General features: G+C 37.1%; 2 protein-coding genes across 16 annotated transcripts; one reads left to right on the top strand and one right to left on the bottom strand.

The window, feature by feature from the left end:
- The first annotated feature begins 1,571 nt into the window (after positions 1-1,571).
- On the top strand, positions 1,572-27,264 carry Hen1 (Hen1 methyltransferase). 10 transcript variants are annotated; one of them, XM_067087316.1, is made up of 9 exons: positions 1,573-1,779; positions 3,356-3,463; positions 7,512-7,674; positions 10,653-10,747; positions 13,530-13,634; positions 15,398-15,540; positions 18,601-18,789; positions 21,936-22,607; positions 25,267-27,264. In XM_067087316.1, exons 6-9 carry the CDS (start codon positions 15,422-15,424, stop codon positions 25,541-25,543), a joined length of 1,257 nt encoding a protein of 418 aa, XP_066943417.1. In that variant the 5' UTR covers positions 1,573-1,779; positions 3,356-3,463; positions 7,512-7,674; positions 10,653-10,747; positions 13,530-13,634; positions 15,398-15,421; the 3' UTR covers positions 25,544-27,264. The 10 variants fall into 10 exon arrangements, with proteins under 10 accessions (XP_066943410.1, XP_066943417.1, XP_066943409.1 ...); XM_067087317.1 differs by lacking the exon at positions 1,573-1,779 and adding an exon at positions 1,836-1,989; XM_067087309.1 differs by lacking the exon at positions 10,653-10,747 and having other exon boundaries at positions 1,572-1,779.
- A 1,177-nt stretch (positions 27,265-28,441) lies between these two features.
- LOC136828939 (UV excision repair protein RAD23 homolog B-like) lies at positions 28,442-51,816 on the bottom strand. Of its 6 annotated transcripts, none has more exons than XM_067087318.1 (10): positions 51,595-51,816; positions 48,176-48,254; positions 46,851-47,047; positions 43,611-43,735; positions 40,650-40,743; positions 39,366-39,525; positions 37,201-37,261; positions 36,414-36,538; positions 32,887-33,014; positions 28,442-30,352 (listed from the first exon to the last, which is right to left on the bottom strand). In XM_067087318.1, exons 1-10 carry the CDS (start codon positions 51,661-51,663, stop codon positions 30,242-30,244), a joined length of 1,149 nt encoding a protein of 382 aa, XP_066943419.1. In that variant the 5' UTR covers positions 51,664-51,816; the 3' UTR covers positions 28,442-30,241. The 6 variants fall into 6 exon arrangements, with proteins under 6 accessions (XP_066943419.1, XP_066943420.1, XP_066943423.1 ...); XM_067087319.1 differs by having other exon boundaries at positions 40,650-40,740; positions 51,595-51,813; XM_067087322.1 differs by lacking the exon at positions 51,595-51,816 and adding an exon at positions 50,867-51,536.
- Between the last annotated feature and the right edge of the window lie 20,273 nt (positions 51,817-72,089).

The following is a 72,089-nucleotide window of genomic DNA, read 5'->3' on the forward strand; positions in this document are numbered from 1 at the left end:
TCTCGAATATTCAACACCTTGCATCTAATTATATACGCAAGGTGTTTTCCCTCGATCTTGCTGTATTCAACACTGGATAGTGATAGCTATATACATTTTTTTCGAAACATTTAACTCCCATTCTTCTCGGGGAGAGAAAGAGATTGTTGTTCTTACACTAACCCTACCACTGGCGGCACGGGCTCTTGCTAATTGAGCCAGTCTGCAATCGAACATTGCAAATTCCAGTTGATGATGATGGTAATATTCGGTGTACCTATGCTAATATAAAATTAAAAGCTGACTGTGTTAAATGTGTAATTTTTTTAACCTCTGGGTGAATATAAATGAATATATTCGCCTATTGATGTAAGATATCAAGACTTTCAAGTAGAGCAGCATTCTTATGAGATCGTTTTGCTATTGAGGATTTGACAAGTTATATGGAATATGCAGTGCGATCCAGTGAATGTCGTTACACGTATAGGTATGAGGATGTAGAATGAGAGTCCCACAGACGGCTTTCGGCGAAGACAAGACCTGATATAAGGAACAATGAATCCAAACAGACATTATTAGTCGCTAGTGCGATATGAAAAATCAGAAGTGTTGGTTTGGTTACGTTCCTTTAGAATTAGTTTTGTCTAAAGAGAGAAACCTACGAAATAAATAAAAGTATGATGACTTAGTTGCCTGGTTTTATATAGATGTCTGAAAAATTCCTAGTGTGAAATGAAAAGTCAGATTCAGAAGCGTTGGTTTGGTTACGTTTCGTTAGAATTACTTTTGTACAAACAGAGTAATCTATGAAATAAATAAAAGCATTATGAACGAGTTGCCTGTTTTTATATAAGTGTCTGAAAATATGTAGATTTGAATGAGAATAACAAGTACAATGGAGAATCGGATTCAGAAGTGTTGGTTTGGTTACGTTCTTTTAGAATTAGTTTTGTCCAAACAGAGAAACCTACAGAAATAAATGAAAGTATGATGAATTACTTGCCTGGTTTTATATAAATGTCTGAAAATATGTAGATTTGAATGAGAATAACAAGTACAATGGAGAATCGGATTCAGAAGTGTTGGTTTGGTTACGTTCTTTTAGAATTAGTTTTGTCCAAACAGAGAAACCTACGAAATAAATGAAAGTATGATGAATTACTTGCCTGGTTTTATATAAATGTCTGAAAATATGTAGATTTGAATGAGAATAACAAGTACAATGGAGAATCGGATTCAGAAGTGTTGGTTTGGTTACGTTCTTTTAGAATTAGTTTTGTCCAAACAGAGAAACCTACGAAATAAATGAAAGTATGATGAATTACTTGCCTGGTTTTATATAAATGTCTGAATATATGTAGATTTGAATGAGAATAACAAGTACAATGGAGAATCGGATTCAGAAGTGTTGGTTTGGTTACGTTCTTTTAGAATTAGTTTTGTCCAAACAGAGAAACCTACGAAATAAATGAAAGTATGATGAATTACTTGCCTGGTTTTATATAAATGTCTGAAAATATGTAGATCTGAATGAGAATAACACGTACAACCCCTCAAGTTGTATCAAACACCATACAAAACGACTCCGGGAGGGGGTACGGGGGGAGGGGGAGGATCTATGAAAGAGACGTAATGTTTTGATTATCGTAATTGTGTGTACGAGACGTCTGACCCTGACGCGATTTCGTACAAATCGTGCTCGTGTGTCGCCAGAAACACCCTCCTCTCGAGTGTCGCGTGAAAATGCGTTTCCTGTCGCTTGAATTCGCCGATTTATAACTGAGTGACACAGAAGAACTGGCAAGTATATGAGAGAGATAAGAAGGGAGAGGAGGATGTTTTTTTGATGCAGCGTCGTATATAGTCTGCTGTGCGATAAGATATATTAGGCTTGGTTGTCGTCTTCGTAGGCTTTAATTGAAATGTTTTGGAGGATTGTTTTTCGTATGTGCATCGTCCTGTTCTTCAAACAGGATGGGTGGTTCCTGAATTGACTGCTGTTATTGTATAGTTTGTATTAGTGACGGCTGGTATTGTACAGTATAGTATTTTGTATAATTGACTGCTGTTATTGTATAGGATTTTGTATTATTGGTTGCTGTTATTGTATAGGATTTTGTATTATTGGTTGCTGTTATTTTATAGGATTTTGTATTATTGACTGCTGTTATTGTATAGGATTTTGTATTATTGGTTGCTGTTATTGTATAGGATTGTATTATTGACTGCTGTTATTTTATAGGATTTTGTATTATTGACTGCTGTTATTGTATAGGATTTTGCATTATTGACTGCTGTTATTGTATAGTTTGTATTATTGACTGCTGTTATTGTATAGGATTTTGTATTATTGGTTGCTGTTATTGTATAGGATTGTATTATTGACTGCTGTTATTTTATAGGATTTTGTATTATTGACTGCTGTTATTGTATAGGATTTTGTATTATTGGTTGCAGTTATTGTATAGGATTTTGTATTATTGACTGCTGTTATTGTACAGTATAGTATTTTGTATTATTGACTGCTGTTATTGTATAGGATTTTGTATTATTGACTGCTGTAACTGTATAGTATTGTGTATTACAAGTACTTCTTGTGCAAGGAAATCACCCAAAGCCTAAACAGAGATCGGGAAAGAATCACCCGAAACAAAACCTCACGAAGAAATCTTAAGCAACTCCATATTATTTAGGCTCTCAATAAGCAACTCCATATTATTTAGACTCTCAACTAGACCAGACTAGTCCTTAACACGCCAGCTTTTGGACGATTGCATCTTTGTGGACTTTCCTTTAGGAAATTTTTATTATATATATATATATATATATATATATATATATATATATATATATATATATATATATATATATATATATATATATATATATATATATATATATATATATATATAACCAGACCACTGAGCTGACTTTCAGCTCTCACAGGGCTGGCCCGAAGGATTGATTAAAATACCAGGTCTAGGCCTGAGGCCAAGCGCTAGGACCCAATAGGTCATTCACTACGGTGATGAACAAATTAAAATGAAAATAAAAATAGCACATAGGCACATGCTCTCATACTGGAACACATACATACAGTAAATGCATATACTCATGCTTCCATACATACTAAAAAAGTATTTTAAAATTCAGAATATAAGTTAAGTAATTGCTTATTTTAAAATGTTAAGATTAACAGTTACGCCAAGACTATTTTATGCGATACAAGACGAATTTGAAACATTCATTGAAATAGGTCGTTAACCTGATATACCAGCCTCCCATTACTAGGGGTCTGAACCTTGTTTGTTTGGGGGAGAGGAAGAAAAGCAAAAGAGAGAAAGATACACAAACATAACTTTGCAAATCTTGGCAGATTGGGACCGCAGAAAAAAAGGGAAGAAACGGTAACCTAATTTAGGCATCGAGGTGCACCCATGGATCCTCTCCTCCCCTCTACGCAAAACCTAACCTGAACGTAAAGGTGAGATTTCTGACTGGCATTTCCATCAGTGGCTGACATTGGCCTTTGTGATTGGTTAATCAATTTATTCTTTATGGCAGCTGTTATCAGATTCATCAGGATCATATAAAAACCATCAGTAAAATCATATTTAACGTTTTAGGAATTCATTTTATTGAAAACCATAGGCCTAGCCTATATAGCCTATATTGACTTTTTCTATAATAATTTGGTTGTTTATCAAGAATTTACCATAATTTTTTGGCAGTCAACTGCAATTAACCTGTAATTAGCCTCGGAACCAATATGTTATTGTATGCTGGCCATCCTGGAATGCTGTCGCGCATGTGCAGCGTTATAGGGGAACTTTGGTAAAAAGTGGCGTTTCCTTCGGCCCCCTGGCTAAGTAACACAGCCTACTAGGTTAGGGTACGTTAGGTTAGTTGAGTTTCTTTTATAATAGATTTCCTTTGCAAATCCTTTTTTGAACATATGACTCCCTAATGAGGTGTGCATGCGCGGAACCATTCCATAGCAGTATGATAGGCCGGTCTTTCTCCCAGTGATTTCCCCAACCCAAAACCCCGCATTCTCAAAGGGTCCCCATCTGTGTTGGATAGATATGAGGTTAATAATGACTGACCAACAGTAGACAACACCACCTCCTTCATCAGCAACACTAAAAGTATAGGAAAAACCAATTTCCAGGGTAATAGTCCGTGCAGAGCTGTTCTATAGTTTTACCAAGAGAACTTACTTCATGAAAAGTATATCATGTCTTAAATGTGGTCTGTTCACATGTTCTTGCCTATGTGACAAAAGATTGACCAAGATGCAAAACTGTACGGAACTTAAGGAAACATCATGATATCACCAACGCACAATGACTAAGGCTATTGCTTCAGAGTTTGTTTGTATATTGAGAGCATAATTCAGCAGAATTATGAAAGAGTGATCAGACCAGTTGCCAGAGAACAAAAGGCATCCAAAATCTCTTGTTTCCCTCTATTATCCCTCCATAATTCTCAGACCCCCTGGGGGTAGTGCCGTCATTGTACCTCACTCAGTGCCTGTAGGCATTACTTAAGATTCTTTGCAGCGTCCTTTCAGCCCGTAGCTGCAACTCCTTTCGTTCCTTTTACTGTACTGTACCTCCATTCATATTCTCTTTCTTCCATCTTACTTTCCACCTTTCCATCTCTCCTAACATTTGTTTCATAGTGCAAATGCAATGATTTCCTCCTGTTGCACCTTTCAAACCTGCATTACTCTTGGTTCCCCTTTCAGCACTGAATGACCTTATAGGTCCCAGCGCGTGGCCTTTGGCTTAAATCCTATAATCCTATCCTATCCTATGATTCTTAGAAACAGGAATAAGGAAAATGGTTAAGTAATTGGGTTGCACCAATAATAATGGTCAAAACACGTGAAACATAAGATAAACATAAAAACAATAGGGTAGTTCATTTTGTGAGAAATGAATTCCTTATAAAGTTACTGTGTTGGCTACCTCATCAAGGTGAAGTTATTTTATGAAAAATGAAATAAAGTAAGTTTAGGATCCAAGTCAGCCTAACCTAGGCTATGAAACTTCAGATGATTAGACGAAGGCAAAATAAAATTGACTGGCGTGCAATAACAATAATAGTAAAAAATTAGCGTAGGTTCTGTGATAAGCCAACAGAGACTATCTAAGTAACTGCAGTGTTCCTGTGGTAGACAACTTTTGAAGTTTCCAAAGCTATCCAGTAATGGCAGGTTAATTGATATTTATTGGTTAGATTAAGGCTATGACAGACATTTAATGCAAGGTTATACTAATTAGCCAGAACAACTGGTCTAGGCCAAGCTTAACCATCTGGCTGCTAAGCTGCCAGTTAGGCACAGTAGACTCTAGACAAGGCTTAGTCCTAGACTCCAAATCTCAAGGCTAAGTCTTAGTTCCTAGCCACCCAGAGCTGCTTCCTGTAAATCATATGTTTAGCAAACTAATTCAGTTAGTGGTTCATTCAAATTGTCTTCAACCATTGTGCTGAACAGATCTCAGGAGGAGATGGACCCCCATCTCTGTTATTGGAAAACTACCTCTCCTCCACTCACTTGGCCAAGCTGCTTCCCCACCTCTGCATGATAGCAGATATACTATACCCCAGTGAATTCCAAGTCCTACCCCTCTGCAGTTTGACCCATCATTCTGCATATTGATGAATATCCTTCCCTTTGACTGGCATTGAACAGAATGGATCTTAGTGTCTGTTGTCATGGCTTCAGTCCAAGTGTCATTGTCGTTGGACCTTTGGCTTAGTATAGTGGGAGACTTTGCTTTTTCTGCCATGTCCTCTGAGAAGGACAAGATTAAGTTTCAGAGGTTGTTAATGTCAGGAGGAAGAACATTGACCTTCCTTGCATACGATTCCATGTTTGGCTAACCTCATCTTGAAGAGACATGACAGTGTTCATAGTCTCTTTATGACACATTCACATCAAAAGTGTTTTCACATTATGGAATGGATTGGTCTTGAGTACCTCTTTGCTCTTTTTAAAGAGCAAGGTCAAGGCAGTTCTACAGAAACAGAGAACTGATCCTCAGGACTCCATTATTCACTATGAAATTTCACGCAAAATTACTTCAGGTTATGTGAAGGGGACTTCAGCCAAGCATTTAATGGTGGCTACACCATCAACATCCGGCTTAGGAAAAGGCCGGATCTCTTCCAAAGCCTGATTATATGCTCAGCATTCTTCTTCCTAAGAACCTTCCTGGCCCTTTCAGTCTTTTCCCCAGGCTTCAGTGGGGGAGAGAGCCAATGGGAAGAGGAAGGGAGGGGGACACTGAAGTTAGCAGTTCTCCTGACCTGCTGCTGTTGGTTGGGGAATGCTTTTCGTGCCATTGGGTGATGTGGCAGCAGTAGGCTTAATGGGAGGCTCGAGACTGAACAGCATCCTATCATCTCTGAACAAGCTTATTCATCAGGCTCATGTCAAGCAGGAAACTCCATATTCTGTGTTGGCCTCTATCAATTCAGCATGATCTGTCAAGTGATCAGTTGTGTGCTGATCACTACTGGTCTCGTGATGACTTTTGAGGTTCCACGTTGACCATAAACTTAGTGGTATCTTGATCTGTTGGACCTTTCCATCAAGGTGCTAAGAAAATTACCCTGCGGCCTATGCTGCTTTGGCAGCTACATCTGCTGAGATGTCTGGAGGTTGGAGATTGTCCAGCATCTCTTGCAAGCAAGAGGCTTTTTATGCAGCGTTGCATGAGATAGAAGTCAGATTCCTTCCATATGTCCTTGGCAGGTGTCTACCAGGTGAAGTAGGCCATTGTCATAGGGTTTTACGCAAGTAACTTACCAAGTAATTACATGCCTATTAGTTTCTAACTACCATGGCAGCTTAAATTTTGAAACTCACGGTAGCACTTCCGTTGTTTTAGTGTAGGTAACTAGCCCTGCTCACTTTGGGGGCAGAGTAGGTACAACACAGCTGAAGAGCTCAATTCATTTCTGCTGGTCAGCGACTGATCATCGGTTGTTGAGCAGCTTTTTGTTTTGATTTTTTCATCGGATGATTGTGGCTATCGCCGTCTTTTGTGAAGTATTTTGGTAGATTTTGCACTAATTACAATTAGCTTAGCTAGATTTGACAGACTTTTAACTTTTAACAAGGGGAGTGCTATAGTATTATCTTTGATTTCATGAAGGTACAATTTGCTGCCTTCAGGCTATTCTTCTTGTCCCTTACAGGAACCCATAGGTCCCTAAAATTTTCCAAAAGTAAGGTTATGTACATAAATAACAAACTCTGGTATAGGACTTTGTCAGTTGTGGTATTACATTGCTAGACTGTACAGGTGGTTACATGAATCATTCTTCCCCTGCTCACATCTGTGACCCGAAAGCTGACATTTCCTGGTACAAGAACATTGGTTATGTTCTTTGGACAATATCTCCTACATAAGTATAGAGTCTATTATGAAAGTTGATGGTTTGTATTCCTATAGGAACAAATTGCAAATTTGAAATATTTAGCATTTTTGTTAGTTTTTGTTTTGTTTTTCTTACAGGAAAGCCATGGAAACAAAGGAAAAGCTGAAGTTTGTCGATGAAAACATTGGTGTTTTGGAAATCTCAGAAAGCTCAATCGTGTTCACTCCACCACTGTATAGACAACGTTATCAGAAAGTGAAGGAGAAAATAGAGAGTTACAGCCAAGGAACCTTCTCAAAGGTATGTTTATAATGGTGTATAGAGTAGTGGGTAAAGATTCATTTCTCCTTTTATGAATTTTATATTTTTAAATGGATTTTTTTTCCTTTTCACTTACTGCCCCAATCATTTTGAAAGTGAAGTTGCTCCTACAATAAAACAGACCTTCATTTTTATGTGTATCACTTTTGCTGATGGCTGGTTTGGTTACGGAAGCTTGGAAACTATGTAGCTGATGTCAGTGGGTAGAGGGGTGGCAGGGTACCACCCCCCCCTCTGTCAGCAACTTGACAATTCTTGAGTTGTATTTACAAATCTCCACAACTATTCTGGTCATGAACTTAATATGGTTTTGAAGCTTTGTCAATTATTTTAATTTTGTTTGTATGAAGGTGGTGGTTCTTAATTGTTTTAGCTTTATTTATATGTAGGTGGTTTTTCATTATGTTACGGGTACTTAAGCAACAATTATTTATAACAGGCTTTGATTACTTTTGTTTTGTTTGCATTGTTCAGTAAGTCAAGGATACTTGAACGCCAAATAATTTTTGTCCTCTTATTTTGGCAACCTTTTTCCATTGAACAAAACTGTATTAAGGCTACAGGTTGCATCTTCAAAGTTGTTGCATGAAGGTTTAAATAAAGTACTAACCCCTCTTTGCAGGAATTCATGGGTTTTTTATTAGAAAAAAATTTTAAATTGTGAGAGTCTCTCATACATTCTTTGTCTGTGGGGTCCTTTCCATCCTCCTCCTCTTTCCCTTCTCCTCAGTCTTCATATTGCTGAGGAAATTCGGGACCCACCACCTAGAATCTTCTCCTTAGAGTCATTGTTCAGGATTCCCCATAAGTGTTCTCTTCTCCTGTAGAGGGCTCTGGTCTTTGAACCCATTTTGAGATCAAGCCTCCATAAGGAGCTGTAGGTTAGATGCGAGAGTTTATGACTGACTGTCGGTAAGACTACCAGGAGGTACCTCCCTGACTGCAGAACTATCAAGCCTGGGACCATCCACCAGAAGCTGATGTTACCTGTTGTTCTTGGAGACAAAGAGAGTTGACAAAAATTGAAGGCAGTGAGTTGAAAGCTGTGTGATGTCTGTTCCATGTGCCATCGTCATTCTTTGGACACAGTCTTATTCCCATTTGTTCTCTCAGTCGTCCAGAGGACTGCCCCTAGCTGCACCCACTATGTAGCCCTTTACTTTACCTCCATTCCCAAAGCCTTTCTTCCAGCTTGGTGTCCAACCACTGCAACTCTCTTTTTTCATTGTCTTGGGTGCTGAAAGGCTGAAAGTGCCCAAGTGCTTGGCTTTACAGCCAAATTTCTTATAAATCAGTCAATCAGTCGTAACACTCCCAGCACTGTCAATTGTTCGGAGAATGGGGAAGCTCCTGCTCTCCTCTGCTGTCTTTTGGAATGGCAATTGTGATACATACATGATCCCTTCTTCCATGGAATTTGGGCCTCTTCACCAGCTACACCGTATTCACTCTCTGTGAGGTTTTAGGGGTTCTCAGTCCCTCTGCTGAGAAGGCTCTGATTAGACAACAAGAATTCCATTCTTGGTATTTCTCCCTAGGTGCTGCTGTTAGGTCATGTTACCCTCTACCGTTTCCTATGTAAGGAATGGCCATCTAGAAAACAAGTTTGGAACCTTCCCTTCTGACCTTGTTGTTCTTTGAACAGAATTTTCAATTTTCTAACAAGGAAAAGACAGGTTTCTACTCTTTTTAGCACACAGGGTTTGGAGTTGCTTTGGATCCGGGCCTCTTCTTTTCTATGTCTTTCCAGCAGTTGGACTGCCCAATTCATGTTTGTGGTGGACTGCCTGATGCAGAAAACTACACAACTCAGTAACTATCAGAAGACTTAGATTTGACTGTATTTGGAGATGCAGGTGTAGAATGTTGTTATTCATCCCTGGAAGAGTAAAGGTCCAAACACTATAACAGTATAAAATTATCTCAGAGTACAGTAGTTTGCTAGGCCAGATGTTTCCTAATCAACTCTGATTTTCAAAGGAGAATGAATTAAAAAAAAATCAGAACAGAGGTTACTTATACAAATTCTGTGAGAAAAAATTTGAGCCTTAGCTAAACATCGTACGAGAATATGGATATCTGGGAAAGACAAACCAGTTCGGAGATGTTAATGGTGAGGCTGGAATGGAAACACTCTTGTGCTCATTGAATCATCTAATCAGCAGTTAGGTTGGTGATCGTCAGAGATTGTCCAAAGATCACAGCTGTGGTTCACCACTGGTAGTATGAGTGATTCATCTTTCCGTAAGTTAATCAAAAATTTTTCCATTTATACAAAGCCATGAGAATGGAGAGGCAATGATGGTTTCTCTTTCTGTCCAATGTTTCTCATGCGAGATGGAGGCCATGCTTTGTCAGGTAATGTTGCTTGGTGTCATCTTTGGGTGGCTAGTAAGTCTCAGTAAGAGATGAGACCTCTTATTGTACATTATGCACAGGATTTCAGACTTTACATTTACAACTTTGCCCTTCAAGTCATTGGGTTCTTTGTCATCTCCAGGTCTTGAATGTCCAATTGGACCCTTTGTTCCAGTCATCTATTCAGGATTTTTCTTTAGCAGCTCAAGCTTTCCTTCTAAATTTCATTTCAAGTCATGATATTTATTGATTTGAACAACAAACAAGTGTAATTTTTGTAAAAACATGACGGCCTGCTTCCCAACCCTAGTTGCTCATCACAGCCATACCTAGACTACTGTACATGAGAAGTGAGGTTCTCATTTCTCGTCAGGGTGCTGCTAACCAGCCAAGAGACAATCCTCTAATTGTTATTCACAAATAGTGCTTAGGATTTGCACTTGCACAAATGAGGAAGTCACAGAAATTGTAGGTTTGTAGGTGAAGAGTAAAAGGTTTTTAAAAAATTGCATATTTATGTTATCATGAATAAAATTAGGTTTTTGGAATCTTACACCATCTTCACTGAATGTGTGTGTGTGTTTTTTTTTTTATTCAAGTTTCATCACTGGAGAAAGTCATATAGCAATGGTAACCAGGCTCCCACTTTGGGAGTAGAACAGCAGCAGTTCGTCCCTTTGTCCCGGGCCTTTTTGTGAGTGTAAGCATTGGTTTTTGAAAACAAAGTTTTTCACACAATTTTCATTCATACCTAAGATTGATCATTCATAGTGCATGCACATTTTATGGATCATCATTTTGTTGCATTAATGCTTCATCAGATTGCAAAGGTAAGCATTAGTTGCCATTCTCTGTGTAATAGGTTAGACAATCGTAAGTAAACAATGCTTTTTTCAAGCTTATTCTGTCACTGTATCAGATCTGAAGTCAGAACCTGTAAAGGTAAATATAAATACTGTAACGACAAATGTCTCTGTAGGTAATTAAGTTAGCCTGACAATGCACAGCTGTACTAACTACTACAGTTTGCTGCTTATTTAAAAAAAATCCAAGTGCTATGTAAAATTTTATGCTCTGTAGATACAATTTTTTCAAACTTATAAAAGTGTTAGGGCTGCAGTTCATCTTCTATCCAGTATAATACCTAATGCTGTGCCCTTTGTTTGTATACAGTACATTAATTTGTCTTTTAAAAGATCACATATTTTATAATTCTGTAATGTAAAAGATTTTTCTTCTTGGCATATCCATTGCGTACAAAAACATTTTTATGATAAAATAAAGTTTTAAATATACTTACCAAGTAATTACAGAGCTATCAATTTCTATTAACCGGCAGCAATTCGTGATAGCAATTCTTTTGTTTTGTATTTGGTGTAAGTAGCTAGCCCCTCCCATTTTCGGGGAAGAAGAGGAACAACTCAGCACGAAGGATCAGTTTGTTTATGCCCTAATGTCTATGAGGGGGGAGGAGGGGAGGGCCCCCACTCTGTAATCACTTGGTTAGTATATAATAAAACTTTATTATAAAAATGTCATTTTTATATAAGTAACTTACCAAGTAATTACGTAGCTGATTCCCACATTGATAGGAGGTGGGATTCATGGACTTATTCTACCTCAAGTATTTAAAGTACTAAATTGAGAATAGAAAGGAGTTGCTAACATCAATACGATGTTTGTTGTTTCCATACTTGGTAAGAGAGCTGCTGCAGGAAGATACTGCCTCTGGTGGCACTCATCTTACCCTGTAGAGGTGTGGCTGTAAAGCCAAGTGTCACCCGCTACATAAGTGGGGACCTCGCGGCGAAGGACTTCTCTGAACACTAGCAAAGTAAAAAGTTTGCCCCTGCCCTGGGCGCAGTACTGACACACAAAACCAGATAACAACATTGATACTTACACCAAAAGATTAAAGGTACCATCATCCAACCATTAAAAGACCCAGAGGGTGTCCCGGTACAGATTTCCAAGCCGAAGAGTAAAGATGGAAGGAAAGCTTCCTATACTTCTTTCCCCAACACTGTGCCAGCCACCAGTGAAGGACCCAAGGTACTGCAATCATTAAAAACTGTTTCCACATCGCTTAGATAATGCCCCAAAAATACTGACTTACACCTCCAATAAGTGGATTGGAGAACGGAGGCAAGAGAAAGATTGTACTTGAATGATAGGGACTTTGCTACGGCTCTAATCTCATGAGCTCTCACTCTCAGAATGGGTAGAAGCTCTTCTCCCACTTGAGAATTTGCCTTGCGAAATAGATCTCTTAAGAAGAAAGAGAGGGAATTCTTCGAGAGAGTTCGTGAAGGGTTCTTCACTAAACACCACAGGTGATTGGACGGACCTCTTATCTTATGGAGGTAGCATTTGAGTGCCCTTACTGGACAAAGGAATCTTTCCACCTGAATTAGGTTTTTAATGCCAAAAGAACAAGGCCAAGGCTTCGCTGGATTCTCGCTCTTTGCGAGAAAACCAAGAGTAAATAAAAGAACATAACTCATCTTCATTAGAGAAACTGATTCTTCTGTCTAGAGCCTAAATCTCACTTACTCTCTTGGCTGTAGCCAAGGCTACTAGGAATAAAGTCTTCTTGGTTAAGATCCTCAGGGAAGCAGAGTCAAGAGGTTCAAAGGGAGGACTGGAAAGCCATTTAAGTATGACATCCAGGTTCCACGATACTTGTTCTAATTCTTTATGTTTCGTTGTATCGAATTATTTAATAAGCTCGGATAAATCCCGATCCAAAGAAATATCCAGGGCCCTGTACCTGAACACTGAGCGTATCCTTATCCTGTCTCTTTCGGACGTAGAAAGGTGAGAAGTTAAAATTTTCCACTGTCTAGAGTCCCAGTCAACACATTCAGCGTAAGTAAGATCTATAGAGCTCATTTGACCCCTGCAACTAGAACGCACAGTATGCAAATTGTATTTGGCAGAAGTCAATCCCATATTACAGCTTTTGCTGCAATATCGAGTGCTAGTGGTACTTACATAAATAAATGCCAAAGGACAACCAAAAGAATCAAAAATACTTCACCGATACTTCATGGAAAATAACCAGTAAAGCCTATGAAAGTCCCAAATTTACGCTGCTGCTTTACAACCTTTGTCGAAAGCCGGCAGAAATAAGTTGATCCTTCTTGCTGTGTTGTTCCTCTTCTTCACCGAAAGTGGGCGGGACCAGCTACTTGCCCCAAAAACAAAACAAAAGAACCGCTACCATGAATTTTCACATTTTAGCTGCCAGTTAATATAAATTGATAGCTATGTAATTACTTGGTAAGTTACTTATATAAAAATCTGCTTTTTTTTATTGTATACTTTACGTATTTAACCCTTGCATTAGTTTGCATTATTGCTTTTTTATTTGTTTATGCCTTTTAGATGTGGCAAAACCACATGTGATTCCTCTGTTGATGATAATTCGTGACCAAAATGTTAATCATGTTTTATATAACACCCTTTTTCCAAAGGTTCTAGATCTTGGCTGCTCAGATCTCAAATTCTTTCGGTACCTACGAGATATCTCTGGTGTGAAAGAAATTGTGGTGGTGGACAAAGATGAAGCCACCTTGAAGGTAAGTACTGTAAACTATTTCTCTTAGTACTGTATTATTGGGATGAATCTTACCTACATTTAAAGATAAGTATATCTTTGTGCCAGCAGGTACAGTCAGCATTTAAAGTATAAAAAAGAATGCTTGGCTGATGTGGAGGACTGTCTAGTTCATATGCTCTCCACCAGGTATATCTTGAATGCTATATTTCTCATCAGAATTATTCTTCCCACTATTCAGAATGGTGGTTGGTATATTTGCTAATTTTGTTGTTGGCTGTTTTTTCATGGTACTGTGGCTTGTTTCGTTCTCTCAGGATGTCTCCAGATGACAGTAGAACAAAACATCAGTTTTTGTGTAGACGAATTCTGTGTTAACAATGGTATTCATTAGAATTAAATTAGCGCTATATTCTACAGTGTTAGATAGGCAATCAGTTAGTGGCAGTTATAGGGGTCAGGAGAGTGATGTCATTGAGGTATGAAGAGAATACATAGGAAAATAGAGCCAATAATTTTGGAAGCAATTAATTGATACAGGAATAAACTTGTTACTTCACTTATTGCTTCTTTGCTGGCTCCTTCATCTCCTTTGTTACCTTTCTCTGTCCCGTACTGTCTCATAACATACTCCTCTGCCTGGACCTGAACCTGCAACCTCAGCTCGTGCCTCCTGCTCCCCCGTAGGTTCAAGAAAAGCTTATTCTTCAGTTAGAACAGGATGCTAGTCTTAATCTAGCTTGGTTAAGAGTTTGACTGAATTCTGGCTTTAGATAACCAGTCCTCCCCCTCTTGGTGTGTGCTCTGTATTGTGGTCCCCTTCAAGAGAAAAGGCATTGGTGGCCTCGCCTATTTGTACCACTGCCCCATGACAGTTGGAGAGTCTGCTACCAGGGAACTGAGTCAGTCCTTGGGGTGAGGTTTCTATTCCCTTTGATATTTTCTTCTCATCCATTTCGATTGGTAAGCATTTGGCTCTCTTGCCAAAGGATTGTTTCAGAAAGCATTGCCTTTGTCAGACTTTAATGGTAGTTAGGTTAGCTTAGCCTTAGCTCCTAAGTTAAGAGAGAATAACATTAATGGTAACGTTAAGACTGCTTCTGTTATTTGTTCCAGTTGTGATAATAATTATGTTCGATTTATTGTTGAACCTATGTCATCAGTGTCAGTATCTCAGCCTCATTCTATTCCTTCCACACCTTTTTATCCTTGTAGTTTACTTTTTATACTTTTATCATCTTTAGCTTCTGGTGTTTGACGGCTTTTCTTCTTCTGCCACCTCTAATGTTCCTTTTTCATCTTCTGCTCTGTTATTAGGTGCTTCATGGAGCCTAAGCTAGACTTCATTTTAGTGGCATTATTTGCCCATGATTTGCCCTCTGTTGATGGCAATTGGTCTCGTTAGGCCCACCTACTTCCCCTTCCTCTCAGATGTGCACTACGAGTAGTGTTGCATCATCATTTTCTTGTCTGCCTGCTGGCACCTCAAATGTGGTGCATGAGAGCACAGCGCCATCCTTCTCTCAATGTGGGAATCAGTTATCTTTAAGAGTAGATAAGATTCACCCCAACTAGTGTAAATTTTCATAAAGAATTTTAATATTTGGATACCTACTGTTAAAGTACAACCTACCCAGTTTAGTGCTGAGATATATTTTTTGTTTTCTTATACATTATCATATGTGCTGGTTGATAAAGTGCAAAAGTACAAGCTCATATTTAGCGTCTCTTCATTTTGTGTACTTTGTATATTGGATTCAAAGCTAATGATTGTGTGGTTTGTAGGACAATATCCATCACTTGAAACCAATGTTAGGGGACTTCATCATGCTACGAACGGAACCCCTCACTGTGAAAGCTGTTTGTGGTGATGCAACTGTGTACAACCCTGTAATGAAGGATGCCCAAGTTGTTACCATGATTGAATTGTAAGTGCCTTTTTTAAGGAGTTAGCCTCAGTTGCTTTTTTTAAATGCAATCATAGATCATAGTGTGTACCTTAGAATAATTACACTTTGTTGGATTATGAATGCTGAGATCAAAAGTGAAAAATAAGCTTCAGTACGTTAAGAAAAATGTGATTTAAAAAAATATAAGATGAATTTTTTCACCTAAAAATCCATTAATTAATATTAGCCCAATCTTCAGTAGCAGTCATCTCCAGACACATACTAGAGGTGTCCCTCTCTCCACCAATCTAAGCATGCATCTGAGTTTTTAAATACCTGTGGTGTTGAGAACTGGTCACTCCCTGCATAGTCTGAACCATATGTAGCTTGGAGGGGTTAGGAGAATGGCAGTTTTTTTTTTTTTATAAAGTAATGGGTTTGTATGTATGTGAAAAGTTAACATTTTAAAAAATTTGTTTAAACCCAAACCGGTAACTTTACACTAGCCTGAATAGCATCTAATTTATTGCTTATTTTGTGTTTTTCATGAATCAGTGATGATAATTCTGTAAGCAATTATGCAACATTTTCTTGCTGTGTCTACAGCATGATTAATTTGTGATATATGTAATGCTTTCATTATGGTATCCTAAATAGGTCATATGGTATAGTTTGTATGGTAAACAGAGAATTTTCCCTGTCTGCCTTATTTATACTGTAATATTGAATGGAATTATTCAAGTAGATTTGTAAGTTATTATTGTTGAGAGTCATACAACATTTGCTACTTGAATTAGTTTAATGCAGGAATGTATTATGGGAAGATGTCAGCTGATTAGAGAAATAAGTGTTTTTATCTTTATTTAAACAAATTAAGTTATCAGACTTAATTTGTGGAAAAATTTAAAGCAGCAACACCATGGTTATCTGTGTCAGTAACTGAGCCCAGCCATTCAATGTGATGAGCATTGTAATCACCAACAAAATGATTGTAATCACCAACAAAATGAAACAAGCCTGGAGTTACCTTCCAGATCTGCTGCTGTTTTGGTAAGCAAGTAGCCACAAATAGGTTCATCCAAATGTTGGTTCCTATAGCTACCAAAAACAAAGATTTATTGTGTTTCATGTAGATTTATTTGTGTTTTATGGCACCCAGACTCCTACAGGTACTCTGTGAGGTGAGGAGAAGCTTCTCTGATATACAGAGCCATTCCATGGGCCCTTGGAATGATATTACTCTGAAGTAAAGTGGACTTCTTAAACCCAGGAATCAACAGTTCTAAAATATGTCACAAATTAGACACAAGAGCTTCAGAATAAAAGGGATAGCAAATTGACAGTAGCAAAATCTAAATGCTTTTCAATCTTGTATAATCCATGGACATTATTTAAAATACAACATATCCGTGATTGATCCTTATTTAAAATACAACATATCTGTGATTGATTCTGTGTATCAGTATTAATTCAGTATCACTAGAAAGACGCAGTAACATATAAGACAAGCATAAAGGAACATTTGTAAGCTTAATGCAAACTTAACAAAAAAGGAACAGTTTACACATGTAAAATCAAAAACAGAAAAGTGTATAACATATAAAGACCAGTTGCATCCACATTGAATATCTGTTTTGTGGGAAACCTTTGCTGCTCTGTATTTGCCAACGTGGCTTGGAATTCAGATGCTGCTAACTCATAAGCCAACAAACTTTCGCCTTGGATTTTGGCTATCTGAAGATTGTCACTGCTTGAACTGCGTAAACCATCCAGAATTTCCAATGAATATTGTCTTTCTCTTGGGGGAACTTTTTCTTGAGGTCTTCAGACAAAAGCAGTGCTTTTTCCTAATTAATACTGTATATTTCCATGTATAAGGTGACCTTTAAATCCTAAAATTCGCCCTAAAAATTGGGGATCGTTTTATACTACCATTCTAAAAATCAAACCGTGAATTCAAAGTGAATTTTATCAGTAGGCTAGCCACAGCCTCGGTGCTATAACCACCAACATACATGAAAAGATTCACATTATGAAATAAACCGATAATAAAGGTAATAAAACCATTTTTACCTTATGTATTATTGGCATATCTTCATAATAAATAACCTATTTGAGGAATAATTCCATATCAGTGAAATCAGCTTTTATCTGTACAAACAGCTTAGAAAATGTAAACGTCGAGGTATGGTTGCACTCACAGCAACCTTTATCTTTCAGTAACCTTTCAGAAATTTTAATGGTACTTTAGAGTAAGTATGGAAGTAATAACATTTAGGATAATACACTGTAATATTAATTTTTCATTAAAAATTCACTATCATTTTTTACTGTGTTCCTCATCCTTGGAACATCGCCGGTGACATGGGCTAGTCTGTCTTTTTGTGAGCTTTTGTCAATACCATTGTCAACTCAAGCCATAATCACAAACTAGGATGGTACTTTTTTCACCTTGCCATAGCATTTTTTTCATAGCCACCAAATTATCGAGAGGTGTAACATGGCCCTTAGTAGCACTAACGGTATGAATTTTCAGCCTTGGGGACAGATATTCAAGGCGTTTAATGATTGCAAACAAGATATTGCAAGTAATGTGTGAGCCAGCACACTTTTGTTGAATATGCTGTTAAGAATCAGTTCTGCTGTGTGACCAACATTGGAACTTAAACATCTGATTGTCATGTAAAAAAGAGAATATGTTTTATGCTTTTAAGCATTTTATATGATTTTATGTTTTTGGCATTAGTTTTAAGGTGATTTTGCACTTATTCTTTTGATTTTTGCATGTCAGTTTTTAAGGTTGCTGATTATGTTTTTCAGTTTTTATTTCTTCCTTTATTATTTTTCAACAAAAACTGTCATAAAATCAGCAATGCTGGAAAAGTAATTGTTGTAACTGGAGGTATTTCTGTATTGTAGTTTAAAAGTAAGGTGGTTAGCCTGCTACATTTATCACAACTATTGTAAATGAGACAACTGTTACATATCAGATTAGTATATATTGGTATTTTTGTATACGCTAAAAATGTCCGGTAATTTAAGCACCACTGGTGACATTAGACACTCCAAAAATATGACATATCCTTTTCCTTATTCCAGAATAGAACATATGTATCCTTCAGAACTACCCCACCTAATTGACAATGTGTTCAAGAGATTGAGACCAAAACTTGTCATAATCACAACTCCAAATGCAGACTTTAATCAGTATATTCCAGACTTTGTTCCTGGAACATTTCGCCATTGGGACCACAAGTTTGAATGGAGTGGAGAAGAATTCAGAAATTGGCAAGTTGTTCGTTATGGTTATTACTAGTAGAGCCATTTTTTACTTATTGTGTATATTCATGAAAATTGTATGAATTAGATAATTTAATACATGAGAATAACTGAAAACAATATACAGTAGGTAGGTAGAGACTCAGGAAACTTATCAACACTCTTGTGTATAGTGTGAGATGCATTTTCGGTAGGTTACACGAGGCTGTGCTTAATGTGCAAGTTTCTGTTTTGCCAGATTGCACTAGGCTATGCTTCCTATGCTTGCCTCTAGTTTCAGTAGATTCGGTTGATATTGCACATTACTGTATATAAGCCTAGAAGCTAAATTTTAGAAGGTTAAATACAAATAAGTATACATTCAACCAGGCTTATCAAACTTGTGGCTTATCCAAAAATTCATCACTATATCTTATAATTTACAACTGCTTACAGTTCTGTGTAAAACACTGGAATAAACAACAGCAATTGTTAACACAAGCAACTGAATAAAAAAAAAAAGCTAACACACATTTGTTAAAAATTGAGTTACAGTTATCAACCTGTTACAAATTTGCTAATTTTAAGTGGTGATTGTTCCTACACGAATACAAACTCTCTGTCTTTACATATGGAAATACCTTCAGTGGAGCTGGAAACTGGTCATTCAATTTTTAACAAGTTGTTAGGTAGCTAATTACAGGTGGTAGGGTGGGTAGCCCCACCCACCCACCTGAAATAACATCCACTTACCTTTTGGCCGTCGGACAGTTCGGACGTTTCGCGCTCGCTTCTGCCCGCCAAACTGGTTTTCCTTCAGTTCGCCTCACCGATCCGGGTTGTTTTTGTGTGATTTCCTTTGTGATACTTGATATGTTTTGAGTCTACAAAAGAAACCAGGTCTGCAAAACTTACTCTGCCCTTCATTATCGTAAGGGAGTGAACTCTACAACTCCAACTTTCCTGAGTGTAATGGGGCAGCTTCCTAACTATCTCTTGTATTGTTTTTGGGTGTTCTACCTCAGCTGTCCCACCATCAACATTTGATACTGCATTTTTGCATTTTGCTAACAAAATGGCAAAATCATCCAGTTGCTTTGTGTCATTTTCAGTGTAGACATTGGTTATTTTCTCAAAATTAATTTTTTTTACAAGAGGACATCTGGCTTCCTTGTCCCCTTCATTATCAGACAACAACATACAAGAATTAACTATATGTTATGGTTTACTTGAAGTATATATATAATTTATTGCCATCAGAAGTCAGTTTGGAAGAAATAATACTATCAAATGGTTTCATAAATGTCTGGAACTGGTTACAGTCACCGCTAAACTTCTAAATTTAAGTCTTAGGCATTAATAATTTCATATTGAATGAAACCAGTGTCTTCAAAAGATAATCTTGAGTGTTGTCTTTGAAAGTGCTACTCATATCTTTGAGCTTATTCACTTTTCGTGGATCAGTGTTTTCATCTGCTGGATTGTAATTAGTGTTAAAGTTTTTATCAACTCCCTTCTTGGCCGTTAACTCGGCAAGTTCAGAGTGTATTTTCATCATTTCTACTTCTTTCTCAACTTTCTTTTTTTCCAATTCAATTCTATGTTTCTCCAATAACCACTTCTTGCATGCTTCAAGGGCTGCTTTATGTTCTTCAACTTTAAGCTTTTCACTTAACACTGAAGAATTAGTGGCTGAACTTACAAGTGACCTTGACTTTCTTGATCTGTGCGGCACAAGAGACTTATTTACCTACGAAACACTATCCCTGCTTGCATTTTTCGAATTCTATCTGCTTTTCTGTGGCAAACTCAGTAAGCTCCAAAGCGCTTTCCATTACAGAGTCTGTTAACCTCTGACATAATTCAGCCTTAACGCCCATTGTACTAAGCTGTCTTTCTCAAAGGAGTTCTTTCAGCTGCTCAAACATTAGCTTATCCATTTTAATTCAAATATCAAGTCTTGTCAACAAGCATTAAGTAATCGTCAGTTTTCCTTAAAGATATTCTTAAGTATGATAAACAGACTTGTAAAGTTTATCAGTATGTTTGAGTTCACAAGAAACAAAATACACCTTAAGGCTGCATAAAGGCAGCACAAAAAGACTGTACTCCAAAAGTTGGAAAAACAAAAAGAACCTGAATAAAGTAAAAAACTACCAACTAATGATTTTGAGTTTTAAAATTCATAATTAATAAGATTTTAAAATTGTCAAAGATGACAGCAAAGCAGAAGGCATGGTGTAGCCTAGTAGCCTAATCCAAACTTCCCACCTTGATTTATACACTTGGTAGCAGATTTTAACAATTTTGCCTAACTGAAAAAGGTTATGGAACAAATGTTTACAGGAGCTTAAGACTGCTTGTAGCTGTCCTCGGCAGGTAATGGCAACATTTCATCTACAGAGCCTTCAAAAATTTTCTGGAGCACTGTTTGGGGCATGTGAATCATACAGCAGACCTAAGAGAAATGGGAATCTTAGCCAGTTTGTGCGCAGTTACTATATCCACATGAGAAGGGTGAAGAGAAACCGGGTAATCGCTGTAGGCAAGGGAAAGAACCGCCTTGCCATCTTGAGTTCTTTTAAACTCTATCGTTGTGTCTGTCAAAAGAACTATTCTGACCAAGACCAACTATGAGAGAATGCTTTGATATTGGTTGGTCTGGCTTAAGGTGCCCTTGGGGGACCATAAGAGTAACTCATTTAACTCCGAACAGTGGCTACGCTATCAAAAAAGTATTTTTAAAATAAATTAACCAAGAAAACTATAGCAAACAATTTATCACAGTAATGGGAGCCACAGTACGTAATGCATGAAAACAGTCAAATATATGCTTGCACCAACCAGAACAAAGTCATCAGCTCTTGTGTGTTGCCACTATTTGTTTTAATTTTTTGTTTTCAAAATTGGATAGTCATAATTTTGGGGTGTCTAGGAAGTTGGAGCATCTTCGATGCAAGGAAATACGGTGTTTATTGATGTTATGTATGTGTTGCTGCAAATATGTCAAATTATACCAAGCAAATTGAGTCATCTTCCAGTCACATGTAATTCTAAACTTTTGTATATGTTATTTACACAAGAAGGTGTGGTTAATATTTTTTCTTTATATGATAATGTTATCTACATAAGCATGATAGTACAATAGGAATGATTCAATTTTTTTTCTTGATCAGGTGCCATGGAATAGTTCAGGACACTTCTTACTACAGCGTACAGATATCTGGTTGTGGTCTTGGACCTCACAATACGTATTGTACACAAATGGCAATTTTTATTCGATCGACATCTGATATAGAAGAATCTTTAGCTCTTGCCCTGGGTAGTGTTGCTCTGGACAGTAAGGGAAACATTGGACACGATCCACTGGTGAAGTGTCAGTATGATATATTAGTACCAAGAGAAAAGTCACAAATAATATCCGAAGTATCTTATCCCGTTGATAGCCGTACAGCAGAAGAAAAAGACAGGCATTTCATTCTTCACAGATTTCATTCTCTCATCAGCTATCTGCAGACTGGTGAAGACAATCAAAACTATTGTTTAGACTGGAGAGAAGCGGGAGTAGATGAAAAAAACAAGAATGGAGAGTGCGACAGTGGAACAGATCATTGTGATTGGTCACCCATACCCATAAATGGTGAGCTCCATAACTCGAAGAAAGGAATTGGGCCTATAGTTTTCCGTTGTCTTCATGTTAACAAAGAAGAGGAGATTAAGAAGAGCTCTGGTACAAATGAATTTACTTTTCCAATCATTAGACAGAGATGTGCTGTCATAGACATGGCATCTCTTTCTGCATGGATAAATTCAGAGGCTGAGGGAGAGATACCGTTTAATTTGATAAGGTAAGATGAATAGTGTTGTTTCTTGTGTATAAGTGTTTTTTGTATAGGGATTATATTGACCAGGTAATGTTTCTTATCTTAAATACAATGTGTTTGAGGTAATGTTTCTTATCTTAAATACAATGTGTTTGAGGTAATGTTTCTTATCTTAAATACAATGTGTTTGCTGACCCTTTCAAGCTGAATAATTGCACTTTATAGTAGTACAATAAAGAAGGAAGCAACAAAAACGAAATGTCAAAATAAGTTCCAGTTAAATGATAGCAGTAAATGAGTGAAATTACTGTTAGTGAAATTAACTGTGTTAAAATAATGGCATTTTGTATTAATAGTAGTATTTATATAGTTGGTGATGATTTGATATATACTTGTCAAAACCTTGTTGATAAACTATCGGTAATAAATTTCCAACACATTTGCATAAGAACTTATAAATTTGAATTAAAGAATAGCTGCTAAATCATGACCTAACATTGCCAGTTTTTTCTGTGTGCAAGTGTTTGTGTGGTTGGTGATGATTTTATTCGTAATTGTTAACTTTTGTTAATATACTGGTCAGTAATAACTTTCTAAAATGCTTGCTTAAGAAACTTGCAAATTTGAATTTAACCCCTTGAGGATTTTGATGAGAGGTTCAGAAATGACCATGCCAAAACACTCGCTCTTTAATGACTGAATGCAGATGCTTAGCAATAATTTTCTTTGACTGCTCGGTAACATTGTACTTCATGTTACTTGAATCAATCTGGAGTCATTTGAAAGCTAAAAGTTGTGCTTGTCATGATATGGTTATAAAAAAAAATTGGGATGTGTGAAAATTAGCCTTAAATCATTTTTTTTAATTCCTTATAAATTGGAGAAAAGATATTCAGTTTCTGTTTGCACTGTAAAATTATAATAAATAGACTTTACAGTTATGTGAAATTCATGACTATTTGAGCCATGTATGATACCACAAAATTCTTTCAAAAAATGTAACATATACTTCAGTGGCGTAAGTTCACAAAATGGAATAATGGTTTTTCATCAGTTTTTAAAAATATATGCCATAAATCAGAATATATGCTGGTCTCCATGACAACAACAACAACAAACACCCATACACATTATTTTCAAATTTTATTTTTATGATGGAAACATAGTTTTCAAAAATTTTCTGCTTGAAATCACAGAGCTTGCAAATGGATGATGACTACAGTTTTCATCAGAATCTCAAATGAATAAGAAGTCTTGTACTGTCCATGTGTATATTTTCAGTAAAGTTGGTTTCTTTGATTGAATTTTCCAATATTTAATGACTGTTATTCCTGTTCTTCTGTGTAGGTGTATATAAATGTAAATATGACTATTCATATTGATATAATTACCTTATCTGTCATAACCATTACTATACGATATATATTGTGAAGTTACGTTATGTATCTTGATATATACAATACATGATGTGATAGTGGTAGTTAATCGTTCACATATAAAAAACTGAAATTAATTAATAAATGCAGTGGAAGTCCCTCCCCTTGGGGACACAGCATTATCTAAAGTGGGCTTGGGTCAACCTCCCCCACATCTCAAAGGGCTTTTCAAAAAGCAGACCCCTCCTTAGAAGAATACGTAAAGAAGGTTCTCCAAAAAAGGAGCCTAAAAGAAAGACATGTTTACAGTATTCGTCATCAGGCACGTTTCCTTAGCATCCCCAAGAAGGATTCCTCTGATTGGAGAGTGATCCTCAACCTGTCAAGTTTAGACAAACTCTTTGATTGCCACAAGTTTTGGATAACTAATGTTGCCCAAGTACGTTCACTCATTCCACATGGTACTCGGACCGTCTCTAGTGATCTGATAGACTCATACTAGCACATCCTTATTGCAATTCCCTTCTGCCCCTTCCTAGGGTTTCAGATAGGGAAGGAAATGTACAGATTCAAAGTCATGCCCTTTAGGTTAAACATTGCCCTAAGAATCTTCATATAATTAGATGCAATAGTTGTCCAAGAACTCAGAAAAGAAGGAATTCAACTGGTGGCCTACCTAGACAATTGGCTAATCTGGGGAGCCACCAAAGAAGAGTGACTATGAAACCTGAGAGTTGTAGTCAATAGGCTCCAAACAAAAGATTTCCTGATGAGCTGGAACAGGTTAGAATTTACCTACAGTGGCTGCACACCCAATTGTGAGACACACTAAAACCAGTGCTATCCACAGATATGATGGGAAGAAAGAAGTGTCCACGTAAGGAAGTGGCTGAGGAGAAAGATTAAGATGCAAGAGGATGACTACTGCAGTTCTGTAGATGATAGACCCAGGTGCATCTCCAAAAGAAACAGCTAAATTATAAACAGTCCTTGTCATTTTAGCATAACAGTCATAGTCAGAGAGGTAATCGCAGAGTGCTTGGCTGTAATAATTCTGACCGTTATGTCACACAACAGTGAAGATAGTGCGGAATACTTCCAAATGGAAGTCTGCGGGACCTGTATGCAGTAGGTCAAGGCCCAAAAAAAGAGGTAACCAGTCTTGATGACAGTCAGTGTGCCAGTTACCAATGGACTGAGTAAATATGGCTCCTGAGATGTAGCTAAGGCTTTTTTTTTTTTTTAAGTAACATGGAATTATTGAATTAATATTTCTTTGATTATTTATTATGTCTTTGTTATTTCAGATCCACAGTGGAGCCAGAATGCTATGATTGCAGGGGAGAGGGTGAAACATGGCAAGGAAAAACTCTCTTGTGGCATGACTCCTCAGATGAAGAAAAAAGGGAAGTGGATGACAGTAGTGATGATCATTACAAGGGATTGTCAGAATATGATGGAAACCATTGGGCGTGTGACACTTGGGAAGGTGTTAACAGTGTCTCACCGCCAGTGAAGCAGGCTGAGGAAGACTGGGAATGGGGTGAATCTGACACTTCTCATGGTTCAGCATGGGGGTCTTGATAGCAAGTGGATGTGGCCATGGAAATACAGAATGGTGTGGTTGAGATGGAACTGTAGATAATTTGTTCATATGTAAATAATTCTATTGTATTTATGTTTCTGGTATAGTTGCAGAATAGTTTTAATACTGTTGAGAAGCAGCATTAAGTTTCTTTTTACTTGATGGATGTACAATTGCCTAAGAAGAGGTGACCATTGGTTTCAGTTCTTGATAATCTAGTTTGCAATCTATGAGTTAGTTTGCAATCTGTCAGTTTAATTCGGCATTAGGTTTTTATTTGATTGAAATGGATTGAACATTTAATTAGAATGAATGAAGAGCAGTTAGTCAAGCAGTAGATATGGAAGTATAAGGATAAAGACTAGTAGAAAGGTCCATGAGAATGGTGATAGATGAAGAGTAGACCTGATGGGAGTTCAGGCAGAAATTGCAGTGGAGAGGAGTTTGGCAAGAACTCATTTCATGCCTTATCCCATGAAGGGAAAATGTGATGTATAAACTTTTCGTGAGACAAATCTGATGTATAAACTTTTATAGTGAGGACCGAGTTACTTTTCTAGTCTCTCATAGGGCTCTCCCAAAGAATTTGTTCTTCAAAGAGGTGAAAATTGAAGCATGCTTATGTTAAAGTTAGAAAGCTGAGTAAGAGACCTTTATTTATTTTATAAATTAATGTTCCCAAAAGGAAAGAGTATGATATTGTATTGCCTCATGACTATGCATTATGGTTCAAAAGAATACGTTTAGATAGTTCAGACATTTAAAAAACAAATTTTGCCAAACATCAACATTCATTGTAAAACAAACAATTTTTCAGGGGGGAAAACTATCCTAGTTTAAAACAAAATATCTAAGCTGTTGGAAATTGAAATGTAAATGCTCTGTTGTATAATGTACGCACTGTATTTTCAAATTATGTGAAAATTTCTTTACCATTGCTATAGATGGGAAGTACTCAGTTTGCAAGTAGCAGTGTCATGTGGGCAGAAACCTTATTTTTGTTCATTAGTGGAGCATGATGTGCAGGTGATGAGGGTTCCAATGGCTTAATTATTGTTTACAAAAGACAGACTAAAGTCTTACTCTCAGTCTGCAGTTGAATTAAATAGTCTTTTCACACACTTGGTTAAAGGGGCATTAATCTTCTGCAAAGTTTGTCTAGATTCCATACTAATAGTTGAACTCTGCTTCAAGATGTTTCATGGTATAAAATGAATAAACAGTTTTCTTATACTGCATTGCACTGAAAGCGTCAGTGATTATATTTCTAAGTAGTTTGATGCCAAATCTTTAAGGGTCAAAGGTTATATGTCTATCGTGGTACTGTGAGCATTCTCATTAAACCTTTCACAGTTTTAGAACACGCAATGGAAATTTCTTTATTGAAAGTGATTTTGTTTGCTTTATCAGTTTCTAAATTTACTGTTTAGGTTTCACAGCTTTCATCAGATGAATTCTCTCATAATGTTGCAATTGCCCAGGGGCTTTTTACCCTTTGCTATTGTCCTTGTCTAGTTATATGTAATACTGTATACTTAGATTTCATGTTTAGTAAAGATTTCAGCATCAAAATAAATAATACATGCTATGAGAAGAATGGAAAGGTAAACGGATGCTAATAAATATAATTAAGAATTTCTGTTTGTGACAAGAGTCAAAGTATATACTGTATATAAGAATTACATGTTGGCAAAATATGAAGTAAATACTATGAGGTACAGGTTTGCGATCTCTTATCCGTAATTCTAAAAACTGAAATGTTTTCTGGAGAAAAGTAATAATTTGCAGAAGTTAAACAGCACAACTATAATTATAAAAAACTTTGATTTAAATAATGGTTGTTTTGCTTGTTTATCTAATCACTGTACAGTGTTTTGCATGTATTTTTATCGCATTGTTACGCAGTTACAGAATATAAATATTGTCATCGTACGCCATTTGCATTTGATATCGTTCACATTCTCAAAATCTCGGCTGATTGAGTACTACCAACATTATTGTCATTAGTTGCTAGAAGAAATATAATTCGGTTTTTTGTAAAATAAAGTTGGATTTAAAACGTGCGCATTACATGATTGTATGAGCAGTAAACATGATTTCACCAGCTCCGGACATCACTTTCGCCCGCCTGTTATTCGTTGTATTCCGCGAATACCAAAAAACTCTCCTAAAAATGTTTATACCTTAATATTTTAATAGTTTTATCACAAAAAGAGCATTTAGTCGTGAAAATATGAAAATACAGTAATTTGTGAATGTTTCTCTACGAAAAATACCACAAATAGGCAAATTTTCCACGAATGTGTATATACGTTCCACAGAAAGATCTATGAATAGATGAAGCTGCAAATAGGTTGGGTCCACTGTATTTCTTAATGATCTCCTTTGCATGAAGGATGAATAAAAATTTATTTTATTTTAACTTATGAAAACCACCATTGAGAATTGGCAGCGTTTAAAAACTTGACTTCTTAATGCGCATCTTATAACGCTTGATAGTTACAGTAAATGACATCAACAATCTCCTGTTTCTTGATTCAGTTGTCGGTACGTTTACAATCGCTTCATCCAGATTTTCAAAAACCGGAATTAGTACTACAGTCGATGAAATGTAGAGAGAGAGATATTGCCCTGATTAGGTTGTTACACTGACAGATATCCATTAGCAAGTCAAATAATAGTTGTACTGAGAATAATTTGGTATTGTAAGAATATGTGCATGCATGATGAGAAGAGCGGGTATAGGGGTAATGATGGGATCAGGCGATTGTAACTGGTATGGGTGGGTGGGGAATACTGTATTAATCTTACATATCCGAAGAACAACAATTTAGTTTTTTACAATTAAAATAAAATTCGTAATTTATTAAAATACAAGGAGAAAAAAAACAAATGGAAAGTAACCTGCTGGTTGTAATTCTTCTCACAGAAATATTAACAATAATTTTTTTTTTTTTTTTTTTACAAAATGCTTCCCTATTAAAGTAAGGCCTAGGGAGAGCACGGGTGGCAAATTACTCTATCTGGGTGTTACAATTTAAATAACTTGGGCAGACAGCAACACCATCTACAGAAGGTGAGTACAGCCAAGATAATGAATAGCTAAAGTGCCACACCATCGCACTCCACACTGGAGTTGAAAGTGTTCAAAATTTAAGGCCAAAATCTGTTAATTGTGTAGTATCTTTTCCTTGCCCCTTACTGTGATATGCAACCTCAGTCTTTAAAAGAAAAATAAAATAAAATTACCTCTTCAAAAACAACCCCAGCACTTTGTAAAATCCCAGACGAGGCCTTACGGAAGAAAAGGAGATTACTAGCCCTCTTGTTCTCCCTCTCTAAGAAATATCATGCCCATATGGCATGGCCAATTGATGCTTCAAATTAGCTCTTCTAAAGAGCAATGTTATACACACTGCTTTTTTTCCCTCAAGCAACATTCCATTATTAAGAAAAAGGGACACAAACAAACTATTTTTCATAAAAGCTAAGAATTCAATATATGATTTATATTTCATTTAAATTTTCACGGGTGCTGCTAATGTCTGCAAAACTTTCAAATTGGAAATAAGTGAAATAAAAATCAAGCAATTTAAAAGAACTTTCAAATCTAAAGGTCACGAATTATCGTAACAACTCAGCAGTTGCACAATTATAACCCTATATCCAATCAGGAGGTGGAGTCACATCTGAATAATAAGCTTTATACAAAGAATCAAAGAATAAAAGACCATTATGAAATTGAGCAACATCATTTTTCTCTGAAGCTTGATAAAATTGTTTTTTCATACACCATGTATTCAAGTAATAGTCTAGTTTGGCATTTATGACAGATGGCAAAACTCTTCGAATGATCAGCAAAAGTGATAGTTCAGGCTATTTCCTTCAAGCCTACAAATTGTACTGAAATTTTCAATTCTTTCCACTTAGGATGAAACATATGGTAGAAATTTAGATTTAAAAGCAATGAAAAATACATCATTTTCAAAAGAAGTAAAAATCTTGAATTCTCCAAAGAACGGAGTGGACCATTGTTTTCCAAATCTGTAAAGGACTGAACAAGCTCCTATGATAATTCACCTGACACTGGAGAAAAAACATTGGACAAGAAAAAGCTAGATAAATATGTTTTCACTTTCTGACCACTGCACTTCTTTATATTCTATATCCTTTTGTTTTGTTTATTCGTTTAGGACAAGCTTTTAGGTAGTATGTCGCAACATGGAAAAAATCTGCTCTCCCGAACAAATCCTCTGCGACAGCTCAGGCGCAACAAACGAGGGTAAGTAACAAACCCTTGCCCGCTGTACGGAACAGCCGTGATGTCATAATTATACACCAGAGAACACATTTTTTCTAAGGCACGACTCTTTGCCCCTCAGGAGCAATAAACAACTCACCACATCCACTTTGATAGCTCTATCACATAGTATGTACAAATTATGGGTGTTTGAAGCAGACAACCACATAACAGAGTAAGTGGAGGACAAAAGCCTTCACTGGACACGAAGTCACCTAACAAGTATCAACTTAAACGTTGCAAAGAATGCACATCTTTATTTTCCATTAAAATTTGGAAATAACACAAGCCACTGGAATACCACCCATAGCTCAGCTGTGCAGTTAAATAACAAAAGAAAGTTTTCAAAATTTTTAAAATTAAAAAAATCAACTTTCCTATAAAAACTGAACTTAACCTAATCCCATGTCTGACTGAAGAGAAACTCTGCCGCAAGGTTCTCGTTTTTCTCACAGGCAAAATATGCCTGAATGACCACATCTTCTGGGAAGTTCCCCAAGGCCTTCAACTGAAAAAAGGAAAAGCATTGAGATAGTTAACTGAGCTTAAAGACATGCTGGGTAGAAGCTGAATGGTATTGTTACCTATTCACTATTGCTATTTTTGCATTAATTATTTATTACAATTATATTGGTATTTTTCTAATTTAAAAAAATTCCCCAGATGAATTTTCTTGAACAAGCTTAAAAAAGGATCTGTCAAGTTAAAAAGGCTGGATAACCTAGAAGCAATCGAGTGATTAACTTTCTCATCTCACATAGGTACGTTGGACAAGCATATTTTTAAGACAATTTTGAAAGGTTTCTAAAGCAATTCTAGTCCACCGGAAAAATACCATAGTTAAAAGAAATTAATTTTGTTGATACAAACCCAATGCAGTAGTCTAATCCTGCAATCGGCAACTCCCAGACACACTCGTAAAAATAAAAGCTAAAAGGCTTACACTTGGTTAAATACTTACAATTGGCTTCCGAAACTTAAATAAAGAATGGTCACCTATGCTGTTTAACTATTCTCTACCAGAGTTATATGGCTGGGAGGTGGACTGTTTATGTAAGTCGGTCAAGTTTTGCATAAAAAAAAAAAAATTTACTAAATTTCAAAAGCTGCATCTGTTTTACCACAAACCCATTACTTTACAGCAGCCTGGGTAGGCATTTTATAGGGATGACCTTTTACTAGCTCATTTGGAAGTGAGTGCACAGATTTTGCAATCATTGATCTCTGTTTTGTACTCTAAAATCCAGGCTCAACGTGTTGTGTGTTGTAAGGCGTACCTTTAATCAAATGATAACCATGTTGATTAAGTAAGATGGGATGTTTAATGGAATCAAGGTGTGATTTGCGTTTAACCCCTTCCCTGATTATCACAAGTATTCTCATGATTAACTACCATGTATTCTTCTTACAATCATGAGAATACTCGTTCATACTTGTAAAAATCTACTTATTTCTATCTTCCTGATTTTACTCATTCTTTGATGAATTCCCTTTTTCTACATTTCCTCTCCCTATACGATATGTTTAGTATGCATTTTTGTCAATAGATGGCAGTGTGCCTTGTTTACTTTATGAACTTCCTATGTCAGATTCTGACCCTGCGAAATTCTCTCAAGTTGATAACTTTCACAGCGTGGAAAAATACTAAATTTTGGATGTTGCATTAATCTAAATTTTATTTTCAGCTTTTTACCTTTCTAACATCCAAAGTAATTCTTTACAATACAGTCGACCCCTGGTATTTGCGGGGGACGTGCATCACAAACACCAGCGAATAGCTAAAATCTGCAAATACTTAAAACCCCTCCAAAAAGGCTTAGAACTGCCTATTTTGACAGTTCAAACACAAAAAACCTCTAAAAATGCTTATACCCGAGTATTTTAATAGTTTTATCACAAAAAGTGCATTTAATCATGAAAATTATATGAAAATACAGTAATTAGTGAATATTTCTCAGGGAAAAATACTGCCAATAAGCAAATAATGTGTACAGTTTATTTATGTGCCATAGAGAAGTCCGCGAACTGGTGAGTCTGAGAATTGTGAGCCTGCAAATAGCGGGGGCTGACTGTACTGCATGATTAAAAAATATAGTCAAATACTGTAATCTATGGCTCCCAAGTTAACATGGGAATGTAAACATGAAATAACGTTGTCTTAAGTTTTAATCATTTTTCAACAAAAATGATGCACCAAACATTATCTCATACAGAACTAAAAAAAAAAAAAAATTAAACCCCAGCTCAATTTTCTTTAACGAAGAAGAAAAAAAAAAAAAAAACTCAATGGGAAGGGGTTAAAGTTTTATTTGCTGTGATGGGTCTAGTTCAGGTAATGATTTCAAAATGATCGTTTTGAGAGAATTTTTTTTAAAGAGATCACCCTCTTTTTATTCAAGAATTTTTTTTAAAGAGATCACCCTCTTTTTATTCAAGTGAACATAGTTATTCTGATGCTGGATTAAGAGATGTGTTATGTTTGTTGCAACTTAGCTGTGAGAGGAGACTCAATGAGTATTGATGCTCTAATTCAGCATTTGTTCAGCAGTATGCCCTTGGGCATCTTTAGGTGTGCTTATAGCATTTGTAAACCTATGCTTTTGGTAATCACATACTAACCAATTATGAGAGAAATATTTTTCTTTCTTTCCCTGCTTGCTTTACATTTACTTTTCATGTTATAAAGCCGAGTATAGTGTCATTCTAAAGCTGAATAACTGTAGTAGTGTTATAGTACTTTAAAACTGGAAACCCACAAAAATAAACAGTTAAACTAACACACTGAAGTGAACTATATATTTTCTACAATTCTTGGATTCTCAAAGCGTCAATAATCTTCGGAATGCTGTTCCTAACGTTCTAAATTCACAAATTTGTCTTCAAATGTTCAACTGATAACAAGGAGCCCAATTCAAACTTAATAGCATCATTTTTATTCTTTCACTTATTATATTTCAAATTAAACTTAAGAAAAAATGAGTAATCTAAAATTTTGCTAAAGAAGAGCCTGTGGTTGCAGTGAACTAATAAATAAACACATACCCTTTCTATAGCATCTCTATCCTGAGGTGAAACCAAAATTGCACTTTGGCCTGATGCTGATCTGCCACCAGTACCACCACCGCCACCACCACTACCTTGGTTGCCACCATTACCTCCACCACTTCCTCCTGGAGAAAGGAAATTCATGTTTAGCAACAAAATATGCAACACAAATAACTGAACTGCACCTTAACCATAAACAACTAATTCACATGGAAGACAAACACTTCGAGAGGTGAACCAAGACTAAGCTCAAAAAGGAGAGAAATGTAAAATATGTACTTTTAAGAATGAATATTAACAAAATTTTATGGAAATAAATTTTCCTCTTCCTAGAACAACCAGGGGCATTCAGTAAAAATATATTAGAAGTGGGATAAAATTCCAAGTGAATGCATACACTAGTAGCCAGGACATCAAAAACTATATTCAAATCTGCTTTGTTCCATCCTATTGCTGAAATATATGCAGTACACAATAATAGAGCTTTTTATACCATGAAATTTTCATACAAACCTATCATACATACAGAGCTATCACTGAGGTTTGAATACATTTTGACTATGCATGCGTACACACCTTCAGCCCTTCAGTCAGTCGTTTCTATCCTCCTCATGCTTTGTACAAATAATAACTAAGGCAGTAAGGAAAATGGGCAATTTACATGATTACAGCCTGTATGAAAAAAGCTTTCATTTGTTCACACCAAAGTTGTCAATTGCATGAAGGCTAATACACATTTCAAGTACACCATACGAGTTCTCGTGTTTGTAAATGTCTGTGGAGTCTTGTGAACAGAAATCTTCATGGCCCAAGATGCGAAGGTATTTTTATGGGACACTGTAAGCAGTTAAACAACAAAAAAAGAAACTTGTACTTAGAGAGATATATTTTAAGCAGTTTAGTTTCTCCAAGTATTGTACTGAAAATGGCTGAACTGTACCAAACTGATACCCTTGCATATACTGTACATCCACTCCACTTTGCTTTGCATAGCCTGATGGTCAAGAGTAGACAGAATCAAGCAATGGCATATTCAGTGATCTCCTAAATGCCTTAATCCAAGACCTCAACTGCTCTTCAGGCCTACATATTAGATCATCATGGAATTTTAGTGACTGCTTAACATCTCTTTCCAGTTGGCAGGCTCCTGAGTTAATCCCCCAAAGGCTGCCTCAAACCAGTACCCATCGCCTGCTGACATGAAGTGGGCCTCCTTGCACCCCGTAATGTTCATGAATATCTGGCCTGAGGAACCAGAAAAATGGCTTACTCTAAAAACCCTGAACTTATCATCACTGCAGACCTGACCAAACCTCCTCCAAGGTTGCATGGAACAAGATTCTTCAGGGAACAAAGGTGTCAAATACAGGAGTGGCACAGCTTGACTCGAGAACTTGGTTGGTGCTTGAACTCTTGAAACACCAACTCAAGCCTCCTGAGTCTCTGCTAAAAGATGAACAAGCACTGACAGAGTGCTGATTTGCATTTACAGATATGTAGGTATTGTGAATGGGACTACACAGACTTCCAATAGATGTGCAGGCCTAGGTGCTGATGTAGGAAACATAGATGAACCGTGTTCTGTTCCACCACTACCGCTGCTCCTGCTGAGACTTAGCAGTCAACTAGATATCTTCATATGCTACTGGGGCCAAACTCAGAGGAGCAGAAGAGTTTTTGCCAGGCACAAACCATACAGCACAGAGCTGAAAAACTTCCAGCCTCCAAATAAGTCATAAGTACTTCCTCAACTGAATGTTTTGAGAAAAGTAGGCGTCAGAACTGGAAGTCCACTGATATCATAGAAATGCTCCATCCAAATGGAATGTCTTACTGACTTCAAATCTTATCTTGAAAAAGGTTTGCTGTTGAAACTTGATCAGCGGGGCTGAGGTTGATTATCAGGCACCATAGCCTTTGGGGACAAAACCAAACAGCTGTGCAAGCCAGGGAATCCAACTTATTCATCAAACAACGGTTTGTGATAGACTGGATCTCACTGTTTCAGGTCTAGTCAAGAACTTCTGACAAAAACCATCATACATCCCAAAAACCACTGGTTACTGCCATACAACAGTTTTGTTCCCAATTTCTTACAGACTGACTCCTACAACCTTGAGCTAGTGATTGCTGGCATGTGACACCTTTCTAAGACTGAAAGAAAGACTTAACATTCCATCATTGGTGTGTGCCTCTTAGGAGTAACAATCCTAGACGGCTGAACGGGACAATTTTATTACCTAAATTTCCACTGGATCTCACTGGGGCAGGTTATATTCCCATCTCTAAGCCACGGCCAACTAATTTGTCTAATTTCCCTTTATAAAAAAATAAATAAAAAAAAGGCAACAAAAAATGACAGCAAAAAAGGGCCCCAGAGCTCAATTAATTGTTGACAAAATCAAGTCCCTGACACTTCATTTCCTTCTGACTATTGTATATAAAATCTTTCTGATAAAACAAATGTAGATCAGTAACATTCACCTGTCTCCTCATTACTGGCCTAAATGAGGATCTTGAAATACATTTTCTTTGGTTTCTTTAATTTATTTACACCTGATTGGGGAGATGACATGAAGAGTGCAGCACTAACTACTAGGAAACTCAACTTTTCTTTATTTGAAACAAGGGAATGAAGTGTCTTGGACCCAAAAATGGCCTAGTAATACAGTGTATTAAAAATTATTTTAAAAATTACGTTCTTTCAAGTGTTTACAGTTACCGCACATATTAAGACTGACTGGATAAAAGACACAACTGTAAACCAAGCTTCCTTTATAGGCATATCCTTACAAATAAAAATGAACAGAATATTTGCAATTCATTTATTACGTGTAGTATCTTTCTGAGGCCTATCATGATTCCATCACAGTCCGTGTAACTTCACGGGGGCTGTTTCACTTAATTCAATTTATCCCCCATTATAAATCAAGATGAATTCACTACTCCCTCAAATAAAAAAAAAATGACAAGTACTGTTACTGAATCATCTCTCAAAAAGAAACAATGCTGCCGCCCAGCAGATGTGTACAAACATCTTTCGGTATCTAATTTTGAGAGTGAAAAGGCAAGATAAGCCAATGACAACATACATTCAAAAGATAATTATGAATGAGCTAACAAGGTAAATTTCAAATTAAACATGCACAATTAACTAACTCAGAATAATCCATACAATAAAGAGATTAAGGGAGAGAATTAAAGCAGCAGCAACAGAAAGACTTCTTTCAAACAGTAAATGAAGTGTCTGCTCTCTCTCATATCACAAAACAAGATGTACACAAACTTAAAATTAAGCTAGACAAGTTCTTATATCTTATTCAGAATAAATCAAGGCAACTGTAACTCTAACACAGGTAAAAAAAAAAAATGACAATGCACATTAAAATTAATTCCTAAATCCAATTAGACATATTTCCAGTAATCAGATCAAACAATTACACCCTGCAAGGACCCTGCCAAGAATCACCACCCGTAAGTGCCATTCTGTAAGTATTCCCTCTCTTAAATTTACAGTACATTACCTAAGCTGCCACCTTCATTAAGCATTCGAACAAAGGCCTCTTGATTTTGTTGTATAACTTGTAGTAACTGGGGATTAGTTTGCCCTATTTGTTGAAGAAACGCATCCAATAGTGAGGGATTTGACCTGAAAAGAAGTAATATTCATTAAATAACAGAAACCCAATCTGCAAACCCAAAGACAGGAACATCTCATCCTATATGTACATACAGTACCCTATTTAACATACAAAGATGTTTTGGCTCACACTTAACAGATGGCAGCTGATTTTGGGGTAAACCCCTAATTTATTGGAATATAACTTAATATCCACCATTTGTGTTAATCTGCACCCAAAAATCCTGTCCTGTGACCCTTTTGTTTTTCCTGCCTTCAAAAATTTTTTCTTACAAATTTATGTGCTTACTTCCTTTACATAACAACTCTACATTTATGGGAGTTATATTTGTATTTTCACTTAACACGGGCTATTAGACGAGACATGATATATTTAAACAATTCCTCACATTAATGCAGGTAAATTTCCACTCCTCTGAGTTTCAGTCCTTGCAAGTTAGGACTCAGATACATCTGAGCTACATGAAATATTTAATAAATTCTGTCAGTGACAGTTAAAACGTACATTTATAAAAAAAAAAAAACTTAAATTATCATTACCAACTTAGGATGATCAAGTTTTTTCCAATTTACCTGGGATATAAGGAACACTCACGTCAAGTCATTTGTCATGGAGCACACAAGAAAACAAAAATTAAAGTATCTCAATAACCCAACCCAAATTAACTTACCTAATCATCTGTCGCATCTGTTCAAACTGAGGTTGCGACCGCAAGAAACTGAGGGGGTCCTCTGAAAGGAAGATGATAATTGAAGTCAAACATCTATATGAAAAATAATCCAACAATAAACCATTACTGAGATAGATAGATAGATAGATAGGTATAGCAAATTTTCATAAATTTATCTCAAATCTGTAAGACGACAGCTAAATTACAAAACCGTCTGTGTATAGGCTAGCTTTTGCAGCAACAGGTATGACAGTTAGGCCTACATCCCTCCCCATACGTGGTAGGCTTCATAACAGTAAGAGACTGAGGAAAGCAAAGAATTGTTCCATAATCTTGCCTAATTTACTATATTTCCTTAATGAATTACATTTTGCTGTGTTTACACTGATATTAATATTTGAAAATAAGTAAATCTTTTCTTATCATAAACAATATATTCAGTCACAGAAATATACAGTAATTAGTGACTATTGCTCTAAAAAAAAATATGAGAATTAGTGAATTTTCCACAATATATTTGGAGATATGTTCTACAAAAAATCCGCAATTAGCTGGAGCCGTGATTAATCACAAGCCACGATATAGCACGGGTCAACTGTGTACATATATATATATATTTACAGTAATCCTTCAATCATCAGGACCCCCATTATTCGGAATTCGACATTCTCCGACACACTGGACAGGGACAAAGGCTCCCAAGATATGTTACACAATAACACTGCTTTTACTCAAACTGACTGAGAAAGTGTTTTGAGGGGTGGGGGAGGTCTTGAGAGGTTTCCAAGGTGGGGGGGGGGGGTGAGCAGACTGCTGGGCACCATGGGAGAAGAGAGGCAGTAAGTCTATGTAGAGAAAGGGTTGTTTTGGAAGGTGGGTGGAGCTGGGGAGCAGTTTCCCTACCTGGAAGGGGGTGGGTAAGCAGCATTGGATGGGTGAAGATGGCTAGGTAGACATTTGACTCAATAGAGCTTGTTTTGTATTATGCTTATGATTTTATATTTATCCTTTACACTATTCTCATTGATATTTTTACTGTATTTTAACACTAATTTAATACTATCTTTAAAACCCAAAAGATCTGCACAGGGACACGAGAGAGAGAGAGAGAGAGAGAGAGAGAGAGAGAGAGAGAGAGAGAGAGAGAGAGAGAGAGAGAGAGAGAGAGAGAGAGAGATGAAACACCAACCAACAGAGATAAAATGTTCTCTTGTGTACTGATGAGTGACAATCATACTTAAGTCCACTAAACCTGTAATGAAATACTGTACAGCAAGTCAAAAGAGCAAAAGCGAAAAATGGCAAACATGATAATGCACTAAGAAAAGCACACACTATGTAGGGATAGTTACATCAACATCGATGAAATGCCACTTGGAGATGTAAACCGGCCCCCCCCAACACACACACACACAGCTTCCGTGATATTATGGAGTGAAATGAAAAATGAACTTGCTTTGGACTGTCATCATTAAGAAAATTAATGCTATATGTACTAAAGATATAAACACAGTATAAATGGATTGATCTATGTAAATGGATACTGTGAGTGTAACACCTAGACTAAGTCAATTGTTCACACACACTTTTTGTATCTCATTACCATACTGCATCAACATAACTGATAAGGAAGTTGCTGTATAAAAATACATTAATGGTCATAAAATCATGGTGGGCTGTGGGTAAACACAGGTAGGCTTCCTGCCTACTGAACTGTGTCATTTACAAGTGCACTTATGCAATATATTGTTACAAATATGGGGAGAAATGTAGTTAATTGTCTTTTGCACCAACTTTTCATTTTAAAGTTTGATGGTTGTTGTTCATAAGCATACCGAGTGTTTACAGTTTTGAGGTACTGGCAAGGTTAGGTGAGGAAGGGTATGGAGTTACCCTTGAACATCCCTAGATTCTTTTGCCTGCCATTATCCGACGGACCCTTGGCTCTATTAATCCAGATAATTGAAGGCTTACTTATATATATATATATATATATATATATATATATATATATATATATATATATATATATATATATATATATATATATACAGTATAAAAAATACCTGTTGCAGACAACTGGCTTTCTGTTCAAGTACTTTCACATCCACATCAAAAGTGACCATAACCTAATTGGTATCTACGGATATTGTGATCCAACTTACCTTCTGGATCAGGCTCCCCTTCTGCAGCAACTTGTTCCTCTCCATCTCCACCAGCAGGAGGGTTCCCTGATGGCTCTTCTAAATTGGCAGGGATGCCATCAACTAAATATTGGACAGCTGTGTAAGGATTATTAAAACTAGCTCGCAGTGCTCGTTCCACCTGAAAAGAAAAAAAAAATTAATAGCTAAATTTACTCTCTTGAAAGTCACTGAAATAAAATTTAAAAAATAATTTTCATTCAAGCCCATTTTTGTGCACATGAAATTGTCCCAGATGCTCAAAGACAGTTATAAAATGAATGACAACACAAGACCTAGAAAGTATTAGTCTAACCACCAGTGTCCCATCCGAACGGTTAAAGCTCACCAACGTAAGTCTGGCATCTTCACATGCACTACTTCAAGCTACATCATTATGGTTACTACAAGAGAAGTTGAAAGATTCCCTGATTTAATAAACAAGTACCATACACTGCACTGTATTGTATATTGTTTGGCAAATAATGACGTTTACATTAAAAAGCAGTAAAGTTCAAATCTAAAAATTCCTTTGCTACCATTGTCCAAGATCAATTTCCTTTTGTATTCATGTTGTCCACTATCAGGATGTTTTTTAAATTTCCAAACAAGGACCGTTACAGTTGTACAGGTGCACTGTCAAAGAAAAATGTCCTCCCTCTATTCATGGTTGTCTACTTCCAAGCATTTTTCACACAGGAATATGAAAACCTTTGAAAGGGGAAAAAAGTTAGCGAAAGGACACTTATTTTGACACTACACTAAAAGAGCTGTAACTGGCCTAGTTCAGGAACTTGTGAATATAACAAATGTCATGATGTTTATCACAAAATTTAGTGTTTCAAATGTACCACAAAATTTATAAATAGTGTTTCAAATCTACCAATCAGTTATTATGGTGGTGGGGCTTGATATTGACTCTTAAGTACAAAAACCTGAATTTGACAGGTGCATGTACAAGTCAGTATACTGTAAACTCATACCCCTCTTGACAGCTGAATGGCTAGCATCACTTAATGACATCATTCCCCACCCTTTCAATAGTTTGAGTTCTAGTAACAGATCTCTTATTACTTAAAAATTCCCCTTTGGTGTATATTATTCCAATCCATGAAAGAGGCGAGCCATGAGAAACAAAACCACTTAACTTTTCAGTCTGCTGCTATAAATACCATCCAGTTTAAACTAGTCACAATTTCCTCTTCAGAAATAATTGCATGCACTTCAGGCAGAAAATAGAACGAAACATTTGTTTGGAGAACTTACCAAAGACCGCTCGTAGCCCATTTCCATTATGTTTTCTACCATACGGTTAAATTCTTCACCCATAACTAATAAAGACTCTGCACTGCCAACACTTCTGGAAAAACAATTATTTTCAAAATGGTAATATATCTTAATAAAATTTCAGTTAATAGGCTTTCACAAGTCCTCTGTTCCAAAGCCAGAGTTGTGAAGAGTCAATTTACCTATCATCTCGTTTTCAAGCTTGTTAAAAATTAAAATGAAAAAATAAAGGGTTCAAATGACTAGTTCCATATTCCATAAAATATGTCAGAGCATCAAAGGTGAATCTGGGGTTGAACTTTGTCAAATATAACCCAAAGGATTAAGTAGTCAAATTTTAATAAGGTTGGCCTAATCTTTGATCAAATTACCTAGTTTAACTCATCACATATACATAAATTCAATCTGAAGCTACAATACTAATAAAAGAATGTGCAACAAAATTACTACTTGAAAAACCAAAACAACAAACTGACGTTTCACAGGTATTAATAAAGTGGACATTGGTACACTTTATTAAAGTGGACGTTGGCACACCTTGTATAATACAGTATGAGAAAATACCTCCCGCCCAAAACTGAAGAGCAAAAACACCCAAAATTGTTTTTACAAAATGCATGATGAGTTATGTAAAACTACATTTTAAAACATTTAAAGACCAAAACACTCAACTTAATAACAATTATTCAGTAAGTTTGCATGTCAAAATTGTCAATCTTTACCCCGTAATTGGGTGGCATCTAAATTTTACCTAATGTGACATGTAGAGAGCAAAAGAGAGTTTCATAGCCTTCATTAGGTACCCTAATTGCATTACTTTGTATCTCGTTTTTCATCTGTTCCCTAAGCTTTGGCTTCAATATTTGATTTAAGAAATCAAAATTTGACTAAAATGTACCTGAATGCAAATCTAAGCAAAATACTCGTGTAATGACTGAAACATTTTAGCAAAAGGCACATTTTTATAAGATACGCAGGCACGCGGATGAAGACTAGGACCATACAGGCTGCAATGGATTACCCCTTCACTGCTGGCCTATTATTGCCTTTGACCCTTTGCAGTTTCAACACCTTTTAGCTCACAAGACAAACCTTTCCCACTACATCAATTAAGTGCCTGTAGCATCTCTCAAAATTGATAAAGTTTGGATGCTATATAATATAGTTATCTTGCATCATGTTCACATTCACATCCTCAAATTTTGAAGTCATCAAGTCTCCATTTTCCTTGTGTATACTCGGTACTGTCAAGTACCAGCAAATCCATCAACCAGTTTGAAAATCTTTTCCAAACCTTGAATGTTTGCTCTTTACATAACAACAAAACACTAACCTTCCTTTATGCAACAATCAAGATCCATCTGAACTTATATTCCTTGAAGGAAGGATTTTATCACTGAATGAGGTTTCCAGTAGCTTTGTAGCTTTAGGACGTGGTCAGTTTTTAGCCTATCTTGCTTCATAATAGCTGGAAAAACTGGCATTACCTCATAATCATCAGATGACCAATAAATGCTTAGTGGGCATATCAATAATTCCATAAAGAATCTCTTTGAGCACTAAGGTTTTTTGCAGAAACCATCATTTGTAGTGTAAATTCAACTTCAATTAAGTCTTGCTTGGAAAATTCTTGGCATTCTTGTTGGTTACTGTAGCTATCTAGTCAAAAAGAAATAGAACACTGACTTATATCAATGTAACAGTTACCACAAATAAGAGTGCCCCCTCCCTGGTTTTACGCGTTTCACATTTCCGCAGTTCATTTTGTTGCGGATTTTTTTGGTACACATCACTCATTTTTCTGCAGGGTAAATTTCACTAATTGGCATATTTTTCTTTGGATTTTTTTGTAGAGCAACACTGTTTATTCACTAATTACTGTATTTTTTCATTAAAAAAGGACTAACCACAAAATGACGTAAACCAAGAACTTACTGTAGTAAATAATTATTTTAATCATAAATGTATTTGTACTTTATCATGAAAATACTAACATGACGTAACAAACTTAGCATTCTGTTTGGAGGTACATGTCCCTTCGTTCTAAACTACCCACGTATTTTAGATGCTCTATCAGTACTAGTACTATCCTAAAATATATACCCGTACAGTAAATATCATTTTACAATTATCTTACAACAAAGGAAAATATCATTATACGTAACAAGTATGCCCAGTGCATTACAGTATGCACAGAATGATACGAAAAGTTACGTAAGCCAGAGAAAACGTGCATGTCTGAATGATAGGGGATACTTAAGAGTAACAGTTGTATGCTGGTATACTTAATTTTGCAAAATGACTTTGAAATGATATTAGGGTGTTCTGGGATGATAGTCTGAGGTATGTTTTTGTTTGAATTGTCAATATCAGCGATGAATGGTTAAAATAGGCAGTTATAAGCATTTAGTTTAAGGGGTACAAGGTGTTTGGCAGGCATAAGCATTTTTAGGGGGGATTTTTGCATTTCCGCAGCAGGTTCTGGAACGTATCCCCACATAAAAATGGGGGAGCCCTGTACTGATTTTCACCTACTGAATCTGCAATACTCTTCCAATAATTTTTTGAGTTAAATTTTCTTTTCTTACTCACACCACTGCTGGCGCTTGGCAACTCCTCTTCCTCTTCCCTTCACTAGAACTAGAAGTCATAAAATCACCTAAGGTAAGACTGTCTATATCATAAACATCATATTCACCATCAGAACTATCTGATAGTTCAGGTCCACTAACACTGTATCACTGTCTTTTCCATTTAAAAGCCTCTGTTTACATTAATATTAATATCTGAACAGAGGAAGGGCCAAAGACAGAAACAACTTGGCTGGGGATTGGATACTCCAGGTAACTATAGCAGTGCATTTGCATGCGTCAGAAGAAAGGTTCCAGTGATAGTGGTTTGTAATTTGTATGGAAACTTGAACATTCCTTAAATACTCACCCCGCTGAGGCAGCCTGTGAGCTTGGTGTGGACTGTGTTGAAGGTGTTGATGTACTACTCGTCGTTATACTAGTAACAGTTGGAGCACCAGCAGCAGCAGCCTCTGAAGGTGGATTACTAGTGCTCTGCAATCATATTTAAAAAAAGGTTAATTACTAGTGCCCTGCAATCATATTTAAAAAAAGGTTAATTATTAGTGGTCTGCAATCATATAAAAAAAGTTAATTACTAGTGCTCTGCCATCATAAAAAAAGGTTAAAAAACACTTCCTTCAAGTTTAAATTATACCGCACATAAAATAAAATATACAGTATATGGAAAATGTAACGCCACTTCCTGAAAAAGGACATTGCTGTGATATGCAACTAAGTATTTGAAGACAAGAATTAGCTGTAATTTATTTCTGCAGCCGCTAGAAACATGACAAGCGACTGAGTGCAAGATCTGCTCTTTGCTAGAATTTCTTTTATCTTACATCTTGACATGAAGCAGTTTTGGAGGACAGGAAGTGATCTCTCCATGTTTCATAAAACTTTTTCTCATGATGAGACTGATATTATAGTTAATACTGTACAATCTAAACTGAACAACAAATTCTATAGACATGGATACTCTATTCTGAACAATAATTACAAATTTTTTAATGTTCATTATAGACAAGCAATTATACTGTGAAAAAAATTACATAAAACATCCCGTCACAAGAAAAAATACAAACTTAATATCAAACTATTCATATACTCAACTAGCAACAAGAAAATAAAAATTACTTTGCCATAAGCAAAGAAAAAATTAATCAGACCAAACACAAAGGTCACTTTGTATATGATTTAGTAATCTGATTTTTACTTTATGATCACATCAATAGCAAAATGACACAGAGAATAAATTAACATTTAGTTCTTTAGTCAACTGCCCTTTACCAAAAAGATATTTGACTGTCTTCAAATGCACATGACCTAGTGCGTCATTAACTTTATATGCACAATCTCAATAAACAAATACTAACCTGCCCCAGACATTTACAAAAAAATAAAATAAAAATTACTTGGACAACAAGCAGTACATCTACTCTAACCCTGGGGTGAAAAACAAGAAGCATATGTGTGTCTCCAAATAAAAGTGTTTTAATATATTTTCCCTCTTGGTCACAAGTAAAATTTATTATCTTGCCTGGAGGGGGACAACATGAAATCTGAACTTTTATCATGTTTACTAATACCTGTGACAGGTTAAGTTCCTCATTTTTTAAAATTTCTCGGCAATCCAAAACTTATTTGTATTAAAATCCAAACTATTCTTACTTATCTATATAGTACAGAAATAAAAAATTTTTATAGATGAAATGTTGGTTTTGGTGTAATTTTGAAGCAAAATACATTACAAAATTACTTTGATGTTGTTAAAAATATATATAGGACAAATTAAATACTGTATTCAGAATAATGCAATAAATCTGAGAAAATGAATCTTATTTTTTGCAATTCAAAGCAAAACAAAATTAATATATTCTTCCCACGACATGAAAAAGTACAATAAATTTCTTTTCCTATAATATCCCATATTTCCTGGCACTGAAGACTGCCCAACCTTGAAAACACTCCCCAATTTCAACTACCAATATTTTGAGGGGAAAAAATGTAAAAATAAGGTTGCAACACCCACTAATGCATGGCTTTGTTTTGGGTTGCGTGCACAACACACTGACAGGCTCAATACATTGAGGTAACAAGGCTTCAGCAGATACAGCATGTTGGTTTTTGTAGTTTTTCAGTTCACTTATTTTTTCAAAACATTGTTTTATGTTTTTTTCAGGTTAATTGATTTTAATATCTAATTAGCTTTCCTGAAGTTGCCATACCAAAGAACTGCATATCTTACAAAGATTACTAATTAATGGAAATTGTACTAATTAACCAGGTGTATTTTGTCAGGAATTTTCTTGAACAAAAATGGATGGGAGTACAATGGTGCAATATTTCAAGATTTTCACAGTATGGATATCTGGTGTATATAGTATATTTGTTTTCGATCTCAGACAAAGGAAAACTAAACACCATAATAGGAAACATTAGAAATATGGAACAACATTTTATTGCACAGTTACAGGCAGTCCCCAGATTACGGCAGTCTTGGTTTGCAACGTTCCGACTTTTGTTTTACGGAGCCAAAATGCACGAAGTTGGCATTTCAGCCTCTCTAAACTGACGGAGAGAAGAGGCAAAATACTGAGCAATAGTTCAATAAAAGATGAAAACTTCAACAATCTAAACAGACCGTTTCAGAATGTCCAAAGCATTAGTCTTGGATTCGTCCCAAGAGGCGGACTTAGCGACTTCGTAAAAAAACCAGAAAACAATCCCCAGAAGACCTATAGGGAGCTTTGCGTGTCTGAGTATGAAGAAAGTTACAAAATGCGCTCTAATTGAAGGAGAAAGCTTGGGTTCTCTTCTCCAAATACTTAAAGGGGGCCAAAATACTCCAAGACAAGTGAGACCTATTCTCTATGTAGTCTCCTTCCTCAACTAAATGCATATTTTTTTACGACTTTTATTTATGATTTTATGTATATTTACTATTTTAACTAAAGCATAACCCTTGGCTCAAGGGACAGAAGGTAAATTCTGATACCTATTTCAAAAAAAAAAAAAAAAAAAAAAAAAAAAAAAAAAAAAATTGGATTTCAATGCCAGCAAATGTGGTATTATTGCATAAAACAGAAAGGCAAAGGAAAGTTGGGCAAGCATTTTTTTTCCTTTTCTGGAGTAGTTCAATCATAATTCTCTTTAAGCAGCCCCTAACTCTCACTAACTTTTCCAACACCAGACAACATCCCATTGCTACTTGACATCGTAATATTTCCAAGTTATTTCTTTCTATTTTCAAAATTATGAAATCATTTGATGTCACTGGAATCTTTAAGGACAGAATATGCATGTCACTGGAATCTCAGTTAATAAAGTTGTGATGAAACAAGTACGCTAAAATAATATAGATAAGGCCACATCATATATTCGTTTTATCACAACCCCATTAATCGCATAAAGGCCTTACCCAACTCCCAAAGATATATATCACCTAAACTACATCTAAAATACATTTCAATTCCATTCCTTCCCAATTCTGGTGTATTTTCTTTGCTTTGCATTTCAAAAGCTTCGCTCACTCATCTTCCCATACCGAAAAACATACACTGCCAAAAATGTCTCGACATGATGTCTAATTCTCTTTCTTTTATACCTGTGATGTGTTGGTGGCTGGTGTGGTTGCAGTTGCAGTTGCTGAGGCGGACGCTTCCTCCGACTCGGCAGGGGCTGTAGGATCTGAAGGAGTGGAGGGAGGCGGCACAGGTTTGGGTTTTGTAACCATGATGACTAAAAACTTCTTGTCATCAATATTATAGGATTCTAACGTCGTATCATCTTGTAAAATTTTCCCTGTGAAGGTACACACACAAAAAAATGTCAGTGGCTTAAAAAGTAAGTTCAATTGTAAAGTCACATACGAAAATCAAGGAAAGGACCACCCTACCCTATTCAAAGGGAGGTAAATGTGACAGCAGATTTGTCCTATACTTAAAAAAGCTGTATAAATGTATGCAATTATAAAAAAAATTTAAAAATAAAATCACATAAAAAGACAAGTTTTTTTTGTTTAAAATGAACGTAGTGGGAGGCACTTGTGTAAGGAAATGAATGTGAGAAATCATTTCCACTAAGATTCAGGTACAGGAAGTTCTTTAGGTAAGAATTAATAAAATCTGCTGAAGGGCAGCCAGGAGACCCCAAGAAATGGAGCGTGTGTACAAGGTGCTACAAACACTAACACCAGCCTGTTGGTATAATGACTCGCAAAATTCCATTGTAATTACTAAAAACACTTGTAATACAGATGCGCATTGCATCAGTTCCAGACACACATTCATCCATGTTCCATAAGGTCAAGTTGAAAGTCTTAATAAGCTCATGGTAGAAGCAAATATTCTGCATATTCAAATGTAAACAAACACTCTCATTTTTATGAAATAAAGTTATCAACATAGATCTTTAAGTTATAATGATTATGAGAGTCCAATCATACAATACTGAAACATTCACATCTGCACTGAATTTTATAAAAGCTTTTCAACATAAAACCACGATGAATGTTTCATCCGCGAATTATAATAGAGTAAAGTGGTCATAACATACTTTGTAATGTACAGTTTACTTATGTATGCTTAACATACACATCAAGTCCAAAAACTGGCTCCATAATAATCACATAAACTTCATATTTCTCTAGGAGCAGTTTACCATTCTGTCACCAAAATCCATCACTGAATGTTTATAAAGAAAATCATATTTTAAGCTTACATTACACTGTACATAATTTCCCCTGCAGATTGATTGTAGCAATTTCATTTCAAAAGTGATGTGGAACTAAAGTTTAACAACACAGGTAGGGAAAGATTTAACATTCAATTCACTTGTGACGTGCAATGATCAAAAACAACATCACAACCACATTTAGGACAATTTCTGTGAAATCTTATTTGCAAGGACAGCTTTAGTTTGAACACTTACCCGCATATATAAGTTTTTGTCCTACAGCTGGGTAGTCACCGCCTTTCTCTTTTTCAACCTTCTCTTTCAGAGCTTTTACCTGAAAAGTAATTTGGTTGTCACTTGAGAACATCCTTTTCAGTTAAAGACACCTTCTATAATGGAAACAAGCTATCTATCGAGTGCTCGTGGTTAAAATGACATTTAATTATATGAAAGAAAGTAAAATTTAACGGTTCCAAATAAAAAATAATTCCATTCTCTCCCTCTCTCTGATTTAAAGACAAAAATTCTGACGCTTTTCAGTTGCATGATTTACTACCTACATCTTTTTTAAAACTACACCTCAAACGTTACCTTTTAAAACCTAAAACATTTTCCATACACTCCCATCACTGTATTTAAATACAAGACCAAATCACAGCTGCCATATCCCCAAAAACAATCTCCAGCATCAACAACAACAAAAGTAAAACTGTTGTAGGTTAACTGCAAACACAAGACCTATGGGTCTTCAGCTGAAAGTAACCTTCCAGCTCATTCAGTCATGTAGATTAATTCTGTCACAGCAATGAAGAGGGTGCGGAGGTGGACCGTCCAGTATGATATATGAATGACTGGTTTGAAAACTTTTATATAAAAATTTTTTTTCATGACATAGCAAGGATTATATTGAGCCTAAACAAATTTTAGAAGCCATTTGTATTTTCCTGGGTATGCAAACCAGAACCTTTTATATTAGGAGTACCTTCTTCACAGCGCATGCTGGAAGAGCAATTTTCATATGAATTTTTGTTCCCCAAAAACCCTATCTACCCTACTCTTAGGACCCAGTACCTGTGGCACACAACGGTAGACTGGTATAACTTCTGCAGAGACACTTACTGCAAAATACTGCAGGCTGATAATAAGAAAATCGGTGGTCCTGGTCATATTGTTGAGAATGGCGAAAGTATATTCCCATTTCTTTTACATATACAGTGACCCCTCATTTATCGCGGGAGATAGGTTCCAAGACCAGCCGCGATAATTGAAATTCCGCAAAGTACGAACAGCATATTTATTTATTAAATGAAGTAGCGACCTTGTATTTATTTCATTATTTACTATATACATATATATTTAAAAGGCTTTATAAACCCTCCCCACACTCTTATAAACCTTTCCCACACTGTTATAAACACTTCCTATGCACTTGAACACTGTATTACTATTTTGATCTGTTATCACCATAATATGCATAAAAAAAAAGATCGTCCCATATTTGTAATGTTTACGTTCTGAGAATCAGCTGACTGAAGCTGCTCACTCCTACCGAAAGAATTAGGAAAATCATTTTTTAGTTGCTAAAAGAAACAAATTTATCAATGAAATTATTTTTAATTTTGTACATAAAAGTTTATGATATAGTAATTCATATTTCATTGAATACTACATATATATACTGTACATATGATCAGCACAGTAGCTTGGGACGAAACTAAGTCTTGACTTGACAAGCTGGGGATGAGAGAGTATACAGTATCCTTGAGTTGCTTACGTATGAAATTCGGATTTTAATTATTTTTACAGTGATTAACGATGAAACATCAACAGTGTTAAGATATTCTCTTGTGTATCAATCACGTGCGTTGTCCGAGTGCCTGTGGGTATATACGAAGCTTCCAGTCCTTGCGTGTCGGTCTCGCAAGCCGTTTTTCTCGCGTAACATGATGAAACATCGCTGTTTTCCGCAATATGGCTGCCGATATGGCGGTACTTTTTCATTTTAATTTTTCGATGAATATTTCTGAAAAATCCGCGATGCAATGAAGCCGGCAAAGTTGAAGCGCGATGTGGAGAGGGATCACTGTATGTTATTGCATGATAAATTATGGTGAGTTGGACGTACTACTTTTAAGGAGTAGCCTAGACCAGTCCACCAGCCCAAGAATGTGTGCTTAACCTGTCGGGCTTCGCCCCCGCCCAGCGCAGGGTACAGTGCTGTAAGTCAAGCTAGGTTAGGTCAGGACACATTATTCTAGGTTCGGTTAGGTTTTGGTCTGTTCGGTTAGGTCGTAGCTGGTGAAGAAGCACGTCTGAACGCAGAGTTAGTCCCAACGGTCGGAACGATGGGACGAGCAGAGTAGAGTAGCAGGTCACTTTTTCAATAACAAATATAATGTTTATATAGCTAAGCCTCTCGTATGCAGACTAGCAGGTCAGAAAATCAGGGGTTACGTACGTTAGCCTACGGATTTCGTATACCCGTCTGTCGCTTCCCCCACCCAAAACACCGGTTCCAAACAGGGTCCCCGTTACCGTTAGTAGTTTTAAGTAGTTTCCTATTTTTTTTTTTTAACATTCGGCCACCATAAACAGCAGTGATTTTATTACATACATCAAACACATCTGACGCTATTTATTTTGCATTTTTCATAGCTCTTTTTTGGCGGACTTTCACAGGCCCTTTATGTTCACATAAGAACAAACGTCCGTTCCGCGTTGGGAGACAGTAGGAGCGCCGCAAAACTTCCTCACATTACAGCGGCTGTGAAAAGGCATTCAAAGGCAGGCTAGCAGATTAAAAGGGCATCTTCCCCAACTCACCAACTAGGGCACCCAGGCATACCTGGTCACCAGGTCCCAACTGACCTACATTGATGGTTTATAGACTTCCACAGGAACAAATGGGTATGAAAAAAGACTTAGGAAACCTACAAGTAAACCTACAAGCAGGATTATCAGTCCAAAATTTGAATTAAACCAGTGTCTCGTGCACGCAATAACCAGGGTAGATTCAGGCTAGACTGAAGACCCAACTTTTGCTCTCGTGGAGACCAGCCTGACGAAGTTTCCAAATCATATCAGGTCGAGAAATTAAGGAGTTAAATAAGGAATTAAAATTACGAAAAAAGACGTTGAATCTCATTAAAAGAGACATTGGATAAATGAAATCGAACCTCGACTTCGGGAGGCTTCAACCTCGTCAGCATAGGCCTAATGGAGGTGTTCCTGGGGGAGGGGGGTCTCGCAGCCTGACGAAGTTTCCAATTCGCACGGAACCTTGACTAAATATTGGTCAAGAAGTTAAGGAGTTAAAGGAATAAAGGGGGATTGGATAATCGAAATCAAACCTCGACTTCGAAGAGGCTCAAACCTCGTCAGCGTAGGCCTAATCGAGGAGAGTTATTTCGCCAATTTCCCCAAACCAGGGATTGGAAGGCTCTCCAATCAAGCGCCCAATCACAACTCGAGGATTTACATCCTCCCCGCCGCGAAACGAAGGGCGACACGCCGAAAGCGGCGGGGACGAAAATCGTATGGCATTCAAACATCCCCTAATAAAGTCTCTTCACAACAGCCCAAACAATCATCCCTCGCCCCCCCCCCTCCCTCCTCCTCCCCCTCCCCCACCACCACCACCACCACGTGAATTAAACACCGTCATAGCACTTTACCGTGGCCGACAACTCAATTTCCACCGTGAAGGTTTGCTGTTGCAAGTTCTTCAACGTGAGCACCACCATTTTGAAAGTCAATTGCGGCCCCGAACAGCCTTTGCGCCACTTGCGAACGATATGAGACTATCCACGGACCACCAGCGCCGCCATTAGCAGCTGTGTGACGTCACCTCCGCAGCAGCATGTCGTCATCTCCGGGACCACACTCGTTCCAATAATGTCACGAGGTACAGGGTTGCGCAGAAGGCTTCTCTCTCTAACTCTCTCTCTCTCTCTCTCTCTCTCTCTCTCTCTCTCTCTCTCTCTCTCTCTCTCATGTTGTCGCTGAACTTGCCCTGTGTCGGGGAAGGATTATTAATGTCGGTTAACATTCAGGAAATGGTTTTGGTTGTGCAGTCATCGAAGATTCGAATGACTGCCATAATAAATTCGCGTAAAGTTCAATGTAGTACAAACAACATATCTCAAGTCAGTCATCCCAATCAATCGTCTAATATATTCGAATTAATATTAATTAACATTCAGGAATTAGTGTTGGTTATGCAGTCATCAAAAATTCGAATGAATGCCATAATGGATTCACGTAAAGTTAAATGCAGTACAAACTAACTTTCTCAATCAGTTATCTAATATATTTCAATTAATATCGATTAACATTCAGTAAACTGTATTGGTTATGCAGTCATCAAAAATTCGAATGAATGCCATAATAAATTCATGTAAATTTGAAAGTAGTACAAACAAAATATCTCAAATTAGTCTTCCCAATCGATCGTCTTATATATTTGCCTAAATAGGCTATGCAATTGCTTGAGGGACATTGATTACCTTAAGTTTACTGTGGTGTGAAGTTCCTGCTAAGATTCTTATAGTGTGCCAAGTAGCGTTACAAAACTTCGTAATCCCACTTTTTTTATTTGCATCAGCTTAATGATAAATTACGGGTTACTAGATTTCTATATAAATTTTTATATACATCTGGAAGCATTTTTTCCCAGAAATAGTGTTTGCTTATGCGGTGAATATAACAGCGAGTCATAGTCAAATAATGAAGTTCATTAATTTATATGTTGGTGATTACTCGGACGTTCTAGCATTCTGTTATATGCAGTCAGTTGTGCTCTTGGGATAATAAACCGATATGATTTGCTCTGCAATTCATTCTATGCAGTACGCAGCATTTTTTAATTCTTATCCGTATCGATATAAGCCCTTAGACCACTTCCCTCTAATTATTCTAATTATTCTTCTTGGATCAAGATCGCTTTCGTTTCTTGTAGTCTTCATGCGCTAGCTTCTACAGTTACTTGTCTATTTCTAAGTATTAATGCTGATGCACCAATTACGGGGCTCACCTACGTCCACGTATGTGCGTTTGGGTACGTTTGCATTTAGTTATTTTTGTGACGTATTTTTATATTTAAAGTTCTATCTTTATACAACCAACTTTGCGCTTCTTTTCATTTTATGCTCCACGAGCCTGGTGAGTTTCCCTTAGATGATTCTGTGATATGGACCCTTCCATTTTTCCAGTTGTATTCATACCTCCAAAATGGCGTTGTGTCGATAGGAAGAATATTTTGAAGAGCTGTTTAGTGTGTAGAACTGAAGAGAGGCAACTCTGAATGCAGCAAAAGTCGAATGCTCTCTGTATACTTTTCCCACCTCCACCAACCAGTAAAAGTGTGAAGTCTCCTCAACGTTATCCCACTTTTCATTACCAGAACCAGATCGACTATGGTTGATAGAATATTCTGCATAATTTAGGAATTAACTGACTGGTATGCTCTGTAATTTTTGGTCATGATTGGTTCTTAATACTGATGCTCATGAAGTTCATTGCAAAATATTCTCTCATTCAGTGAATAAGTCTGATTAAGTGACAGACTTATTTGTTGCATCATAACAGCATTGTCAATAATAAAAAAAGTTCGCAGTTTAAAAAACCAGAATTAAGATAAACAATTTTTTAAAATAAAATATTCATGCATTCCAGATTAATGTTTCTTTTCAAATTCTATAAAATTCTGAAACAAAATGTAGAAGTAATTCTTAAGGAGTGAAATAAAACTTTGTAAAATTGGTTCGAACCCTTGAAAAAGGAGAATCACCATCCTCATCCCAGTACTCAGAAAGGAAATGCATGAGCAGCTTCCCAGAATTAGGACATTCAACCAGGAAACACTTAAAGACCATTCTACTCAAACTGGTAAAAAAAAAAAAAAAAAAAAAAAAACTACAATGGATAGCAGTTAAAATGCATAGACAAAAGCCAATCCATGGTAGTTTTTAAAATGCCTCAAGCCAAGAAGTTGAGTTTTTCCATTGACTGGTTCTATTACAGCGCCTCTTATGATGTGTGTTTGGTGTTCCTCCTGATTTCTGGTAATGAGGATATCGCGGAAGTAGCAGACATAAAAGGGGACTCAACAAAGATGTTGTTCATTCGTCTTTGGAAAGTGGCCCCAGAGTTTTTAAGGTTGAATGTGGGATAGGTGAATATATGGATTCCAAAAGGTGTGATGATTGCTTAGGCCCATGCAGGGTGGAGGCAATGTCTGTCATGTTGAGAAGTAAGAAGTATTTGGGTTCTGTATGTGGAGTAAAGCACCTGTAGTCTCTGCAGGGGTGCCAAGAGCCATAGGATTTTTTAACCATATGGAGTACTGAGGTCCATAGACTGGAGGCCTTGTGCAGAAGCTCATCCATCCCAGTTCCCTGAATTTTTTTCTTTTCTTTAGCAGACTGTTTCTCTGGGTGCTGGTAGCAGAATTCTGAGTGAGCTGGAGATCCTGTCACTTTGATATGGTGGTGTAGGTCATGCTTTGCTGGTATCCTGGGAGTTCTGAACTCGAGTTTGAGGATGTAACAAAACTCTTGTAGGAGGTTGTGGGGCTTACATTTTCTTGGGCTTGGTAATGACTGGTGTTGTCAAGAAGGCAAGGTCCAGAAGGTGGCAAGAGGTGGCATTTAGTAGGCCAAAGTGTCTAAGGAAGGTGGTGACGAGCAGGGACAGCTGGATGTAGGTGATAGTGAAGTCCAATTGATATGTTTTTCTCCATCAGGTGAAGGGTGAGGGTCCGGTGGCTGTAGAATGATATAGAGTTGCCATTGGCGACCTTTTTTTCGTTGACCAATGTCAGATTTGAAGACCCCCGTGTCCATTAGCAACTTCCTGCTGGAGGCCTGGTTGGTGCTGTAGAATCTAGTGGAGTGGGTGTCCACCAACGATGCAGTTCTTCACTTTTTTCGAACTTATATATGAAGAAGATGGTGACATATGCAGAATATGGGTGGATGGGGATGCCCTTACTGTCTTTGTTTGTAAAAGCACGTTCACACAGCATTCACTTGGGTCCTACCGTTGTGATTATGGTCCTGGACCTCATCTCCTCTGGTTTCACAGATGGTGTAGGTGGCTTGTTGTGAGGCCTTGGAAGCCACCAACAACTCATCCACCCTTTTCTGGAGGTCTGTCATCAGTGCTGGAAAAGGTGGTCTGGATGTTGGCCACCAGTTGGCAGAGTCCTTTTTCCCTTGCCAGGTCAACTGTCATGGGTTTTCCATTGACATCAAGGTTGAGCAGCATGAGGAGAAATCCCAGGATGCTTTTGCTATTGTGTTCCCCCATCAGTGGGTTAAAGTAGGTCAAGAGCTCGTTCGCAGGCGTGCATCAGCAGGGTATTGCTTGACCTGCTTAATACCACCTACCAAATCCCTTGTGTCATCAAAGCGATTTAATACAGAAGAATAAAATCTTGTTTTCTTGTGTACCTCTAGGAGCTGAAAGGGTGGTGCAATGATGTATTTTGCATGGCTACCAAATAAGTCGAACATTGTGTTTTAATTAGCTCTACATCCTATTATTGGAAATGGCCTCCGTGTTGGAAAAAATAAACACAAATATACAGTATATAGATGTGTGTGTTTTCGTATTCTGTACAGGTTATAGCAAAATTAAATTTGTGTAAAATCTTAACAACTAATCAATGATTAAAGAAACGCGGCCTGATGGCATACTAAAGAAGAAGAAGAAGAAGAAGATCAAAGAAGTGAAGCGACAAGCAGAAAACGAAGAGGAAGGAGAAGAAGAAGAGGAAGAAGATTAAAGAGGTAAAGTGAGAAGAAGGAGGAGATTAAAGAGGAAAAGTGAGGAGAGGAAGAAGAAGGAGAAGATTAAAGAGATAAAGGAAGAAGAAGGAGCAGAAAAGAAGAAGAAAGAGGTAAAAGGGGTAACGCGATATTTCCGGACACTTAAAGGGGGTAGGCCAGGTGAGTCAAGAAACTATATTAGAACATTCTGGAGTCTCACGGTCAGTCGTGGTATGATGCGTCACTGATGACGAGCGATTTATTTTTGTGCAATTGCTTTGGATGAACGCGACGGACGTGTATAAACGACTCGAATATAACCAAGGAAATGCGTACGTTGTGCGTAGTTATCGTGCACGGATTTCGATTAGCGTCCACTTACAATTTGCGCCGAACTTTCTCGCAAAGGAGAAACTTTGCGTATTGGACGTTTGTATCTGTTAATTTGACTTATCAAATGAACTTGTCGATTCTGCTGATCCCTTTTCTCTCCTCCTTAGATATCTCTTGCGATGTTATTCTAAAATATCTGATAAATGCGGGACTTGCAACGTTATTCACTTGCGAGCACAAAAGGCTATCTGGCAACTGTCAGGCGTTTGTCACCATAATGGTTTTATGATGTCCTTAGGGCTTTTTAGGCGGCAATATATTTATAGCAGTGAATTAAGAAGCCTTGCAACGAAAGTGAAAAACTGCAAATCTGAATTACAAGAGAAGTCTGATATACACAAATAAGGAAACGTGGCGCTATTCCCTATACAAACAAAACAACCAAAAGGGAGTTCTGACTCATCGGCAGGAAAAAGTGAGCAATGCTTCCCAGAACGAAATGAAATTATTGCAAAAAGAAACTAAGATAGCGTAAGCCATGATGAAGTAAGTAAAAGTAGCATCTGCCCAACGCTTTTTATGCGCTTAATAACATTCTGTTACAGTTTTTAAAAGAAGAAAATGTCAAGGGAATTAAATAGCATATAGCTTTCTTTCAAAAGACTGCAACCAAGCTAGTAGTTCGGACCCTCATGAACTATTATCATTATGAAATAAATAAAACCCGTCCTTTGGTTTCTATTTCAGATTATGGTCTTTTTAATAGATATTTTTTTTTGTAACTTCTCGATATGTAAATCATTAACAATAAAGGAAAGAAATCACAGAGGAATTTCTTATCATGTATTGTGAAAATTATTATTATTATTATTATTATTATTATTATTATTATTATTATTATTATTATTATTATTGCAAGCCACTGCAGCCCCAGTTGCAAAAGCAGAATGCTACTAGGCTAAGGGCCCCAAAACCAGCCCAGTATGGAAAAAGAGATTAAGAAGTAAAGAATAAGATATAAAAGAGAAATATAAAATTAATAACACAGAAGATAATATAACAAATTAAAATCAGTACGATAGATATCAGATATAGGCCTACTAATAAGGATTCAGCAGAAAAGCTCTTGCACCAAGTTTGTACTTTAGAGGCTCCAAAGATCAGCTTCAGAATCAGGAGTATTCCACCATTACGTCTCAAAAGGAATTAAAACTTCTAGAAAACTGTGTGGTGTTGAACCTCACAGAGGAAAAGTCAAGACTGTCAGGATTAACTGTATATCTACTGTATTACTTGGTGGAGGGCTAAATCTGGGAAGGTCTAACTGCAACAGCAGAAGAGATAAGCATACAGTCAGTCAGTGGATGGTACAGGGCTGAAATTCGGCAGAAGTATTTAGATCTTGAGATAAAAAATTCTAGAGGCTTGAACTTCCAATGTAGCCGCCATTTTCCAAGAGGTGACATATCTTGAGATATTGTTGTATATGTCTGAAAAAGTAGTGTTTGCCCAGGAATATATGAAAACACGCGTATTAAATGGAATTAAGCCACCACCCACTAGACTCAATCTGTCAAGACCAAATGCAGAGTGGAGAACAGAACAGTACAGTCTTTATATAGTTGTACATACCTTCTACTACTCCATGGGTAGTCTAGATGACTTTCCTCTTGTTATTTTCTTTTGACCAGCCCCGCTTGGAGGGGCAATGTGGTTGTGGGTGGTGGATGACACACTGGCTTCATGATATGCCGTGCTTGATTTGATAGTTAGTTTTGCGTGTTCCTTCAGTGCACTTTGTTTTAGTGGAATAATCCGTATAATCTCTGCTTTCCTGCGAAGAGATCAAAACATTGCCGCATCTATAGAAGCAGCTCTTCTATAGCTTGTAAATCAGAATCCTCAATTTCAGACGGGTACTGAAATCCATGTCTGTCAGTCTCTTTTTGCTACCCATTGCAAGCAAGAGCAGCACAAAAGTCAGGGATATTAGAAAATAAAAGGGCATCCCAAGCACCCAGGTCTTGAGAAAACCGCTGTGCACAGGTAAGGTACAGATGATTACTTTCAGCATAAGCATTCAGACGTTTGCCAGCAGGCATAAAAAACACCAGATGTTATGAGAGTTACAGGAATTGAGCGGTAATCGGCAGAGCTAGAACTACCACAACTACGTTTATATAAGAGCCATTTTTGTCTAACAAGAAATTACAGAGAAATTAGGAGCTAAGTAAGCAATCATCAATTTTTATGAAAGACAAAGAATAAACATTACTTGGGTTTACACCACCATAATCGTCAAGGTCAGGTAAAAGGTTTTATATTTTGCGGGATCAAAATTAGTCTAATCAGTTTAACTTCAGGAAAATGAAAATGAGGCATAGTGAGTTTCTCAGTGCTGTGTTCACTGTCAAACACATCAGTCAAAAAAGGATTGCATTTTCCTTTAGGCTGAGTGAATCAGGATCATCTAATGGAAGCAAACTAGGAACTACTGAATCTAGACCAAAAAATGTAGATTTGAGAATAGCCTAACGTTTACGTTCCCGAGTCAAATTGTACTCATATTCAACTAAAGCATAAATTCTGAATCACAGCTCTTGGTATTATTAGTCCATTTGAAAGCAGATCTATTCATTTTTTAGGGATTATAAGCCTAATATTTCTCTAGATAAGCATGTCCAAAATCTCCAGTGAACCAGGCTATGCCTATAATATGCTAATTCAGCAGAGAAGAAGGATTTCGCCTATTTATGACAATAAAAAGGAACCATAGGCTGAGCTTCCGTGCACAACTCGGACCAGTTCAAAAGTCAGTATCACTAAAGTTTTAATTCCAGTCTGTTTGAGAATTAATATATATATATATATATATATATATATATATATATATATAGAGAGAGAGAGAGAGAGAGAGAGAGAGAGAGAGAGAGAGAGAGAGAGAGAGAGAGAGAGAGAGAGAAGGAACGCCTGAGCGGTAGCAATCATCAAGAAAACAAAAGCATAACCAGTGAGAGGACCAACAGTGCTGGTTGAAACACCAGGGGAATCAGGAAATGCCATATCCAAGCAATGACCAGACTTGTGGGTAGCCTCATTTACAATTTACTCACAGAAAAATTCAAAAAGTGAAGTCAAGATCTCTTCGGTCACGGCAATCAGTAAGAGGAACACAGAATTCAGTTACTCTCCTTGCGCATTGATTAATTGAAAAAATCCACATAGTTATAGAAGTGAATTACTTCGACAACGTCCAGATATTACTACAATTAGGCTATACAAAATAAAATACTAAATTGATATTAATGCAATAATTTTTTATTTTATTTTATGTACTAATGCTGCATTGGAGTATTACGTCAATACTTTCGGAAAGAACAGATAGATGTAAAAGAAAGAAAAGTTGAGGAGGATCGGTCTAATAATTTTATGTGGAACATCATAATGCAACGCCGGAGACTGAATCTCATTGCAAGCTGCTTAGCTGGAAGGAATCATAAAAAAAATATTAGGTGTATCTTAAAGGAAGCGCCACCAGTGGTTGTCAGTGAACGAGGAACCTTGGGAAGACTGCTGCGAGGAAGAATTTCATCAGCAGTAAAAAGCGTTTTTAAAATTGGGAATTTTCTTTATGGGTACAAGTGATGTAATCTAGTCACCCGGCTTCTAAAATGCAATCCCGTATCTTCTAACAAACTATTCTGAGAGAATGACGCGTTCTCTCTCTCTCTCTCTCTCAAAACGTATTGAGAGAATGACATGTTCTCTCACTCACACACGAGACTATAGACTAATCCTCACCGAATGTATAAATCGGTTACCCTAAATATCGACTCTTTCATAACATCTCTCGTTATTATAAGCAGATGGTGTATCATACGTTTTTGCGCCGTACCCCTATCCCAATCCCCCCCCCCACCCCCAGCTTTCACCTTCTGCCAAAAAAAAGAGAAAAAAATTAAGGATCAAAAGCACATTAAACTTACAACAAGGCGCATTGCTTCATTTTAAACCGAAAAGGTTAAAATCTCAGAGTTGCAGGATAAGAATAACAAGAGGCTGTTTACGCTCTGAAGGAAACATACAAACAAATAAATAAAAAAAAAAAAGGACGAACCTAACGAACCCTGGTCACGTGTTCGGTTGTATCAGCGAAGTAAACAGGTTTTAGTGCAGACTTTCTAAAAAGAAATTGTCAGTTGATAATGTTTTGATGATTGCATTTTGAAATGTCATCTGTGTTAGTATACTTAAGAGAAGATAACGTATGGACTGGTCACACAAAGACATCGCGGTACACGAGACCAAGAGTAACAAATAAATCTGAGCGTGGACGCGTGGACTCCACACACACACACACACACACACAACTACGAATGTCGCCAATAGCGAAGCAAACAGTGGAATTATAGCTAAACATCCATGGATGTATGAGGGCAGGCTTAATAAATACGCACTTGAGACAGTCAAATGAGCCAAGTAAAAATCGAGTAGACCTAAAAAACAAAAAGAAATCTGGCCGGTTTTCAAAAGAATGGGGCAGCCATTGTTTGAAAATAAATACACTCTAGAACTTTCTATGAGGACAATATTATCCAATATTCACAGATTTTTCCATATTTCCTTTACCCTGGATGGCGGGTCAGCGGAAGAAAACGTATTTATAATAGGCCTATGCATGGGTTAAAAAGCGCCTTGAAAAGAGGTATATTTACAGTTATTATGTTTTTTCCATCTCAATTCATATTCAAATCTTATACTCACAAGTATATCTGGTAATACTCCGCCAGTAAGAAATTTCTTGATGAAAATAAACAAATGACTACCTCGTACATCTGCCTCCAGTCTTTGAGTGATTAAACATCGAATTACGTCATATTCACATTATTATTATTATTATTATTTTAACCTGCAATTCGTACTGTTGTTGGCGCGGTTATCGTACCGTACCTGATACCATGATTTTCTTATATAATTTGTTTGAATGTCTTATTTTAAACTTCACAAAGGCGAAATGCATTCCGTACTCGGACCAACATTATACCAAACGATCCAACATGTCAGATATTTGGTAGCGTCCTGTGTTGCCGCCATAAAAAAATTCATGTACCACAATATTTCAGCGGTGATTATGAGTCACGCTGTTTTAACACGCTGACGTATTACCCTGCAACGGAAATTATGATCAGGAACATTTGTGTTCACTTTTATGGACCAAGATACGGGCTGTATAAGCTTATTTCCTCATCATCCATTTTAGTTATTTGAAATTATTTAACCTCCAAGCCAGTGTCTACACAGACTTTATCAAAATTTCTATTGAGAATATGTCATCTTATTCATCCAGTAGGTTAATTTTGGGTGAATCTTGATTTGTTAATATAAATATCTGGATCCTGGTTTAGTTATTATGGTTCATGACCGGTGCTGTCGGGTAGCTAATCAGCTGCGAAGACAGTGATGACCCCTTGTTTGAATTTAGGCCTAAGGCTGGCTTGGGGTCCTGCCTTCCTGGGATGGCGTTGTTTGTTTGCTGACCCAGACAGCGACTTGGGCCGTCACTTGGCGCGGGAATTCTTAGGCCTTGGCAGCGTCTATGACTTACTAAACCGACGGAAATATGCATTTTGTTTCTGTACCCTGTTATGCAATTACTGATGGGGGTCAGCCCAGCTAATAATTGTGCAGTAACCTTCAAAGCAACTTGGGAAATCTAACACTGGCAAACATAGAGGTCACCGATATTAGCCAGAAGTCTTACTCAGAATTTTTTTCTCGCCCCATTCTGTCGCGGAACATGTTTACAAAACAATGGTGGAGTAGACACAAAGAAACCTGTCAAGATTAACTGATACATGGCGGGGGAATCAAGCGATCACTGTGTGTGGGGAAGAGTTTTGTTTTCTGAGATTTCTTTGTTGCTCCACATGGGAAAAAGTTGTTTCTTGCTACAGTATATTAGAAAGTATATATAATGTATATAGTGGTGACCTTGGTAAATTATTGACGACTCAGTTACAACCACTTGGTCAATGTCAGCCGTGTCAAAATAATCGCGTTTCTGGTACAGTACACAATTACGAGGCATAACCGTTTAAAATTTCACGGAAATGGATTTATTTTTACGAAACTTATAGAAATTTCAAGTTTCATGACTATAAAATAGTTTGGTAGACTCAGAACAGAAGTCAGGTGCTGTTGCCAACACCCGCCTCCCTTAATATTCCTTTGAGATCCGAGGCAACGTATGTGCTTTGTTTGCAAGCCAACCGCAGAGTTTCAGAAAACGCATAATAAGATAATTTTTCAAAACGTTCATCACAATTTGTGTCAGCACACTCCGCCAAAGAAACCAGACAGTGATATTAAGCAATACCGCTGTGTACACCCTGGTGGCATTTCTCTCTCTCTCTCTCTCTCTCTCAAGAATATCATTTTTATTATGATAATGACGGTCTACTTCACAGTAGTGGACCCAAAAAGATATTTATCAAAGTTTGCATTTTTATTACTTAAAGTCTGGGAAATTGCTCATTGTAAGTTATATAAGTATGTCTTTGGCTTACTTCAGAACACCCTTTAGGCTTTTCATTTTTGTTGTCTTCGTTTTTAGACTTACTAAAGTACAGTACTCTTATTTAGCTCTACAATGACAATAGAACCGTGGGAGAGACATGATTCGACAGCTGCTGGTGAGTAAAATCTCTCAGCGTTATCAGCTGAAGCAGTAGCTTTATTCATGAACACACACACACACACACACACATATATAAGTACAGAAACAGTTTGCAACAGGAGAAAGATAATAGTACGAGCAAGAGCAGGTTATAAGACTAAGTGGGAACCTAAACGATAAGGCAGCGAATGTTTGTTGCTATAGATGTTGAGACAATAGACGCAGTAGATTCTTAAAGATAGTATTTGGGAATCAAGAGTCCAGGTGACAGTCGGACGAGGAAAGAGATGAGTTGCAGAGTAAGTGAAGCCAGAAATGTGTGCGTAAGACTGGGTGGAAACTGGAGGTGTCTATGGAAGCCGAGGTTGGAATTTATTAAGGGACTGTTGAACCAACTCTCCCCTGGGAAAGTGTAGATGTTGAATGTGAATGGAACGAAAGTGAAAGTCGAGGGAATGAATTGTGTAGGGTACAAGAATGACTGAAAGTGTGAAAAATAGGGAAATATATACAGTAGGCATAAAAAAATAATTACCAGCATCCTCAGCCGCAAATTCGATATCTATATATATAGTTTGCTTATTTAACGTCATCTTTACTGCTTCAATAATTAAGACCTGATGACGTAGCAGTCCAGTTGTTGCTTATTTTCTTTCGTATCCTGTCAATCATTGATTACTGAGTCACCCTGATAAATGAGTGTTGGATGTTTTGAAAATTCTTAATAATACTCATGACTGGAGAACGCAAGGTACTAACTCTCTTGTGATCCTCACTTTCGTCTCAAATTTCGGTTGTGGTTGTGAACGCTATTGAAACCAATACCAGAGGAGTATTTAGGACGCATTTTCTCCGGCCAGTGTCCACGCTAACCTCCAATAAACGCTCCTCCATCCTGAGACGTGGCAAATTAGAAAGTAACGTCCCGTCACTATTAACATACATTTGTACTTACTGACAGAAAATGTGTTGTGTAGACCTAGAGCTCATTGTCCACCTTATTTCCTTTGAAATTTCGTTTCATTACAATATATATTTTACTTTACGACTTTCTGGAGAATTTTCCAGATTTATCAGCTTCTCATCTTTCCTACTCTCACTCAGAGACTGAGTGCTGGGTTTCAACTTTTCCGCAGTTTCTGTGCTTTTGACATTGAGCTACAGAACTTCAAGATGTTCTTGTTATTTTTTTTTCATTTTTCTCTCGTCGTCTAACATATGCAGATTGTGTTGCTGATCTGCCATGCCTTGTATTCTGGAAAAGTAGAAAAAACGCGTTTTATCTTTTTTTTTTTTTGCATTTCTCTTCTACCTCTTCTTCTTCTTCTTCTTCTTGTATCCTTTTGTCTCTTGACCTTGGCAGCAATTACACCTGCAACACGGTTGGACATTTCAGGCAATGCACAAACTTCACTGAAAACTGATTGACATCTCATTATGTTTTTGCAAGAAGCACCAAAGACACATCTCAGGACAGTGGTACTATGCTACAATTGCCACTGTTTTTTTTATATATAGGACCACGTAATTTTTATGCTCTAGGAAAGCAAGGAATCATGTGCTGGTGACCCTCCCATTTTCTCTTTTTATCATTAACTTCCAATAACGCCGCTGCGTTTTGCCAGTCAGGCTCAAGGTCTACGAAGTGATCCTGTCTTCGGTGACCCTTCCACAATTCGCAAACAAAGCAACCCATCACCCAGGGTCTCTCGTTTCACCGGCGTCACCTCCGCTGACTGATTGTCCCTCTTTACGCTGGTCATAAAAAGCTGAGAGAAAGGCGACGGAAAAAGAGGAAGGGATAAAGAGAGAGGCCAACAAAAGCCCTGAGGGAGCAATTTACCAACACCTCAAAAATGGTATGTAAGACAAGCAGAGGATAAACTCCCTATAGGAATATAAGGTAAGTAGTAACGCATACATGCATGCATACATGTATATATTATCCCCACGCCGCAACAAGGGGTGGCTTCAGCGAAAAAACAAGATAATGACCACTTCAGTCATGAATAAAACCCCTTTCATCCTCTGACATTTACTCCTGTCGTGCACCCAGCAGTCTCACACTTCCTGGGTATAATGGCCGTTTCTTTTCAAACGCTCTCATTCCAACTCTTCAACACTTTATAGGATTTTCTTTCTTTCTTCCTCTTAACACCTCCAAATTACAATCTGTCTGCACCATAGTTCATCATCCTCCATTCTTTCCACATGAGCGAACTATCTCCAAACAATAGGAGCCATCCTGTCATCTACACTGACCTGTTTACCATTACTTCCGGTTTTATTGTGCTACGTATACTATATATAGGCTATATATATGTGTGTGTGCATTAATATTCACCTACGTATCTAACCTTTTTGTTTTATTCTCATTCAACCTCGCCTCACCAGTGAGAGGCCTAAGATCATTCCTAAGGGGTATGCAGAATCCATGACTTCATTCTTAACCTATGCAGTAAATCATGCATTTGGTAGTTTAGTAGACTTAGTGGGCTGCAAGTAGGAAAGAGAAGATGTGTGGGATAGCAATCTTCTCCCAAAACTACTAAGGAATACAAAATTTCCCCAAAAGACATAAATCCTTCATTTACAACATCATATCTCACATGTAAAAATTATGAGTGAGCATCACTGCGAAGTAATAAAGGAGTCTCAAGACCTGGCACTACATTCTCACGCATAGGAATGGCGCTTTTGGCCATCGTCATGTAACTCAAAGCACCAGGGAATTGGGACTACAGCAAGAAAACCGCGACGCCAGTACTCACTGCCAAACCGTTCACGGTACCTCTAGGAGTCTGACGATTTTCGTTTGCATAAATAACTGCAATGAAATGGGCAAAAGGTGTTAAACATTCAAAGGAAAAGCGCGGGTGCAAATTTGGCTTCTCGCAATTTAGGTCAGATTGGTCTGGATAGCTTGGCGTATGCCGGACCGAAAGTTTGAAATTAAATTCTGGAAAGAGACCAGCAACTGTAATTGTATACAATGGTTATTGTGAATTCGGGAATAATAACATGAATAAATCCTGCCACAAAGAAAAAAATAAAGTACTGACGGATTTAATAAAAGCATTGCATTCTGGAAGCGAGAGTGCAAAAGGACATTTTGAAAGAAAGAACGTTAGAGCTCAACAGAGGTTTGAAAACGAGCTAAATAAGGATCAGTCTTGAAATTACCAAAACGTTTAAATAAATAAAATAGCTAATTTAGAATATTTATTTCGAAGGGAAATAGGAAAACGCACTTTTACAAATTCAGATCAACAGCAAGAGACTGTTAATGCAATGACGCATGGAGAAACATTGCAATGCGGGAAATAAGACTGACAATGTCTCTTTCGGGTTCGCTAGCGGCTGATGTTTGAGGCAAGAATCCTAATGAACACAAATGAAACTTTAACTCTTTTCAAAATCAATGTTAGTACTTGAAACAAAGGGCTTGCACATCTACTATATTGATGTATCAATCATACTTGAGTGTAAATAAATGATAAAGTTGAGTAATGAACCAAAAGACGTCGAAATGAGCGTTGTCATCATTTGCTTTGATTCGTCACCGCTCCATTTTCTCAGGTTTACCCGAGTCTCCTCAGCGCCAACTTATCAGTTTAAAAACTAGGAAAAAACTATTCCATGTTTCCCGATTTAGAAGCCTTTCATTTCCAAATATAAAACCATATATATTTTACAATGTTGCCGCCTCCAACGGCGCAATGAGCGGAAACAGTTGAAAAGAAGCAACGCTCACTGGGAAACCAAGTCCTCCGGGGAACTTCAGCGGTCAGAGTCAAAGGATTCTCCTCCTTGTTCCTGCGTCCCCGATGGCTTAAGTAAATACCAATATCGCCCGAAAGACTTGTACTAGACTTTGCCGTGAGCATGCGCACGTCTAGGAGCCACGCCCACTCTCCTTCGCCCGTACTTGTCGCTTTCTTTTTCTCCTCATCCAAATGCATCACCATTTTCGTTCCCTTTCCTCCCCAGACCCCACCCTTCCTTGACATTTCAGCGACATCAGAGGAAGATGTCATTGATTCCAAGTCGCAAAGATTGCACGCTAGTTCTGTCTGATTTTTTATTTATTTTGCAGATAGGAACGCAATTGTGAGGTAAAGAGGTCTTATACCAGTCTGAAACCGTAATCTCGAATATAACTGTGATGGTCGAAAACAAGGTTTGCTTTTCACTTTAGGCTAAAATGATCTCCGAATATACCCTGATGAGATTAATTGCACTGTAAGACAGAGAAAATATAACTTCGTTTGCATTAATTTTATAAGATCAAGCTATATTGAGAATTATATATATGTAATAATCTTTCTCGTAAGCTATAAAAAACGAATGAAAGAAACTGATCCCTACCTACACTCCTGCATTCAAAAATAACGAAAACTATTCATAACTGTTCGTAGAAATGTGAAAACTTGAAAGCTTGGGGAAGATGACAAAGTTTACATCGCAATGATAGGAGCATCTCGAAAAAGTGAAAGCTTTGAACCTTCTTCTTCTTTTTATTATTATTATTATTGATAACGTGTACTCTTTTAAGATTTGAAAGGCCATTGACTGGACTTTCCTAGCAAGCTTTTACACTCAAAATAAGCATATACATGAACAGAGCAGAGCAAAGTATAAACATGAAGTAATAATGAATATCACAACTCAACTTTATACAACTCGGCCACATTTGGTACAGTCATGCGAGCGTTTCGGTGCATGGATTACGCGTACATATCGACCTGACCGGTAGATTATTTGGTCACAATATCGACAAGACCGGAATTCTCTTGAATATTATCCGATATTGACCGATCGGGGAAGGAGCTTAGTGTGGTTACTGGTTCCACAGCGTTCATTTAACAGGCAGTTGTGGGATCTCTACACGACACCGTTAGTTCGGTGTAGACTTTTAACTTCCACAGATTTCTGGAATCTTACTTTCAGTTTATTATCCCTTCTTTTATCCGATACTGATTTCACTTGTTAGTTGATGTTTCTTTCGATTATAAGATTAGTTATGCTCAGCTCTCTTTTAATAATTGTTCCTCCTCAGAGTTTATTATGCAATGGAACAGCATGATTTTTTCTGGCCATCTGCAAGATTCCGCTATATAAGTCCCCAGTATGGTGTGGACACTGGTCATTCATACATTCCTCGGAGGATCCTGTACTGAATTATAGCTAATTTCCTCATGTCCTTTTCAGTTATTATACTGCAGGTCTCTGTGTTAGCAAATAATGCTGGGACAACGGCCAAATCACATAGCTTCTGTTTCACCTCTAATGCTATATCTCTTCTGCTTTCTTTACTTCGTACTTTCGAGCAGTTTTCAACACTTACCCAACCTTTTGATTCTCTTCTTAATGTCTTTTTTTCTTTAAGCAATTTTAATGCACCGTTCTCTTTGATATTTGTATTCTTTTACGATACTTATCGAACCGTTTTCACTCCTCTTCATATGTGATCTGTTTTCTTTATTCCTTTATTATCGCTACTGCTGACTGATTGGCTCGGTGTTAAGTGGAAATTTCTTGCGTTGCTGTAGACTGCAGCGGTTGCCGGTTGCAGTTTATATTCCTTCTTTTCTGCTGGTGTCGAACATTGTGACGTTCACAAACACTAGATACCTAATTTGTATATCTCTGATTAGTGTTTCATTCTTTCTGCGTGTCGTGTTCACTTTGTCTGTTACTGTGCGACATTGCTTAGTACCATAAATCGTTCCCTTTCTTACATTCCCAGTTACTTCTTTGGGGTTTGATTCGCCAGCTAGACACCTTGTCACTTCTTCTTTTCATTTGTCTTGTATATTAGCCATGCATCTCTCCATCATTTCATTTCTCCTATTTCTCAGGTACAATGTTTCAAGTCCAGTTTATTTAAAGCATTTACGTGTCTCCGAACCGTATATATTATATATTCTACTTATTTTATCGTTTATTTTCTCCTCTAGTATACCCAGTCTCACTTTTCCAAATAACTTGCTTGCGTTGCTAGTTATGGGAAGTCCTTCCATTTTTTCAGTCTACTTACTTCCTTTTTTATGCAACGATAATATCCCCATCTTCACTCAGTCTTTTGGGGCGCTCAGCTCATCTTCAATGTCACTTATTAGGATTCCCAAGCTCTCAGCCATTTCTTTACCCATGCTTTTAATTAATATGTTATGTACTTGTCTGCCACGGGTTTGTTTGTTGTCCAAGTTTTATTCCCTTTTAACAAAAGATCGCTCGATCGTAAGGTATTTTCTTGATTCCCTCTCCCCTTTATTATCATATATTTTTGGGAGCAACAGAATAAAAATAAATCTTCAATACACTGTTCGTATTCTCTATTAATTTCCCCAACTTCCGCTTCTCCATTCCACCTTCGCCCTCCGCAGACACCGCATTGCCAGGCTTATTGCCCTCTATTTTTTCCTTAGTCCCAGAAGGCCGCTCCATTTATTCTCTCCTTTGGATGTTATTTCAGCCGCTGCCTCCTTTATCCTATTTCCCTCTTCCTCTGTGCGTTCTTTAATAATATATTCGATGATAAGTTTTCCTTGCTCTAGCGTTCGTATGTAACACATTCTCGCTTTCATTAGCCGCCTGTGTTTGAACTACTCTCTTTTCTCATTTTGTGTCTCGTAAAGTCCCCCAGGCTTCTGTCTAATTCTGTCTGCCATTAGAGAGTGCACTTCCCCCTTATTCATTGAGGCTCCTTTTGTTATTTGAATCAAGGTCTGTAAGTCTTTGTGCCTTTTTTAACTTGTGCATAAGTATGGCATATTTTACATTCCTGTATGTTCCACTTACTATTTTCAAGTTCATTGCCACTCTCACCGCGCAGTGGTCTGAGTATAATCATTCAGAGGATATTCTGTAAGGGGGATTTCCTTTTCTTCATCGATTTCTATCTTCTCCACTCACTCGCCGTCTTCCTTCTACTCAATCGCAGTCAATAAGTAACCTCTTCTTATTTTTAATATTAATCCATGTGCCAGTATATTTTCTATGATTATTTAATAGGGTACTTAATTTCACTTGATCAGCTTCAACAGTGGTTTTTCCACATTATGGTTGGTAATTTGGTGCTTGATAGTCTTCTTCTTCGACAAACTGAGGTCTATGAAACCGCGGAAGCGTTAAATCTTCATATTTTGAGTAAGTTTTATATTATAAACATCGTCGTGGGTGTAATGAAATCCAAGTTTTTCTCTTGCCTTCCTCTGATTTAAATGTTCCATACCAATAGCAAACTGAACTTACGTATGTACGAAATTACACATCTTTCAGCTACTTTTTTTTGTGTATGCTACTTCAGCACTGTGCAGAAGTAAGCACAACTTCCAAGTAGTACAGTTATGTCCTCAAGAATTGTTATTATTTCCGCTTTTATTATCTGCTGTGAATTGCACTGTACTTGACGCTTGCTAAGCTGGTGGCCAACGTTTAAGGTGTGCGTTCGAATAAGTTTGCACAAACAGTTAGGCCGTTTCTTTTTTCCAAGCTTTCTCGAATGGCGGTTATATTTCAGAACAGGCAGAGACCGTCTTCCTGAGATTTAAATTTCACCTCCGCTCATTCCCATGGAAACAGTGAGTAGCTCCATCAAGGAATATCGTCCTTTGCTCAGTCTTTCACGGCGAGCTCCGCTCATTACGTTCCACCTTCAACGGATCAAGGTTAATCGATCGTGTGTTAGTTAATATGACCTAGCAATCCACGGAATCTGGGACGTTTACGTGTCTCCTCCACCGAGAAAAATTCCCTTCAGAGTTACTAAGTAACCTTTTCTCTCCCATTATTATTATTATTATTATTATTATTATTATTATTATTATTATTATTATTATTATTATTATTATTATTATTATTATTCAAAAAGGCCATTAACTTGCCGAGAAAGTTTTCTAAGATTAGAATAGGCCTACTATGATAGCAAAGCATGAGAATAAAAACACGAAGAAAAGGGAATCACGAAAATGAGTATTATTGGATACGATAATGCAGTCCAGATATGTCATACAATTGAATACCCACATGCTTGAAGGATAGGCTACGTTATAATTATTTTGACCGGATTCCAGCAAGCATATAATGGCAATGGAGAGAGCCTGGTTTGCTACCTCATGTTGGAAACTTATCCAGTCTCAGACCACTCCTGCTCATTTACGCTCTGATTGAGCGTTTAACCTCCACTTTGCAATTATATTATAAGCATTTCAAGAATCAGTATTGGCTAGAAAGTGCATGTAAGATTCTAAGCGTTGTCGAAGCAGTCAGATTAAGTTGTCTTCGTGTCAGCACGGGCTGTAAGTCCCTGAGCAATTTTAGTCTGAAGAATCAGATTGTCTCAGGGCATACTGATATTGAATTATGGCGATTAATTTCATATGTAAATTACCAATGAATAAAGAGACCGAGGCCATGTAACACAAATCCTGCTTACCACTAAGTTCATTGTCATTTGTTTGATAATTATAGACATCTTTTGCATCTCCTCTATCTCTTCAAATGCTAATTTGAAAGAACATTAATTAATTTACATAAAAAAACTTATTATAAATTCATCCAGTAATGCTTTAAGAAGTATATTAGAAAACAGATGGCAAGATACAGTTAGAAATTATATAATTCATAAGGGAAAGTAGAGAGATCTACATGTAGTTGGACTAATGATGGAATGGAGAAGCCTTGGACAAGTCCTTCGCACTTCCCCTTGGAAAGTAACACAAGAAAGTGACATCACGGTGTCAGCTGGGCTCCTCCTGCCACACGGGAAGTGTTGGAAGGCCCTGACCTGCTGGGATGAGAACAGTGAGGCGGGAAGCTATACAGATGAGTGGAGATTTTTTGGAAATGAAAACACAGGACTCACGTGGCGGAATTTCACAGATGCTCACCGCGTCGCGAGACGTGGGGGCCGATGATAATGTTAAGTGTGTGTTTGTAGCTGGTTTACCGATAAGATAAACGTGATGCCGAGTTGCTCCTAAGATTATGGTGTGTCACTAGAAAACATTCATCATTCGTCAGTTGATTAAATATAGTATTTCTAATCTATTAAAGTGGATTTTGGGCACACGAGTACTCATTTCCCTGTTGAGAGAGAGAGAGAGAGAGAGAGAGAGAGAGAGTTAAAATGGGATTAGAGCTATGTCCTGACTTCTCTTCGGACATTGCTTCCACGGCCTTTTTGTAACCCATGATGAATATGCAGTATTTTAATACACCCGACTCTACCTGAATTCTTATGAATAAAACAGAATTGTCATCATTATTCAGTCTGATAAGACTGTAATGTGTACCTGTTTCTAGTAGGCCTACATTCTGGTCACGCAACGCACTTATGATACATGACCGTAGCCACCTACTTTCGGGCATCATCGCTTATACATTG

Source organism: Macrobrachium rosenbergii, chromosome 43 (genome assembly GCF_040412425.1).
Source record: "Macrobrachium rosenbergii isolate ZJJX-2024 chromosome 43, ASM4041242v1, whole genome shotgun sequence".
NCBI classification, from domain to species: Eukaryota; Metazoa; Arthropoda; class Malacostraca; order Decapoda; family Palaemonidae; genus Macrobrachium; species Macrobrachium rosenbergii.

Bases quoted from the DNA above. Each gene is read 5' to 3' on its own strand.
- LOC136828939 (XM_067087318.1), bottom strand. From the start codon at position 51,663: ATGGTGGTGCTCACGTTGAAGAACTTGCAACAGCAAACCTTCACGGTG. The intron at 47,048-48,175 runs GTAAGTGTTCAA...GTACCTTCACAG, and splicing joins ACAAAAACTTATATATGCGG to GGAAAATTTTACAAGATGAT. The intron at 43,736-46,850 runs GTATAAAAGAAA...ATATGATTGCAG, and splicing joins CAGCCACCAACACATCACAG to AGCACTAGTAATCCACCTTC.
- Hen1 (XM_067087309.1), top strand. From the start codon at position 7,519: ATGGAAACAAAGGAAAAGCTGAAGTTTGTCGATGAAAACATTGGTGTT. The intron at 7,675-13,529 runs GTATGTTTATAA...CTTTTTCCAAAG, and splicing joins GCCAAGGAACCTTCTCAAAG to GTTCTAGATCTTGGCTGCTC. The intron at 18,790-21,935 runs GCAAGTTGTTCG...TTTCTTGATCAG, and splicing joins GGAGAAGAATTCAGAAATTG to GTGCCATGGAATAGTTCAGG.